At 43.1% G+C, this 72,089-nt stretch overlaps 1 protein-coding gene and 1 non-coding gene across 2 annotated transcripts; both read left to right on the top strand.

The window, feature by feature from the left end:
• The first annotated feature begins 39,444 nt into the window (after positions 1-39,444).
• Positions 39,445-39,526, top strand: Trnas-aga (transfer RNA serine (anticodon AGA)). The gene has a single exon. It is a non-coding gene; the product is annotated as a tRNA-Ser (tRNA).
• Positions 39,527-39,722: 196 nt separating this feature from the next.
• Cfap418 (cilia and flagella associated protein 418) lies at positions 39,723-60,208 on the top strand. The gene is made up of 6 exons (XM_021160614.3): positions 39,723-40,123; positions 44,809-44,896; positions 47,111-47,178; positions 47,722-47,787; positions 54,020-54,115; positions 58,705-60,208. Exons 1-6 carry the CDS (start codon positions 39,951-39,953, stop codon positions 58,856-58,858), a joined length of 645 nt encoding a protein of 214 aa, XP_021016273.1. The 5' UTR covers positions 39,723-39,950; the 3' UTR covers positions 58,859-60,208.
• The last annotated feature ends 11,881 nt before the right edge of the window (positions 60,209-72,089 follow it).

The following is a 72,089-nucleotide window of genomic DNA, read 5'->3' as shown; positions in this document are numbered from 1 at the left end:
TGGCCTGCCACTCAATAGGAGGGAAATCATGCCTGGTACTAAGAGAGAGAAAATTAGCCTCTTCCAGGGACGCAGACCCTAATTGGTATGCAATACAAAGTGATCAGCTCTGAAATCATGTACACCCAAGCCACACTAAACAGACTCAATTGGGGGGTATTTATATATTTATGAATGTGTGTATGGGCATGTGTGTGTGTGTGTGTGTCTGTGTCTGTGTGTGTAACAATAACTATCAAAGGAAAGAGGTCATCAATTTGAGAGGGGATGGGAGGGCAGAGGAAGGGTTAGAGGGAGAAAGCATAGGAAGTATTGGAGGAAGAAAAGGGAAGGAGAGAAGTGATTTAATTATATTCAATTGTATGTAATTATATTTTATTTTTAATATTTAATAAATAAGTAATACTTGAAAGTGTGGTCTAAGGCACTGAGGCCTCATGAATCGATTGATGCTGGTCTAAAAAGAGTCAATTGATTCTCATGCCAGTGTGTTTAAGCTCTGCCCCCCCCCCAAGTCTCTCTCCTCCTGTCCCACACTGGAATCACTTTCTAGACTTCCTACTGATCACTGCCATTATCATGATGTGTCCAGAAGGCCCTCACCTTTAACTGACACACAGCCTATTAGACTTTCCACCTACTAACTAAACCTCTCTGATTCTAAAGTATCCAATGTCAGGCACAATTATAGTAATGCAAACAAGTAAAACGTCATTTGGAATGCATGGTCCCAACATGGAAGCCACAGCATGACAAAGACATTAGTAGGACAGTTGTGAACTTGGACAAATATGCTATCTAAATAACAATAGCATGGTTTATTCCTGTTGGGAAATAGCAGGGACAGAACTGGAAACAGGTTTCTGCTGTCCCTCGAGAGTTCCTGCCACTACACAACACTGCCTCACAGTATCTAGAGCAAACCAGACCAGAGACCCGTGGTCCCAAAAGAACAAAAATATTGATGGGAGGGGAACACATAACAGACTTTCAATACCAGAAAATCACTATTCTACATTGTCTTAGTGAGGGTTTCTATTCCTGCACAAACATCATGACGAGGAAGCAAGTTGGGGAGGAAAGGGTTTATTCGGCTTACACTTCCATACTGCTGTTCATCACTAAAGGAAGTCAGGACTGGAACTCAAGCAGGTCAGAAAGAAAGAGCTGATGCAGAGGCCATGGAGGGATGTTCTTTACTGGCTTGCCTCCCCTGGCTTGCTCAGCCTGCTCTCTTATAGAACCAAGACTACCAGCCCAGAGATAGTCCCACCCACAAGGGGCCTTTCCCCCTTGATCACTAATTGAGAAAATGCCTTACAGTTGGAGCTCATGGAGGCATTTCCTCAACTGAAGCTCCTTTCTCTGTGATAACTCCAGCTGTATCAAGTTGACACAAAACTAGCCAGGACATACAGTATTCATAAAAATTGCTTTACCCAAAGATTTTTTAATTTTATTTATTTACACTTTGTGTACGAGTGCTCTACATGTATGCCTGCATGCCAGAAGAGAGCATCAGATCCTATTACAAATGGTTGTGAGTCATGGCTTGTGCTGTAAGATCGAGAATCGATAAATGGGACCTCATAAAGTTGCAAAGCTTCTGCAAGGCAAAAGACACTGTCAATAAGACAAAAAGACCACCAACAGATTGGGAAAGGATCTTTACCTATCCTAAATCAGATAGGGGACTAATATCCAATATATATAAAAAACTCAAGAAGGTGGACTCCAGAAAATCAAATAACCCCATTAAAAAATGGGGCTCAGAACTGAACAAAGAATTCTCACCTGAGGAATACCGAATGGCAGAGAAGCACCTGAAAAAATGTTCAACATCCTTAATCATCAGGGAAATGCAAATCAAAACAACCCTGAGATTCCACCTCACACCAGTCAGAATGTCTAAGATCAAAAATTCAGGTGACAGCAAATGCTGACAAGGATGTGGAGAAAGAGGAACACTCCTCCATTGTTGGTGGGATTGCAAGCTTGTACAACCACTCTGGAAATCAGTTTGGTGGTTCCTCAGAAAATTGGACATAATACTACCAGAGGATCCCGCAATACCTCTCCTGGGCATATATCCAGAAGATGTTCCAACCGGTAAGAAGGACACATGCTCCACTATGTTCATAGCAGCCTTATTTATAATAGCCAGAAGCTGGAAAGAACCCAGATGCCCCTCAACAGAGGAATGGATACAGAAAATGTGGTACATTTACACAATGGAGTACTACTCAGCTATTAAAAAGAATGAATTTATGAAATTCCTAGGCAAATGGATGGACCTGGAGGGCATCATCCTGAGTGAGGTAACACAATCACAAAGGAACTCACACAATATGTACTCACTGATAAGTGGATATTAGCCCAGAAACTTAGGATATCCAAGATATAAGATACAATTTGTTAAACGCATGAAACTCAAGAAGAACAAAGACCAAAGTATGGACACTGTGCCCCTTCTTAGAATTGGGAACAAAACAGCCATGGAAAGAGTTACAGAGATAAAGTTTGGAGCTGTGACGAAAGGATGGACCAGCTAAAGACTGCCATATCCAGGGATCCATCCCATATTCAGCTTCCAAACGCTGACACCATTGCATACACTAGCAAGATTTTGCTGAAAGGACCCAGATATAGCTGTCTCTTGTGAGACAATGCCAGGGCCTAGCAAACACAGAAGTGGATGCTCACAGTCAGCTATTGGATGGATCACAGGGCCCCCAATGGAGGAGCTAGAGAAAGTACCCAAGGAGCTAAAGGGATCTGCAACCCTATAGGTGGAACAACATTATGAACTAACCAGTACCCCAGAGCTCTTGACTCTAGTTGCATATGTATCAAAAGATGGCCTAGTCGGCCATCACTGCAAAGAGAGGCCCATTGGACTTGCAAACTTTATATGCCCCAGTACAGGGGAATGCCAGGGCCAAAAAGTGGGAGTGGGTGGGTAGGGGAGTGGAGGGGGGAGTATATTGGGGACTTTTTAGATAGCATTGGAAATGTAAATGAGGAAAATACCTAATAAAAAAATTAATTCTAAAAAAAAAAAAAAACAAATGGTTGTGAGTCAACACATGGTTGTTGAGAATTGAACTCCGGAAGAACAGCCAGTGCTCTTAACTGCTAAGCCATCTCTCCAGCCCATGCTCTCCCCAAAGTTAAAAAAAAAAAGTCATGTTTAAACTATATTAAATTATTTATATGGGAAGGAGAAAATAACATGTGGTCTCCCCTCCCTGGGTCTTTACTAATGATGACAACGCTTACTATTTGATGAGTAACTATTGTTACTCTTCTCAGTTGTTAGTTCACCCAATTGTTGAAACAACTCTATAGTATAGCTATGTTATTATTATTCTAGAACTGCTAGTGAGATAACAGAGTTTAAGCAATTTGTCCACAGATCACACAGTTAAGGGATGAAATAACAACCCTTGGTCCAAGTTCTCTTTACTCTTTTTTATCTTTTTTGCCTTTCCTATAAATAGTCTCAGAGTCTACACTTTCTCTAGGATACTTCCTCCTACACTTCCTTGAAGTTATGGCTTCCTTTCAGAACTTTAGGAAATCTCATTTCAAATAGTTGAAAGTCAAATGTCAGTCACACTATATGGTGTTCATTCCTGAACAGACCACACCTGAAAGGGCTGAGGGGCTGAGTAGGAGAAGATAAAAGCAAAGATCTAGTTTGTCCTTTCACGCGCTTACCACCTTTCCAAAGATCTCCTTTACAACTTTATCTTAAGATGATGCATTGTCCTAAGAAGAGACTTTTTCAGCCCACAGGGATTTGATGGCATATGGATCCTTATTCTGTATCCTCGGGCCCCTCTCCTACCCTATCCAGAGCTGTAGCATATTGGGGATATGTCAAGTGAAAGCCATATGATTTGTTTGCTCACAATTACTTGACCCTTATGATTTAAGTGTGAAAAGTCTTCCATTGGCTCAAAAGCTTGACCGCTTGGTCTTGGGCAGGTCTGCCGTTTTGAGAGGTAGCAGAACTTTGAACAAGCATGATTGGCAGATGTGGGTCACAGTGGGTGAACCTCTGAGGATTATAGCCTGCCCAGCTTCTAACCGAAGCCCTCTCGGCTTCCTAGCCTCAACAACAACCTAACAACTTGCCTTACAATTCTGTTGACATGGATAGGAGCCAGTCCATCTCACTGACTTCCCCACCCCTCCATCCTTGCTTCTATTTGGTGTTCTATCACAAGAAAGGTAACTAATATAGAACCATCCTAAGAGATCTCAAGTGAGACATGGTTAGTTTGGTAAATCATTAACTATGCATCTCCAATGAAATATTTTTTTCCTTTTTTTAATTTAATTTTATTTTTAATTCATTTTTTAAACTCCATATTCCATTCCCTGCCCCTCCCCATCCACCCTCCGACTGTTCCACATCCCACATCTCTTCCCCACCCCACTCCTTCTCCACGTGGATGTCCCCATCCCCCTCCTCACCTGACCTCTAAACTTCCTGGGGCCTCCAGTCTCTTGAGGGTTAGGTGCATCATCTCTGAATGAACACAGACCTGGAAGTCCTCTACTGTATGTGTGTTAGGGGCCTCATATCAGCTGGTGTATGCTGTCTGTTTGTGTCCAGTGTTAGAGAGATCTCGGGGGTCCAGATTAACCAAGACCACTGGTCCTCCTACAGGGTCACCCTTCTCCTCAGTTCCTTTCAACCTTCCCCAACTCAACCACAGGGGTCAGCTGCTTCTGTCCATTGGTTGGGTACAAATAACTGTATCTGACTCTTTCAGCTGCTTGTTGGGTCCCTCGGAGGGCAGTCATGACAGATCCCCTTTTGTGAGCGCTCCATAGCCTCAGTAATAGTGTCAGGCCCTGGGACCTCCCCTTGAGCTGGATCCCACTTTGCTCTTGTTGCTGGACCTTCTTCTCCCCAGGATCCTCTCCATTTCCATCCCTGTAATTCTTTCAGACAGGAACAATGATGGGTCAGAGGTATGACTGTGGGATGGCAACCTCATCCCTCACTTGATGTCCTGTCTTCCTGCTGGAGGTGGGTTCCGCAAGTTCCCTCTCCCCACTGTCGGACACCTCATCAAAGGTCCCTCCCTATGAGTCCTGGGAGTCTCTCACCTCCCAGGTCTCTGGTGTATTCTGGGGTACCCCCACCCCAGCCTCCTATTTCCTGAGGTTGCCCATTTTCTTTCTGCTGGCTCTCAGAGCTTCAGTCCTTTTCCCTCACCCAATACCAGATCAGGTTCCCCTCTACCCCACACTGCCCCCCCACCCCATCCACTTTCCCTCCCAGGTCCCTCCCTCCCCACTTGTGGTTGCTTTCTTCTCTCTCCCAAGTGGGACTGGGGCATCCTCACTTGCGCACTTCAGCTTGTTGAGCCTTTTAAGACCCAGCTATACCACTCTTGGGAATATACCCAAAACATGCCCCACCATGCCACAGGGGCACCTGTTCCACTATGTTCATAGCAGTCTTATTTGTGGTAGCCAGAAGCTAGAAACAACCTAGATGTTCCATGACAGAAGAATGGATACAGAAAATGTGGATACAGAAAATTCATTTACACAATGGAGTACTACCCAGCTATTAAGAGCAAGGACATCCTGACTTTTGCAATCAAATGAATGGAACTAGAAAATATCATCCTGAGTGAGGTAACTCAGACCCAAAAGGACATGCATGGTATGTACTCACTACTAAGTGAGTTATTAGCTGAGAGAGAAAGAGAGATGAAATAATTATTTAAAAAAAATTTTAATTGAAGAGGGCCCAGCATGGTGGTGTACACTTTTAATCCTAGCACTTGGAAGGTAGAGGCCAGCAGATCTATAAGTCCAAGACCAGTTTGGTCTGTATAGTAAGTTTCAGACAAGCCAAAGCTATACAGTAAGCACTGTCTCAAAACACAAACATAAGAAAAGCACCTTTAAAGAGGAAATATTTATTATGTTCATGCAAAATTTCATCAGCCCAGTCCTGTTGTGTGGCTTGGTTGTTTCTGGGCCTCTGGAGACAATGCATGGCAGAGGGCAGGGTTAAAGACAGCAGTTCCCGTCACAGAACGGGGACATAAGGAGATCAAAAGAGAAGAAAGAAAGAAAGAAAGAAAGAAAGAAAGAAAGAAAGAAAGAAAGAAAGAAAGAAAAGGAGGCTGAGAAAAGATAACCCCTCCTCACAGCTGAAGTTGGAGGCTCTCATTATTTAAAAAAAAAAAAAAAAGTCCTCCTCTTAACATTGCTGGATTAGAAACCATGTCCTCAACACACAAGCCTTCTTGGCTATTACAGATATAACCCATAACCCACAATACCACATAACCACACACCACACAGACACCCTTAAAGCTGAAGAGAAAGTCTTCACTGCTGGCCAGTGGCTGCACAGGAAACTTGCCTAAATCATGCAGCCCTGAGCTTTGTAGCCTTTTGTCTTGTTTGCACAAATCTACATCCTGGTTGTTATACTTCAGTTAGCAAGAAGCTAACTAATTTAGGGGCTTCCCCGGAACTATGCTCTGGTCTCGATGCTTTTGGCCAGTGCTGGGTCCTACATACTGGGTTAAGGTCAGAGCAGTGCCTCTGGCACCACATCAGTTGTACCAAGGTCTGTGGCCTGTTACAACAGAACAGCTGAAGCCAGAAAGAAAGGGGTGATTTTTAGCTCACTGTCTTAGAGGCTAAGACTCCACCTCAGTTTTAGCCTGCCTCATCGTGTGAAAGGCCCTGTGCAAGAGCACAAGCAGAGACAATAGATTACATCGTGAAGTGAGCCACAGAGAGTCGGGAGTGAAGCTTAGCCATTGGTGACAACCCATCTGTACAAGAACTAATTCCATTTCCTTCCAAAAACATGACACCCTAGGACCTGTGTCCCTTCACTATGCTCTGCCTCTTTTTTCATTAGATATTTTCTTTATTTACATTTCAAATGTTATCCCCTTTACTGGTTTCCCCTCCAAAATTCCCCTATCCCATCCCCATGCCCACCAACCCACCCACTCCTGCTTCCCTGTCCTGGCATTCCCCTACACTGGGGCATTGGGACTACACGACCACACCGAGGACCAGTCCTCAATACATGAACCCTGGAAAACTAAACCATATTCAAACCATGGTTCTGTCTACTATCCCTCTCACCTCAAAGACACTCGCATCCAGGAATCGGTTCACAAAAGGCACAGCTCACAGCATGAATCAAAAACTCATAGGAATACCTTTCATCCTTTATCCCCCTAATCCTTACTCATGTTTTCTCTCATTCCTTACTGCTTCATCCACACTATTCATGTCGTAGACCATGTTCCTTCTAGAAAAAGTCTAATTTCATAATCCATCTTGAAGCTGGTAAATGATATAATCCCAGCAGAATGTAAGTAAAACTGACTTAGCTTTGAGCTGAGTCCTCAGATCACAGACTTTCACTTGTCTCTGTTTTCAGGTGTCTGTCAATGTATCCCTTCTGTGGCTGCCTCACAAAACGTCCCCGTGCTGAGGTGAGGGCTTCAGGGTCCTCACAGCACTGACCTCCTGCTCAAGGATGCCTAACAACACTATTCACAAGCTATAATCATATAAAAACAAAAAATAGGACAGCGAACCATTCATATTTATGAATATGCACAAAATATGTCTCCAGACACTGAGGGGATGGGAAGCTGGTGCCAGGTTGCAAGGAGTAGCACGGTTTGTATCAGAAGCCCATCTGAACATCTCCACGTGCATCACAGGAGTATATTCTCAAGCTAAGAAACTGGGTCAGCAAGACAGCTTAGTGAGTAACGGGGCTTGCTGCCAATCCTGGTTATCCCAGGGACCCGCACTGTAGAAGGAGAAAACCAACTCACAAACGTTGTCCTCTAATCCCCGCACAGACACATGCTGTGGTGCACAGAAACAGAGAGGCAGATGGGTTAGATAAGCAAATGTAATAATAATTTTGTTTTAAATGTGATTGCCTCAGCTTCGAAATCTGTTTTGGCTTTTGTATCTACAGCTCTTTAAAAACCTATCCTTGCTTCCTCTTTATTTTCCATGGGCACCTCAATTTCCACTTCTTTACAAAAAGAACTTGTCCCTTCGTTCTGATTTTATAATAAACTTGACGCTGGCTTTAACTTTACTTGTCTAATATCCAATGAAACACCCCAGTCAGCAGGAAGATAGCTGTTTCCTGATGCTTTAAAGCCCTCAGTCCCCATGTCCCTGGCGTCTTCCATATCCTTCAGTGTAAGGCTGCCAGATCCTTCCTTCAGTGCCTACCCAAGTGTAACAGAGTATCACCGTGCTCATGTCGGAATCGGTTTCCCAGATCCATCTTCAGGGCCAAGGACTTCACAGCCTTGTAACATGCAGTGAGAATGTAGCCCACGATCCAGGCTGAAAATTCCTTCTTTAACTAATCATGTCCCCAAAAAAGACAGCAAGCATCACTGTGTCTAAACTAGGTATATTATACCCCATAGTTCATGTTACAATGATTTTTTTTTTAATGTGGGTAGATTGAGACAGAGCTGGGAATCTCACCCTGCAGTGCCCCCTACTGGTCATTTTAAGAAGTAGCCAAGAAGAGCTGACAGGAATTTTTAAAACAGTGCTGTGGAAATAATCCATATGCAAATGATGTGTATTGCATTGTTTACATATACATATATGTGCCTTTCAAATTGGGCATCATTTTTGAATCTGTGCTACCCTGGTTATTAGCATACAGAGAATGTCCTTAAGTCAGATAGGTGACAACCCAGTGTCAACAGAAGATAGAGGTGCTTCAAACTCCAGGGGGGCATAGAAGAAGGCCCCTCTACAAAGAAGCAGTGTATTTAAAGTCTTCTTAAGAACTCCGAGGTCCTCAGCTTCAGGATCAGCCACGGGTCTTGGCTCTTTGTAGCTGGCTGTTGGGCCCTGCCTAGTGGGCTTTAAGACCACCTAGGAACCAGCCTTTTGGGACTTCCCAGGCTTGCTTTACTACAAACACTGGATCTGCCAGGCCTAGGGTGTGAGACAAAGAGATGCCCTATGAGTATCCCAGTCTGGCAGGCACAGTTACTACACAGAAGGAAGGGCAAAGCCACACTTGCTCTGTAATGTGGCTGTTGCACCCAGCCCTCCTTGGCTCAAACAGAATTTTTTTTATTTCTGAATAACTTTTTGGGGGTAGAAACCAAATTTCTATACACACACATACATACACACACATGAATATATATATGTGTGTGTGTGTGTATACATATGTTACTTTTGAAGGCCTATTTATGTTCTGAAAGTCATTCTTTCAGGAGTCTGACCTGCTGTTTGTTTGTCTGATCTCCTTCCTGACACGTTTTGTCTCCTATTGTAATGGTGCTTCTCCTGGGATGGACTAAACGGTTTATTTTCTGTCTTGATGTAATGTGCTGAAGAAGAAACGGGGAGACCTTGAATGTTAACAGGATCCATGGTGAGGGTGTTGGGGTTGTGTGTTAAATCGCCATTCGTTCTGGAAGACCAGGACAGGGCTGAAATAACGTGGAAAGGAACGTGGGGGGGGGGGGGGGACCTCCTAGGTCCTGACTCCAGCCTCCTCATCTCAGTAGAAATAACAGGGTGGGAATCATCTGCTCCCACACAAAACAAAAACTTACTCTTTGCTGAAATCTTCCTCTTTGTTTCCACTTCCCTTATGAATTCCCCCTTCCAACATGCAAACAACTGTAGGAGGGACCACTGTGGGTCTGAGGGGTTAATACAATTGCCTTCAACCAACTGACTTTTGTCTATCGACCAGTGGGAAATACCTTTTATTAGGCCGGTAGGGACTAAAAATTAAGGTTTCTGCTAAGGAATTTGGACATACACAAGGAGGCCCAGAGACTGCAGGGTTCCAGGTATCCTGAATGAATCTGCCCACAGCCCTATTCCTGAAGGACTCTATCCTATCAGTGCTATCCTCATGAATCTAACCTGCCTGCAGTGAATCAGGATGTTCAGAAAAAAATTCATCCTATCTCTATGTTCTGGCCACAGCCTAAAGCTGAGATGACAACGACAAAGTCATCCCTGCAGGACTTGCCAAGGTACATCCAAAGACATTGTCCTTCAAACGGGAGCCTGCACTCACCTCTTGACAACCTAAACCAAAGGAGGAAGTCAGGGCACAGTTAGGATTTTGTTTGAAGAAAGCCAAGGGATTCCCAAGAGTCCTTTTACCAAAGACAGGGGAAACTGAGGCTCCTGTGTCTAGGACAACTGGTGGTTCTTCAATGGGACATCAGAGAAAGTGTGTTGTTTGTTCCCTGAACACTGCAGATGGCCCCCTGGCCTATCCTCCAAGTATCAAAGATGAGATGCTGGCTGGAAAAGCCTCATAGCGACGGTATGAGGAGACTCAGAGAACAGCTATTCTGCTCAGAGTTTGGTGAAGCAAAGACATTCACATATATCTGACTGGGAAACTCTAAACCCTAAGGAAGAGAAAACATTGAGGTTTCTGAGACAGATGCCATGGACGGACAAGCTGATCCCAACACAGGACAGATTTCCCAGAGCCATAAACTAAGGGAAAAGACAAAGATGTACAGTTTCAGGGATGGCTGCCCACATCGAGGTGCTCCAGGTGGGAACTGTTCGAATGAGAGTCCCTAAGAACGCACTGAGCTCTTTCATTCCCTGATGAGAATAAGCACCAGGACCACAGAGCCAACCCACCCTGTCTTTCCCACATAAACCCAAAGTCAGTCTATCTCAAAAAATGAAAAGACAGGCGATAAAGTCTTGAGCCCTGACATGCCCTCTGATGAACTCGTCTAGAAAACAGGGCTTAGGAAGAGTAACAACAAATATTTAAGTCGTGTTCTATAAAACACATTCCTATACTCTATTACTAAATTTAATCCCCATAATTACTCTCATTTCTTTTTTTTTTTTTTTTTTTTTTTTTTTTATATTTTTATTACATATTTTCCTCAATTACATTTCCAATGCTATCCCAAAAGTCCCCCATAGCGCCCCCCACTTCCCTACCCACCCATTCCCATTCTTTTGGCCCTGGCATTCCCCTATATTGGGGCATATAAAGTTTGCAAGTCCAATGGGCCTCTCTTTCCATTGATGGCCGACTAGGCCATCTTTCGATACATATGCAGCTAGAGACAAGAGCTCCGGGGTTCTGGTTAGTACATCATGTTGTTCCAACAATAGGGTTGCAGATCCCTTTAGCTCCTTGGGTACTTTCTCTAGCTTCTCCATTGGGAGCCCTGTGATACATCCAATAGCTGACTGTGAACATCCACTCCTGTGTTTGCTATACTCTCATTTCAAAAGTGGGAAAATGGAGGTACAGTGCCCTACTCCAAAATCCAGAATCAAGTCAGTAAAGTCAGTTGAATCTAAACTATTTGAGTGTAAGGTACTGTTTTAGTTGTGTTTCTGTTGCTGTGATAAACACCACAGACAAAAGCATTTATTGCATCTTACAACCGCCAGGTCACAGTCCATAGCTGAGAGAATTTAGGCAGGAATTCAGGCAGGAGCAGAGTCAGGAAGAGTTTGATCTCTTGCTCCTCCTGTCTTTCTCTGCTACCCTCTTATACAGTTCAGGCACACCTGCCCGTGGGCCTCGAGTGGGCTAGGCCCTACTACATCAACTTAAAAATAAGAAAATGGCTCACTAACGTAACTATTTGCAATTTGATGGAAGCAACCTCAGTTGAGTTTCTCTCTCCCTACGTAACTTCAGTTTGTGTCAAGTTGACAAAAGCTTACCAGCACAACAGACCCCTTGCCAAGTTGATACATCAAAATATCACGGTTAAACCATAACCTTTCTTTTCTCACTATTCCTAAGATCTTATGTTAATATCAGAATATAAATTATAGTCCAACTTTGAAAAGGTCCACAGTATTTTAAAACTTCCAACTATTTAAAAGCTTAAGTTCTCTTTAAAAATCCAACATCTCTTAACTGTGGGCTCCTGTAAAATCAAAAACAAGTTAAATATTTTCTTACTCCAAGAGGGAAGAACCAGTACACAGCAATAATAAGATGAAAGGAAACAAGACCTCAACAATACAAATAGTTCATTGTCGATATCTGGGAACACTAATACTCCTGATCTTCTGGGCTCCAGTGAACTGGGATGCCGCATCTGCCACTGTCCTTGGTAGCCATCCCAATATCCTTGCATTTCCAGTATGTTGGTGTCTCCACGGAAACAGAGGCTGCACTTTCACCAATGGCCTCCTGGCCTCTTCTTAGGAACTCCAAGCCATGGCACATGGTGCCAGGCCTCAGCTTCTCTTCATGACCCCTTCAATCCTGCAGTGCCCGTGCTTCCAAAGTTAGTACCATATGGGAAACTCTTACACATTACCGGGTTTGTATGCCAGTGAGAGATGCAGCCTCTGGATCACAGCTTCTGTGTGGTAACCTTGAGACAATATGGTTTTCCCTCATTGATGCTGATGTCTTATCACAGCTGATTTTCAGCCCCAGCTAACTAACATCAATTACCCCAGTAAAACAAAGTTTTCACTTTCACAGAGACTTAGTATAAAGTGTCAAACAAAATGCCCTGATTCTCTTTGCCTACCTCTGAAACTTCACAAGCCAGGCCTCCATGGTCTGCATGCCTCTCAATACTTGCAGCTTCCAAACTCCCGTAGATCAGTCTGTTATGTTTTGCATACTCCATGGACTTTTCAGCCCAACTTTTCAGATATTTCTACAGCCCTCGAAAAAAGTGCATGGTCAGCTCTATCACACTGCTCTCCGATACCTACTTCTGACCTACCTTGATTTCTGCTGCTCTGATAAAGCATAATCAAAACCAACTTGGGCAGAAAATGGTTTATTTAGCTTACAAGTTACCACTCATTATCCAGAAAAACCAAGGCAGGAACTCAAGGCAAGAATCTGAAAGCAGGAACCGAAGCAGAAACCATGAAGGAATGTTGAGTATTGGCTCACTTGCCCTGGCTTGCTCAGCTACCTTCATGTACAGCCTAGGCCCACCTCACCAGAGGTAACACTGCCCGTAACGGCTGGGCCTTCCTATGCCAATTATCAACTAAGAAAATGCCCCCCAGACACAGTCACAGGGCAACTCCATGGAGGTAGTTCCTCAAGTAAGATTCCCTCTACCTAGAGGGCTCTCATTTATATCAAGTTGACAAAAAAAAACTAACCAGCATGGGTACCAATTCCAGAAATCATTTGTAAAACTCGCTGAGATGGTTATTCTTGGTTGTCAATTTGACTACATCTGTAATTAACCCAAGAGCTTGAGTATACCATCTGAGTATACCTGTGATGAATTTTTCTTGATTGAATCATTTGAGGTGGAAAGATACACTTTAAATCTGATCTGGGCCATGCCTAGTGGTACCTGGTGGCCATGGAAAAAGGAAGTGCTTGCTCTCCCATGCTTGCCCTCGCTCTCACTGGGAGCTTCATCCCTTCACTGCCATTAGGGCCTCTTTTAGGGGGATTCCAATATATGCTGAAGACCAGCTGAGACATCCAGTTTTGTGGACTAAACAACTACTGGATTCTTGAATTTTCTGTTGGTAGACATCCATGTGTAGACTACCTTAACAGCCTGTAAACCACTATAGTTAAGTCCTTTAGATAGATAGATAGATAGATAGATAGATAGATAGATAGATAGATAGATAGAATCGATGATAGATGGATATATAGATAGATATGATAGATGATTGACAGATGGACAGACAGATATATAGATAGACATGATAGATATATATGATAGATATACATGATAGATGGATAGGTAGACAGATGATACATGGATGACAGATGATAGATAGATAGATAGATAGATAGATAGATAGATAGATAGATAGATATGATCGATGATAGATGGATAGATAGATAGATAGATAGATAGATAGATAGATAGATAGATAGATATGATCGATGATAGATGGATAGATAGATAGATAGATAGATAGATAGATAGATAGATAGATATGATAGATGATTGACAGATGGAAAGACAGATATATAGACATGATAGATATACATGATAGATAGATAGATAGATAGATAGATAGATAGATAGATAGATAGATAGACAGATGATACATGGATGACAGATAGTAGATAGATAGATAGATAGATAGATAGATAGATAGATAGATAGATAGATAGATAGATAGATAGATTCATTTTATTAGTTCCATTCCTCTAGAGAATCCTCACTAATAAATTCACCTTCTAGTTTAGTTTCTAAAAACTTCAATGTCTACATGGTACAATGGACAGATATGTCCCCAAAATTCATAATGTTGAAGTCCTAACCCGGGTATTAGAGAAAGCATACTTTGGGAAGGTATTAGGTCCCTAACAGTGAGATGTATGTCCATACAAAAACAACTTTCAGAGATGCCTTTCCCCTTCTGCTGTGTGAGGATACCATAAGAGGAAGCCACCTAACATACAGAAAGTGGGTTTTTCCATAAACCCTAATCCATTGTTACCTCAATTGTAGAGGTTCCCATAACTGTAAGAGAATAAATTTCTGTTCTTCATACTCTCTCTGTTCATGGTGCATGCCCAAATGGCCTAGGACATGAAGAATCTAGTACTATTTCATGACTAATAAGCCATACTTGTAACCTGCTAGCTACGCACCAGAAGCCTAGCCCACCAACTGATAAGTGACCCTTTGTGTTATTTTTTTAATTCCATTATGTCTATGGGTGTTTTGTCTGCATGTATGTCAGGGCATGCGTGTGCTTTGTACCTGCAGAAACCAGAAGAGGGCATCCAATCTCTTGGAACTGAAGTTATAGACAGTTGTGAGTCACCATATGAGTGCGAGAATTTAACCTAGGTCCTCTGAAAGAGTAGCCAATGCTCTAAACCACTGAGTCATTTCTCTAGCTCTTAAAGATCCTTTAAGAATAACCTAAAACACTAAATTTTCCTGTGACTTGTAAAATCCTGAAACACCCTTCTTGAGATTTGACCACCAACCATGTAACAACACAAGATGCTCCTGCCTTTTCAAGCTCTGACTGCCAATGCTTTTCCCTGCCAGGTGGCCATCCATTCCCAACAACTGAACCCCACAGGTGCACCTCTCCTTATCCCATGGGAAGCAGTGGTCAGTCCTCAGTTGGAGTGTGCACATGTCAAGAAGCCCCAGCACACATTGTTTCCAGATCATTCCTATTGGAAATTCAGATATTCTATATGATGTTTGTTACTGTAAAATACAGCTCTCCATGTTTCTCAAACTGCTTGTCAGATTTCATTAAGTCAGATTATTAGTCAGTCCCCCTTTTCTCTCATCAAAAAAAAAAAAATGTAAGGGGAGAAACAAAAGTAAGAGCATCCCAATGCAGCAGTCTAGGGAAAGAAATTTCAGAAGTCAAAGATGAAGAAGGAAGCTTTTCTAATGTAGTTGCCCTTGAATGAGGGTGACATGGCCTGGAGTTCTGGACTGAATAAAAACCAAAAGGAAAGTTGAGCACCAGAATCTATCTATCTATCTATCTATCTATCTATCTATCTATCTATCTACCTATCTACCTATTTATCTCATGTTTTCTCCCCCCTCTACCCCACCTAACTCACTCTCTCTGTCTCTCTCTGTGTGTCTGTGTGTGTGTGTGTTTCTAAGTGTGTATACTACAGTTTGACCAGCTGCTCCACCATGCTGGACTGCATCCTTAAACTATGAGCCAACATAAGCTTTTCCTTCCTCAAGCTCCTCTTTCTTGTTCTTTTGTCACAATAATAAGAAAGTAGTTGGTAAAAGATTCTACTATGATGCTATTACTGAGGGAAGCTAAATGAGAGGTGCTGAGGACCTGTCTGGATTATTTTTGCAATTCCCTAAGAATCTATAGTTTCAAAATAATTGTATTGGATTTTGTCTGTTCACTTTCTTGCTTGTTTGATTACTTAAGAAATTTGAGGGTCGATGGGTCACTGTAATTTTTTACTCAGAAAAATGGGAGTCTGGTTCTGGGAACACTGTGCTGGGAAGAAATGTAAATTATCCTGGTCCTTTAGTATCCCAAAAACCAAGCCTCCTCCTTGGCAGCTTCTTCCAGCAGCTCTAAGACACCTACACCACAGGACACATAAAAGGACTGGACTCCAAGCAGTGCAAGGACTGTGAGGACTGCAAGACTGGAAGCTCAGGAAGGGCTCCCAGAATCCTCTCAGGAGCCCACTTGAAGCTTCCTCATAAATCATAGATGTTTCTCCAGTCTCCGTGTGTCTCACCTTGGCTTCTTAGTTTATTTCCCAGGCTAGAGGTGGTCAGATTCTTGAAACTAAACTGAGGTGTCATTTGACAAGACTTAACACATCACCCCTCAGTATCTCTGAAACATGAAGTTGAGAATGTGCAAATCAGAGACGAAGGGAAGCTACAATGCCCTTTTGGTCCCCTGGTACAGATGTATCAATGAATTGATAATATCAATGAATCACTTTTGTTCTGATTGATCCCCATGTGTCAACAGTTGATTGGTAACTAACCTTCCAAGTAGATTTGTTCACTGGAAAAGAATGATCAGGAAAAAAAAATAGTCAATGTGACAATACTGCACAAGCACACGAATTAGATGACAGCTGTCCCAGCTGTTCATGCCTTCACTGTTGGCTATTGACACTAACTCAAGCCATGGACTCCCTTTGTTGAGGAGAATCTCAATCTAGATCAGGTTGGCCTGTGGGCAACCTTGATTTTGTGAATTGAAGTAGGAAAGCCTGCCCACTGTGAGCAGTGCCATTCCCTGACCAGAACCCTGCACTGCATACACAGAGAGGGGAACTGAGTAGAGGCAGGCATTTGTTCCTCTCCTAATTTACTGTTCGTGAGATGTGATGAACTGCTTCAAACTCCTGCCACTGTGACGTCACCACTACGCAGATGCCAAATAAATAATTTTCCCTAAAATTCTTGAGTATTTCATCACAACAACAGGAAATGAAACAAAGACACATGGGCCTTTATTATTATTAGATATTTTCTTTATTTACATTTCAAATGCTATCCTGAAAGTTCCCTATACCCTTCCCCCACCCTGCTCCCCTACCCACCCACTCCCACTTCTTGGCCCTGCTGTTTCCCTGTACTGAGGCATATAAAGTTTGCAATACCAAAGGGCCTCTCTTCCCAGTGATGGCTGACTAGGCCATCTTCTCCTACATATGCAGCTAGAGACATGAGCTCTGGGGGTACTGGTTAGTTCATATTGTTGTTCCACCTATAGGGTTACAGACCCCTTCAGCTCCTTGGGTACTTTCTCTAGCTCCTCCATTGAGAGCCCTGTGTTCCATCCTATAGATGACTGTGAGCATCCATTTCTGTATTTGCTGGGCCTTTTTTTTTTTTTATCTTTACTGATATTTGGTGTGTTCTTTCAGCAGCCTTGTTCTCTATTGCTGATATTCTTTTCTGCTTGGCTGGGTCTACTCATGATGCAGCCCACTGTCTTTTACCTTATTCACTGAGTTTTCATTTCCAATATTTCTGCTTGTTTTCTTTTTAACGGATCTCAATTTCTTTCCATCTTCCTGACTTTTTCACATACTTTTGAAGATTTCCTCCTCTACAGTATGAATTGGATTATATCCTCTTTCAGACCATTGATCTCTCTTAACAGAGAGGGAAAAAACAACTTGAAATCTTTCTGTGGCATTTTACCTATTTCATTGTCCTTTGGAAGAGTCTTGAGCTTTGCTGTAGGGGGTTGTCATTTATTTGTTTGTTTTTTTGTTTTGCTTTGTTTCATGCATTTCTGTGTTTCAACTTCCACACCTGTTGGTTTGAATCTCTCCTCTGGATCTGGAGAAATATCTGCTTTTGAAGCCTCAATCCACAGTACTGCACCACATGGCAGAAACAACCCATTTTAGCAACAACAACAGCATCCATGATTTAAAAATACACTTGAAACCCATTACAGTCCTGCTAAGAGCAGTGCCCTCACCTGACTAAAATCCCACAAAAAATGACCAAAACTATTGTAGAATGTGCTATTCAGGTAGCAATTAGTGAGGGCAAAGGTAGAAATGGCAGACAAGTAAGGAAAGGGGAGGGAAGACAAGCAGGAGAGACAAAGCTAAGGAGACAAAGGAGAAAGAAAGGCGTGGAGAGAAGAGAGCAATGGAAAAGAAATAAGCAGAAAAGGAGAGACTGCACAGAGTGAAAAGAAAAGCAAAGGGATGGGAGACATACTTGCAAACTATGTGACACGAAGTGACCTCCAAAATATACCAGCAACTCTTAAAATTTCAGGGATGCTATTGAAACTAACAGAAGTTATGGACCAAATGGATTTAACAGATATGTATTGAACATTTCATCTTAAAACAAAAGAATATACCTTCTTCTCAGCACCTCATGGTACCTTCTCCAAAACTGACCATGAAATCGGTCACAAAAAGGCCTCAACAAGAAGACTGAAATAATCCCATGTATCCTACCTGATCACCATGGACTAAGGCTGATCTTCAATAGCAACAAAAACAACAGAAAGTCCACATATACATGTAAGCTGAACAATGCCCTACTCAATGATAACTTGGTCAAGGAAGAAAGAAAGAAAGAAAGAAAGAAAGAAAGAAAGAAAGAAAGAAAGAAAGAAAGAAAGAAAGAAAGAAAGAAAGAAAGAAATTAAAGATTTTAGAATTTAATTTAAGGTACAACATACCGAAACTTATGGGACACAATGAAAGCAGTGGTAAAAGGAAAACTCATAGCTCTAAATACCTCCAAAAAGAAACTGGTCAGAGCATACACTAGCAGCATAACAGCACACCTGAAAGCTATAGAACAAAAAGAAGCAAATTCACCCAAGAGGAGTAGGAGGCAGGAAATAATCAAACTCAGGGCTGAAATTAACCAAGTGGAGACAGAAAGAACTATATAAAGAATCAACCAAACCAGGAGCTGGTCCTTTGATAAAATCAACAAAATAGGTGAACCCTTAGCCAGACTAGTCAGAGGGCACAGAGACAGTATCCAAATTAACAAAATCAGAAATGAAAGGAGAGATATGACAACAGAAGCTGAGAACATTTATAAAAAATAATCAGATTTTAGTACAAAAGCCCATATTCAATAAAACTGGAAAATCTGGATGAAATTGACAATTTTCTAGACAGATAGAAAATACCATCAGATAAATCATCTAAACAGTCCCATAACTCCCAAAGAAATAGAAGCAGTCATAAAAAGTCTCCCAACCAAAAAAAAGCCCAGGACCAGATGGGTTTAGTGCAGAGTTCTATCAGACCTTCAAAAAAGACCTAATACCAATACTCTTCAAACTATTCCACAAAAGAGAAACAGAAGGTACTCTACCCAGTTCATTCTATGAAGCCACAATTACACTGCATATTCTCCCTTGGAGATGGGATAGTTTCTGTCTAATCAGGAACTTGTCACAAGTTCCTTTCATAGAGGACTTCATAAGAGATTTTTTTCTACTTCTATCACGTTTAATATTTGTCTTAGTCAGGGTTTCTATTCCTGCACAAACATCATGACCAAGAAGCAAGTTGGGGAGGAAAGGGTTTATTCAGTTTACACTTCCACATTGCTTTTCATCACTAAAGGAAGTCAGGACTGGAACTCAAGCAGGTCAGGAAGCAGAAGCTGATGCAGAGGCCATGGAGGGATGTTCCTTACTGGCTTGCCTCCCCTGGCTTGCTCAGCCTGCTCTCTTATAGAACCAAGACTACCAGCCCAGAGATGGTCCCACCCATAAGGGGCCTTTCCCCCTTGATCACTAATTGAGAGAATGCCTTACAGTTGGATCTCATGGAGGCATTTCCTCAACTGAAGCTCCTTTCTCTGTGATAACTCCAGCTGTGTCAAGTTGACAAAAATTAGCCAGTACAATATTCCAAACAGATTTTTAAAACGTGGTTGAGTGCATATTACTCTTAGTTACAGAAGATACCATGTATATTTAAGGGGCATTTAACTATTATTAATTATTTTGATGACTTAAAGAAGGTGTCAATACTGAGTTGTATGTTTTAAAATAAATTCTATTAGTTTAATAAAAAAGAAAAAAATATCAGGGGTGCTTTTCTGGCCACTGGCCACTCTTGAATTTTCAAGTTCTGCTGGTAAGGCATTTGCTGTGCAAACACTGGAGTTAAGCCTGGTGTCGCAGACCTCATGTCAAAAGTCAGGCACAGCAGCTGGCTCCTGTAACCCAGTTCTGAGAAGGCAGAGATGGGAGGATGCCTGGAGCTTCCTGGCTAGCTACTGTAGCCAGTCCAATGAGCTCCCAGCTCAGTGGAAGATTCCGTCCCAAATATAAGGTGGATAGCAGCTGAGAAAGGCACCAACATTAACCTCTGGCCTTCACACACACTCACACAACCAGGCACCCACACAAACGTGCATACACAAAAACAAAGTACCGTAAGGGCCTGCGTAGATTGGCCTGAGGGGCTTGTGTAGACATTTCTCAAAGGATATACTTATAACACCGGGAATAAGTTTATATTGTGGAAAGAATTCACCGCGCATCATTCTCCTCTTCGTGATCCTTGGCGTAGCCATTACAGGCTGACCATATTCTCAGGGTTCCAGGTCCTGGCAAACAACTCCTGAAAGCAGCTTCCTTTCTTCCTATGGTAGAAAGATCAGCCTCACAAATCTACAATAACAAAGAGCAATTCCCTGTCACCGAAGCCCTGCCAGGATGCAGAGCTCCTGGCACCTGCAAGCATGGTATCTTCAGGACAAACGAGCCAAGAGGGATCCACCTCTCCTGTTCCAGAGAGATGCAGAAGGAGGTAAGCAGAACTATAAAAGGTAACCCCTAACAGTGACCAGGGGAGAAAATATCCCAAACACAAAGACCCACTAGCCACCTGGAAGCTGAAACTAGTATCAGTGAGAGCTGGAATGGTGAGTGTGTCTTGTGGCACAATCAAATAAGGGTAAAGGTCAGAGAAGGAACCTGAGCAGACATATGTGGGATAGTCCAGGAAGCAAGAAAGTATACTTTTTAAAATCACCACTTTGGTTTTAAAATGGCTGAAATCTGAGCATACTTTGTAGAGGAAAAGGACTGGGAAAGTCACAGACAAATTCTCTGCCTACTAAAAGATTCTTCGAACTCCAATAAGGATGGCACTGGCACTTTCTCCCTCCCCAGGTGGTGCTGGCCTGAATGTGGCTTTCTGAGGAAAGGACAGTGCTGTGAAGACAGACGGGCTGCTTCCCACTGCACTAGAAAAACTTCCCAAAACTCCACAGGACTCTTTAAATGATAGACCACACTGAACTTGCCAAAGAGAAAGGTCCCACCCAGATGGGAACTGGAGAGTACGTCTTCATTTTACTTACACTGTGTCAAACACTGATGGATGCCGAACAACAATGAGGAATTGGAAGGGGGTGGGGATCCTGACACACCCCATGTACGCAACATATGGAACAAGTTACTGAAGAGAGTGGTCCTAGCAGGGTTTGTTAAAGCTGAGTCGGGGTATAATTCAGGGAAGATTGTGGGTGTGGTGGAAAAAATAGCAAAGTGGGATTAGGATAAAACAAAGCAGAAGAGAAATATTGGGCCTGGTAAACTTTCACCTTCCCTAAAGTGATTGATGTACTTATAAAGAGCCAGGCTGGGCTTCATCTCTAGGGGTGACGCTGCTCATGATCCCACATAAATCTATCATTTCTGCAGGAGTCCTGGGCAAAGCTGTTGTCATGGATAGAGACAATGCTGACATTCACACTGGTGAGATTCGGTATTTAGGTGGGGCAAACCACTGCTAACACTTACAGGCAAGCACGTGACTCTCATAGAAGGAAAGGGAGGGAACAGAAAGGATAGAGGAGGGAAAGAGGGGGAGACACAAGGGAAAAATGGCTCACTTTCTGCAATGCTCTAGTCTTGTATATTTGGTTTAGAGAATAACCACTCTGCTTGATTATGGCTTATTAGTATCAGAAGTCAAAGGACAGTTAACTATGACTGAAAGCTCTGTGAAAACTAAGCAAGATCAAACCTGTGCATCTTAGCCATTCGGATTTGAAAGGGTTGAGCAGCACAAAGATGGAAACAGCCTGCCAAGCCCATGCTGGCATATCTACTGGTCCTGGGAAAGGCAGGCACTAGGAACTACCAGGAGATTAAAACATAAAAACATATGTGTGTGACAAGACTTTACCTGGGGGGTTGCAGAACATGTCTATTCACCCCAGAGAGGGGGCCTATGACAGACCAAAGTCCAGTTTGGAGACCGTAATCTTTATTGGGATTAATCCCAATACAAGTGAGGGCTTACTTACAAGAGCAATAATGACTCAAAGGCAGCAAAGCCCATCCCAGCACAAGTAACAGCTCACAAAGCTGGGAACCTGAAACACACTGCACAGCCTGCAAGCCACTCAACAGCAGCTCAACAGGCTGGAGAGTGTCCGCTCCATGTGACCAGTCAGTTAGGCAGGCCTCTGCTTCTTCCAGACAGCTTGTGTGGTCTCCAAATCTTCTTTGCAGGTTGGCTTGGAATTCTGCTACCTCAGCCTCCCAAGTGCTGAAAGTATAGGCATGTGCCACAACTTTTGGTTAAAATACATTTCAAGCATGATTTAAAGAGAAAAAATTGGACCAAGAGATGGCTCCTTCAGTAGAAGTGCTCGCCACGTAAGCCTGATGACCTAAGTTCAACTCCAGCATCCCAGTGAAAGAAAAGAATCAACTCCTGAAAATTGTCCTCTGACCTGCACACACACACACACACACACACATGCAAGCATGCACTAGTAATAATAATTTAATTTTGTCAATAGTTATTAGCAAAGTACCAAAATAAATAAATAATATGTGAGAGATCCTGGAACTTAGACACTGACTGGTGGCTTTCATTAAGGGCCTTTTGTCCCTACACTGTAGGAGAAAGAGGATACGAAAGAATAAAACGAGGAGACCTGAAGATGATGCTGTTTCCTTTCTTGTCTTAGACTGGAACTACCTCTAAAGTGGGCAACAGACCTGTAATTAGAACTCTCCACCCTGCCACCACCCAATAGTGACACCTTAGGTAGTTGCCATCCTTTGTAAATTAGCACCATGTACTCCGAGTGAACACTATTGGATGTCCCCAATACCTGTTCCCCTTGCTTCTTCCCTAAGTCCCAACTTTGTTCATTCATTGGCACACACCCCAGATGACCTAGTGAAAACTACTCCATTCTCTGCTCCAGGAGTAGATCCTGTCTGCTTAGGCCAACAGCCATATTCCCACTCTTCCATGCCAGTGACAGGCCCAGGAAGCACCAAGCTGCTGTGGGTTATGGTCCATGGCAGGGATAAAATACTTAACGAGGAGAGAACTTTTCTTCCACACATGAGTGAGAGACTTTTCTTATTGTGAGCTAGGTATAAATAATGAGGTGGGCTGCCCAAGTTGCTTCTGACATGAGGGAGTGTGACCTTGGATAGAGTTGATAGCATTGATGCCGGAGTGGAAAGAATTACCTACAGGCTCCGCAACCTGCTCATTAACAGTCCTGAGACTCCCACATGTCTGGAATTAAAGCTGAGATGATTGTAACTTACTCTTTTGTTTAAGACTGTGGATCAGGCTTTCTAGTGCTTGCACCTGGCTAAATAACCATGCAGTAAGGCTGAGGTTAGGATTAAACTATATATTCTATTGGAAAACATGCTATAAACTATAGACAAACCAAATGCATAGTTTAACTAATTACATAGAAGGGATTTTTAGTAACCATCCTCAAGTGTTGTAAGTCTCACCTCCTCTATGTTGAGACAACCTTGCCCTCTCTCCTGACTTCTGAGCAAAGATATGTATTCATATAACACTTGGTGCATTATCTACACATAATAAATACAAAATAATATATTAACTAACAAATTGCCACCAAATGTTCTTACAGCTTTGGAATCTTCATGTGACACTGATCACACACAATAATTGTTTAACTATTACATCATCCATTTCTATAATCCTGAGTGTCTGTCTTACGGTTGAAGTCTCATTAAACTGCCGCTGCCCTGTTTAAGTTGAAGTGCTTAATATGTGGTCCCTAAAGGCACTCCTGGGAAAGAACCAGCACCCTGCTCCTCCATACATCAGCATCTTGATTTATTTTGTTCAAAGGACAGAGTTCAACATCCAGAAGCAAGATGTCAAAAGCTAAAACATTTCTGCAAAAGACAACAAATGGTGGTGAAGATAGAGAAAGAGGAGCCCTTATCCACTGCCCATGGAAGTATAAAGTGGAGTATCCATAACTGAAATCAGCATGGAAACATCTCAAAAGACTAAAGATACAACTACCGTATAACCACTTCTGCATGACCTACCATAGATACTTGCACATCCATGTTGATTAATGCCCTGTTTATAATAGCAGAAAAAAAAAAAAACTGGAATCAACAGATGAATGGATAATAAAAGCTGATAAATATACACAATTTTTCAGGAAAAAAATAGATGGGACTAGAAAACATTGTCATAAGCAAGGCAACCCAGGCTCAGAAAAACCAACACTGGGTTCTCCCGCATATTCGGATCCCAGCCTCTGTCATGTGTAAATGTGGTGCAACCCATCAGTGAAGGTTTATGGGAGGAGCTAGAACATGTGTGATAAGGCAGTGGAAGGGGGCACTGGGGCAAAGGGCACACACAGCAGGGAAGGAGGCAAGGACAGGAGGAAGGGAAACCGACCAAAACAAAGTATGAAGATGCTGTAAGGAAGCCTGTGTGGGCTAGGTAAGTGTGTTTCATTTCAAACCCAAGGGAGAGACTGGTTTTTTTTGTTTTGTTTTGTTTTGTTTTTTTAATTTTTAAAGACCAGGAAAGGGCTGTGGAGATGGCTCAGTGGATAAAGTAAGGGCTGTTCAAACATGAGGAGCAGAATTTGGATCTTCACCACCGCCCTCAGTGCTGGGAGAACAGAAACAGGCCGGGAGCTCACTGGCTAAACAGCTGAGCTAGCTTCAGACTCTTGAGAAACCTTGTCTGAAGAAATGAGGTGGCAAGGAATAGAATGCATCTCTAGCTTCCATGTGTTCATGCACAGGTAAAGACACCCACGCACATAAGTGTGCACACATGACTCCATAACATATGCGCACAGTAATACAGTTTTAGTTTAAAATACTAAAGTGCCTATTTTAAAAGACTAGGAGAGATGAGCCCTAGAAGGCCTAACTTCATAATTTTGAGGTTTTGCTTACAAAATATCACATTTATCATGTTATTTTCTCTAAAGATAGTTATTTATACCCATTTTAATAATCTTCATGCTTTACTCTTATATGTTTTAACTTACATGAAAAACCACATTCACAAAGGCTACTAGGAAAATTTGTCAGTAACCAGGTGTATTTCTGATGAAGTATTTTTTTTAAAGCATTAGAGTATGCATGCACACAGACACATATGCATGACCTTGGGAAATAACAGTGATGAGCAGCACTGATGTCACTGCTACAAAACCAATCCCATGTAGCCTGGCCACATAGGTAGTCGGCCATGCACATAAAAGGCTCAGATTAGCACAGGCTCAGATTATTCTTCTAGAAATAAAATAATTGTTTTCAATTATTTTATTTCTAGAAGAATTAAGAATATATGAAAAGATGATTCTGGAAAGATAACTGAGTACCTACCAGCAAACTGTCTCCCCATATAGATGATGGATGCATTGGAAGAACTGATGTAACCATTAAGAATTCTGCTATCAACTGGTTTTGTTTGTTTGTGTAAGAGAGCCAATATCAAGATAATTGTGACAATACTGTGCAAAGTGGTCAAATGAATGTGAAGTTGGTAGTAAGCTCCATTGTAATACCCAAGCTCAAGCAAACAACCTACCTCTCTGCCCACATTTCTCCAGCTCTAGTGATTAAACACAGTAAGCCCAAAAGAGAGTTCAAATGTAGCAGTTATGCAATCAGCTACAGTGTGAACATGAGAATTCTATCCCCAGCTCATTGCCATCAGACATGTAGAGATCTCAATGCCAGACAGCAGTACCCAAGGAAACTGACCTGACCTTGGGGGAAGGGGTGTGTCAGATTAAACCATTAAACAATTAAAGCATTTAATAGTAATCTTGGGTCTAGTCCAGTCCAGCATAGATACACAAAGGGCTAGAACTGGAGTCCTAAATGGAAATACAAATGTATGAACTATGAAGACAGTCATAGCTGAGCTGATAACAATTTGATTCCAGATAGACTCCTTCATATTGAAACAGACTCTACCAGGACCAAGAGAGACAAAGAACCAATGTCCTAGTAGGAGAGCTTAGAAGAGGCCAGAAGTTGGTCCAAGCTCTCATCGTGTGGTGATTTGAATAGGTTTGGCCCCAAAAGATTCCTGTGTCTGAATGCTTGACCATAGGGAGCGGCACTATTAGGAGGAGGTGTGGACTTATTGGAGGAGGTGTGGCCTTGCTGGAGGCTGGAGGCTGGCTTTGAGGTCAACTATGTTCAGGCTCTGTCCAGTGTGGAATCAAGTCTTCTCCTGGCTGCCTTCAGATCAAGATGTAGTACTCTCAGCTCCTCTAGCTTCCTGCTTCCTGCCATAATGATTGTCTTAGTTAGAGTTTCCATTGCTGTGAAGAGATGCCATGACCAAGGCAACTCTTATAAAATTTATTGGGGGTGGCTTACAGTTTCAGAGGTTTGGTCTATTATCATCCTGGCATCTTGATCCAAAAGCATCCAGAAGGAGACCCTGTCTTCCACAAGCAGCCAGGAGGAGGGTCTCAAAGCCCACCCCCCAAAATGACACACTTCCTCCAACAAGGCAAACACCTACTGCAACAAAGCCACAACTCCTAATAAAACCACTTCCCATGGGCCAAGCATATTAAACCACCACAATGATAATGGACTAAACCTCTGAAACTGTAAGTCAGTCCCAATTAAATGTTTACCTTTATAACATTTATAATATAAATCCCTAAGACATATGGTATGTTGAAAGTTCACCACCACCTTAACATATCTACACCAAGTCTTTTAGTCTTTGCAATAATGGTTAAAGAACTGTAAGAGGTCAGCTTATCCTGAATGTCTGGATACGCTCTAAACAAGATCACTTACTTCCTTAGAAAAGAGGCATATAAAAATAGAAGGCAGAGCTTAGAGTGATAAGGCTACAAGCCACACAACACCAGGAGTTCTAATAGCTCCCAGAAGCTAGAAGAGGCAAAGATCAAACTCTTCCTTGCAGTCTTCAGAGGGAACGCACTTCTGACCACACCTGGATTTGGGACTTCCAGCCTCCAGAACTAAAAGAGTAAACGTGCTGTTCTTTTCAGGCAACCCTAGGAAACTGCTACAGCCCTGATAAGCATTTATAGTTCAGACAAAGCTCCACAGCTATAAATGGCAAAGCAAAGCAGCATTTTTCTCACTGGATACCAGACTTGGGCCATCCAGACTGTTCCAAACTTCACAGTGGTGGGGAAAAGCAAGCCTGGATTGGTTCAGGACCTGGTGGGTTCATCTCAGCCATGACATCCAGGCAAGGAAAACAAGTGATAAAGAAGTCCATAACTTTTTTGTAATAAATGACAAATGTCACCTAAAATGTGACAATATAAACAATGTCCTGTTTCAGAACAAAAAAAAAAAAGTCAGAAAGCACACTGTTCCTGCTGTGGAGAAATCTGTGCCATGGTCCTGGGTTAGTTCCCTCCATTCATGTGTCAGACAAATGCCAGCATGTGAGGACAGAGACAAGGCCAGGCTGTGATTCGCAGCTGTTCGGGTGCTCCTTCAGAGATCCCAGATCCCTGCTGCAGCGCAAACCCCTGAAGTGCTCAGGAAGACCCTTCTTCAGCCAGTGACCACTGGGGCTCGGGAAGATTATCTTGCACCCAAATTAACATGAAAGGAGACTGGGTTAGAACTTTCGACAATAAGTTGTTCTTATGGGAAGGCCAAGTCCAAGAGTCAGCCTGGTGAATACATATAACAGAGATTTGCCATTTCTCACCCCAAAATAGTATCAAAATGGGATTTCAGTTGACATGTTCTCAAAAGCCATGTGCCCCTCTCGCAGGCAGCACAGGAAACTCATGAAGACCCCGTTACAGTTCTGTGTGGCAGAAGCTTCTCGTGGTTATAAGAAGAGTCTACCTAGGCCCTAACCTCCAGGGCTGTGGGGAGAGTTGAGTAGCACAAACCATCTTATCCCAAGCAATCAGCATGACCCTGCAATAAGAGGACGCAAGGCATTGGTACAATGAGGGTCTCTAAGAAAACAATGACTGTCTCCATCATTTTACCTCTTGGACCTACAATCACTTCCTTTTAAGATGGAAGATCTGTGTGCAGAAATCACCACGTTCTTTACCAGCTTCAAAATATTCCTTGGGTGATTCACTGTAAGACAAACAATGTTTTCATTAAAGCATATGGTTTGGTCTCCATACAGAAGGAAGGTCGATCAAGGAATAAGGTACAGTGGCCTACCCAAAAGCTGGTGTTCCTCCATGAAAGGCTCCATGGCCTGTGGAAGGAAGCTGACAGTTCTCTCGCCTCAGCTGAGGCTCAGGAGACATTTAATAGCTCCACAATACAGTTCTCACTGTCTTTACTATAGTGCCTGACTAGGATTCCTCTCTGACTCCCATATTTCTTGAATTGATTAACTTTCTAAAGGTTAAAACACAAACCTAATATGAGGGCTGGGGTTATAACTCAGCAGTATGGAGCTTGCCTAGCATTCGCAAGGCCCTCATTATCCCCAACAAAAACATGCACTTGCGCACACAGGCACAGCATCTCATGGAAGACGAGTTATGCTTGCAAAACTGTCAAACTGAAAAGAACGCTCGAGTGCAAATGTCTCAGAGAGAGGCCTGACCACTGGCTTCCAGAAAATTGATGTTTGGAACTGCGTGCTTACCTCCTGCCGACTGGAGCTACTCTGTATGTTGCTTGCCTATGTGGTTGGTGCTAAAATATTCATTTGGGTAGAGTCAAAAATGGTATTACACACCTAGCACATCTGTGAAAGCTTGCCTTTTGAACAAATGACCTAAGCCCACCCGTCCTCCATCTGTCAGGAGCTGCTGCTACCCAGGTGCCAACCCTGAACCTAGTCCTCCCAGACAGACACATGGGGGCAATGAAAAATGGTGTCAGAGGGGCCCCAAGCATGAGAGGGTCTAGTGAGAGTGGCAGGTTTTACCCTGACTGCTAAAGAGACATGTACGAAGACTAGAAAGACTACAGAGGTGCATGCCTTCAGAATGTGTCTGGGGTCAAAGTACACCCTGGTTCCTGAGAGAGCTCCTGACAGCCTGATAACCTGACATTGTTATTCTTAAGCAGCAAGTCTCACTTCTGGTATCTAACACTGGACAAATTGACAGCAACAGGGTGGGTGGAAGAGAAGTTTTTAAAAAGTTCAGTTAAAAAAAAAGAAGAAAAAGAAAGAAAAAGCTTTCTGATTTCTCAAGCCATTTGAAACCTTGCCAGAGAAATACTTGATTTCAGCATTCCTCCGCTCTCCACAACGATGCCGAAAGTGGTGTCCCCCACATGCGAGGATGTATTTCAGAGCCAGAGTTTTCTCAAGATGTTCCAAGCCTGCAGGCTCCTGATTCTTTTTCAAATTACCAAGATGATAGTATCCCAGTGAGAATTGTGATTAGTCTAAACTCTCCACAGCTGTGAGAGATGAATGTACAAATTCCAATAAAGAGTCTGCATGCTCTGGACTGAATTTACCTACATGACATCGCCTAATTCCAGGACCACTCGAAACAAGCAGAGCTGCTAAAATGCTGTCTTCCCTAACGTCCGATGCTGGAAGGCTTAAGCATCCTAGAGGGTGTCTCTCTCGTGCCAATGCCACCCAGCAGTGGCCATTTATTTAGTAGGACTGTGGCATGTCAGGAGAGCAGCAGGCTGGGAAATTAAACCTACGTATGTAGAATTCAAAGGGCCCTGCAATTCATTATGTGACAAAACCAGCTGCCTCACCACCTCTAGCTCACTGAACTCAGATTCAGGACATTCTTTGGTTACTTAGAAAAGTACACAGGGCCTTGTTTTCTTAATTTGGACACCTTCTTGTGAAAATACATCCCTGGACATATAGCACAGACCCAGGTACCTCGGGTTCTGCCTTTGCCACCATCCTCAGTCATTCTTCCCGCGCATCTCCATTCCTTTGGGATTCCCCACTGATGTCAGATCTACTCTCCTCCAGGGACCCCCACAATTGCCTTACTCAGCAGGGACCCAGGTAGGCTACCCATGCCCTCCTTCATTCTGGTCTTCCTAAGCTTCTCCCTAGAGCTGCTGGTGCAGTTGGCCTCAGTCTCTGCTCCCAGATCATCTCCATTCCCTTGAGACGTTACCACATGTGGCACAGATTCAGAGTGCCCCTACTTCCACCTCCAGAGCCCTCCATGGATCGAGACCCTGAACCCTCCTTGAGATCCACAGGGTTGCTTCCCTTCTGCTGAATGCTAGCCTACCATCCCACCGCACACTGAACTGATCTGCTAGCCTACCATCCCACCGCACACTGAACTGATCTGCTAGCCTACCATTCCACCGCACACTGAACTGATCTGCTAGCCAACCATCCCACGGAACACTGAACTGATCTGCTAGCCTACCATCCCACCGCACACTGAACTGATCTGCTAGCCTACCATCCCACCGCACACTGAACTGATCTGCTAGCCAGCCATCCCACCGACTGCTTTGAGTCTGAACCTAGAGTTCCAACCAGAACTTGAGATCAGGGACCAGTTTGAACCTAACCCCTGAAACCCAGAGTGGCCCCAACATTGAAAAATAAGCATTATTCAGCTGATCCACAACCTGACAGATTGGGGTAAACCAATGACGAGCCAATGAAGGTCAAACCAGATATCTACACCAAGAAACATCACAAACATCATAACTCCAGGTGCCTAGGTCATATCACAAAAACCATGAATACCATGCCTTCTATAGAAACCATTCCTAGGGCCTCGAGAGATAGCTCAGTGGTTAAGAGCACTGACTGCTCTTCCAAAGGTCCTAAGTTCAAGTCCCAACAACCACATGGTGGCTCATAACTATCTATGCACTCTGATGCACTCTTCTGGTGTATCTGAAGACAGTGACAGTATACTCATATACATAAAATAGATCTTTTCAGAGAGAGAGAGAGAGAGAGAGAGAGAGAGAGACCATTTCTATTGTAATGTTCTGTTGCGTTTGAAACATGCTTGCTTTGGCTAGGTTCTGGGACTAGCTGCTGCTCACCTGCCATCTAGTCAGCCCCCATGGCTAACACTTTCCCGAGATCTGGGCTATGTTGTTCCCAGAACCTTATCTCAATTAGAAAGTGTCTTTGACAGGCAGTACTCCTAAAGGCAGTGAACTGGTGACTGCCCATAACAAAAATGGAGGACAATCCTGGGGCTGCCCTTAGTTAAGATGGCACTGAAGTGGCAGCCAGCCACGTGACTGCCCCCTAGCTAAGGTGGCACTAAAGCAATAGTATAGGAAAACCTTATCTGCCCGCAACAAAGATGGTGCTGAAGCTACAGCTCCGTCTGAAGGAAAGCCAGATGTTTGTTATATGTTAGAAAGGAATGGCAGAAGCATGGCAGAAGCAGCTAAGTATCTTAGAATGGAATGGCAGAAACATGACAGAGACAAGCATAAAGAGGCACAGTGTGAGGGGCACCAAGCGGCTTGGCAGTGGGTGGTGGCCACGGGAGTGCAGGCAGCCGCTCAGCAGAGCAGAGTAGGTAGCTGGGCTGGACAGAGAGCAGCGCTGAAGCAGTGTTCTGTCTCCTAGCAACTCCGCTCCAGTGAGAGAGTGTGCTCTGTGCTGAAAGGTGCTGGGGGTTGGGGGGTGAAGGCTGGGGCGGGAGAAAGCGAACCGGGGGGGGGGGGGGGGGGGACTGAGAGCACCTGTCTGCCAACAACTCCGAGGAGAGCAGAGGCTAGCTGTTGCGGCAGCAATGTCAGAGTCAAAGCGGTGGGGAACCGGGAGTGAGACCAAAGAAATAAAGCATCAAGAAAATGAGAGAAAGGGGAAAAGCCTACATGAAAATCTTATTCTTCTTTTGGATCACAGTTCTCTTTTTAAAATGTTGATAAGCAGCCATATAGAGTTATGGTTTGTGGATAATGGGGCCAAATTTAGCCTGTGAATTTGACCAGGAGACATCCCAGTAGGGACGTGACAGCAAAGACCTTCCCTTCTGGGTGAGAGTAAGTTATTTATCTTATCATTTGCAGTGTCCTGAGGATAAATTAATAACTATAAGAAGGACTTATTAATCGTATCAGGGCATCCCTAGGGTAAATCAATAACTAGGATGAAATGACCAGCCAGGCTAGTTTCACTAGGTTGTTATGTAGTACTCTAGCTATGAGCTGTGGGAGCAGCACTGGAGCTGTGAGGCCAAGAGTCCAAGGGAAGCTGGGGGGGTAGGGAGAGGGGAAGAGAGCACTCACCTCACCTGAGGGTAGAGGTCCTAAAACAATACCGTGAATATGGGAAACGTACCAATTCACCAGAATTTGGATGAAGTTTTATGGATCCAATGGCTGGGAAAGCCATGTGATGGGGGGGGGGGGTGTCCGGATATGAACTCGCACAATCTGTAAATTTACAAATCTGAGTCTCGTGGCACCAATGTTGTGTTTTATAAAAAAGAAAGAGCTTCAAGGATATGTTTGGTAGAAGCACAGTATGGTGATGTGGAAGAAGGTACCTCTGTGGGCCCATGCTGAGACATCCTTTCCCTCTGAGGGACAAGCCATATAACAGATACAGTATGCAATAGAATTTATTCAGGGCATGGGGACTGGAGTTGGGAAAAGAAGAGAGAGAGAGAGAGCGAGAGCGAGAGAGAGAGAGAGAGAGAGAGAGAGAGAGAGAGAGAGAGAGATGAGGAGAGAGAAGCCTGGCCAGGAATTCATGGACAGATGGGGAGGAAGAGAAGGAACAGAGAGTAAGAGAGTGAGGAGGGGCAAACAGCACCTTTTATAGTAAGCCAAACATACCTGGCTGTTGTCAGGTAACTGTGGGATAGAGCCCAGTAGGAATGCTAAACAGGCTGAACCTCTGAAACTGTAGGCCAGCCCCAATTAAATGCTGTCCTTTATAAGAGATGCCTTGGTCATGGTGTCTCTTCACAGCAACTGAAACCCTAACTGAGACACCCAGTCAGAATGGCCAAGATTAAAACACATCAACTGCTAGGGCACATTGATTCATTGCTGGTGAGAATACAAACTGGTACAGCCACTATGAAAATCAGTGTGACGGTTCAAAAGGCTCAAAATAGACTTACCATAGTATCTCTATATCTTACTACAGAGATACCTGCCCATCCACGCTCATTGATGCTATAGTCATAATAGCCAGAAACTGGGAACAGCATAGATGCCCATCAACTGATGAATGGATAATGAAAGTGCAGTTTATTTACACAGTGGAATTGTATTTATATGTTAATAAAAAATGAAATTTGCAAGTAAACAGATGGAGCTAGAGACAATCATGCTTGGTTAGGTAACCCAGACCCAAAAAACAAATACTTATGTTTTATATGTTGATGCTATCCTTTAAGATTTTGATATGTAGCAATCCTACTAAAATCAGGGACTAGACAAGGCTTCTATCTATCTATCTATCTCTATCTATCTATCTATCTATCTATTCAATATAGTACTTGAAGTCTAGCTAGAGCAATTAGACAACAAAAGGTCAAAAGGATACAAATTGGAAAGAAAGAAGTCAAAATACCACTATTTGTAGGTGATATGATAGTATACTTAAAGGACACCAAAAATTCCACTAGAGAACTCCCACAACTGATAAACAACTTCAGCAAAGTGGACAGATATAAAATTAACTCAAACAAATCAGTAGCCTTCCTATACTTAAAATATAAATGGGCTGGAAAAGAAATTAGGGAAATGACACCCTTCACAATAGTCACAAACAATATAAAATATCTTGGTGTGACTCTAACCAAACAAATGAAAGATCTGTACGACAAGAACTTCTAAGTCTCTGAAGAAAGAAATCGAAGATCTCAGAAGATGGAAAGATCTCTCATGCTCATGGATTGGCAAGATTAATATAGTAAAAAATGGCTATCTTGCTGAAAACAATCTACAGATTCAATGCAATCTCCATCAAAATTCCAACTCAATTCTTAGTTAGAAAGAGCAATTCTCAAATTCACTTGGAATAACAAAAAAAAAAAAAGGATAGCAAAAACTATTCTCAAAAATAAAAGAACTTCTGGGGGAATCACCATCCCAGACTTCAAGCTGTACTACAGAGCAATAGTGATAAAAACTGCATGGTATTGGTACAGTGACAGGCAGGTAAATCAATGGAATAGAATTGAAGACCCAGACATGAACCCACACTCCTATGGTCACTTGATCTTTGACAAAGGAGCTAAAACCATCCAGTGGAAAAAAGACAGCATTTTCAACAAATGGTGCTGATTCAACTGGAGGTCATGTAGAAAAATACAAATTGATCCATTCTTATCTCCCTGTACAAAGCTCAAGTCCAAATGGATCAAAACCAGATACACTGAATCTAATAGAAGAGAAAGTGGGGAAAAGTCTCAAACACATGGGCACAGGAGAAAATTTCCTGAACAGAACACCAATGGCTTATGCTCTAAAATCAAGAATTGACAAATGGGACCTCATAAAATTTCAAAGCTTCAGTAAGGCAAAGGACACTGTCAATAGGACAAAACAGCAACCAACAGATTGGGGAAAGATCTTTACCAATCCTACATCCGATAGAGGGATAATAGCCAATATATACAAAGAACTCAAGAAGTTAACACTCCAGAGAACCAAGTAACCCTATTAAAAAATGGGGAACAGAGGTAAACAGAGACTTCTCAACTGAGGAAACTCGAATGGCTGAGAAGCACCTAAAGAAATGTTCAACATCCTTAGTCATCAGGGAAATGCAAATCAAAACAACCTGAGATTCCACCTCACACCAGTCAGAATGGCTAAGATCAAAAACTCAGGTGACAGCAGATGCTGGTGAGGATGTAGAGAAAGAGGAACACTCCTCCATTGTTGGTGGCATTGCAAGCTGGTACAACCACTCTGGGAATCTGTCTGGGGAATCTGTCTGGCAGTTCCTCAGAAAATTGGACATAGTACTACCCGAGGACCCAGCTATACCACTCCCAGATGATGCTCCAACATGTATTAAGGACACATGCTACACTTACGTTCATAGCAACCATATTATAGTAGCCAGAAGCTGGAAACAACCCAGAGGAATGGATACAGAAAATGTGGTACATTTACACAATGGAATACTATTCAGCTTTCAAAAACAACGACTTCATGAAATTCACCCATGAATGGATGGAACTTGAAAATATCATCCTGAGTGAGGTCAGTCACAAAAGAACACACATGGTATGTTCTCACTGATAAGTGTATATTAGCCCAAAAGTTCAGAATATCCAAGATTCAATTCAGAGACCTTATAAAGCCCAAGAAGAAGGAAGACCAAAGTGTGGATGCTTCAGTGCTTCTTAGAAGAGTGAACAAAATACTCACAAGAGGAAACATGGAGACAAAGTGTGGAGCAGAGACTGCCCCACCTGGGGGTCCATCCCATATACAGCCACCAAACCTGTACGATATTGTGGATGCCGGGAAGTGTTTGCTAACTGGAGCCTGATACGGCTGTCTTCTGAGAGGCTCTGCCAGAACCTGACAAACACAGAGGTGGATGCTTGCAGCCAACCATTGGACTGAGCGTAGGGTCCCTGATGGGGGAGTTGGGGAAGGTACTGAAGGAGTACTGAGGGGGTTTGCAGCCCCATGGAGGGAGCAAGAGTGTCATGTCAACAAGCCAGACACCACCACCACCACCCCCAGAGCTCCTTGGGACTTGACTACCAACCAAAGAATACACACTGAGGGACCCATGGCTCCGGCCATATATGTGGCAGAGGATGTGGCAGAGGAAGACCTTGTCAGACATCAGTGGGAGGAGAGGCCCTTGGGCCTGAGGGTGTTCGATGCCCCAGTGCAGGGGAATGCCAGGGAGGGAAGACAGGAGTGAGTGGGTGGGGGAGCACCCTCATATCAGCAGGGGTAGGGGAAATAGGATAAGTGGGTTCGGAAGGGGAGACCTGGAATGGGGAAAACATTTGAAATGTAAATAAAGAAAATATCCACGAAAAAATGATTTTGATATGTGTGCTACAATCCACATAACCACAGATCTTAGGAACCTGTGAAGAGACACCATGACCATAGGAACTCTTATAAAAAGAAAGCATTTAATTGGGGCTTCCTTGTAGTTTCAGAGCTTTAGTCCATTGTTCTCATGGTGGGGAGCATTGTGACACACAGGCAGACATGGAAGCTGAGAGTTCTACATCCAGATCTGAAGGCAGCAGGAGGAGAGATCCTTTGTGCCTCCTTGGGCTTCTGAAACTTCAAAACACCCCCAGTGACAACAAGGCCACACCTACCCCAACATTCCTCCTAACCCTTCTAGTAGTGCTACCCTGATGACTGAGCTTTGAAATGCACGAGCCTATGAGAGCCACTCTTACCCAAATCATCACACCCAGTAAGGGGCAAGGGTGAAAAGTGAATCTGCCCAGAAAGGGAATATAGAATGTGGTGTTATGACAGGACAAAGGGGACACTGGAGGAGGTGGATCACAGGGGACTTGGATGGAGTGCGGGGTAGAGGAAGGATTGTGGAGAGGGACACTAACATTAAAGTCCTTTGAAAAGCCATAGGAAAACCTATTGTAGAAGCTTCCTAAAATATATACATATGTAAAAGCAATATAAATGGAGCCCTCATATAATGAAGAAGACAATACACCAAGCAGACATTGTATGCCCCCGCCCCCCAGTAAAACCTGCAATACCAGGAGTGGGTTACATCTTTTTAGGTTATTGGCCAAAAGGAATTGTGCCTGTATGTCTGTATAAGGTTGTCAGACTCCCTGGAACAGGAGCCGCAGACAGCTGTGAGCTGCCATGTGGGTGCTGGAAACCCAATTCAGGTCCTCTGAAAGACCAGCAAGCACTCCCAACCACTAAGGCATCTCTCCAGCCCTTGACTTTGTTTTGTTTTGTTTTGTTTTGTTTGTTTGTTTTTCGAGACAGGGTTTCTCTGTGTAGTCCTGGCTGTCCTGGAACTCACTTTGTAGACCAGGCTGGCCTCCAACTCAGAAATTTGCCTGCCTCTGCCTCCCAAGTGCTGGGATTACAGGCATGTACCACCACTGCCCAGCCAACTTTGTTTTTTAAGAAAAAGAAAGAATGAGAAGTTGCAAGGTAAGAATTCATGCGATAAAAAAATTCTCAAAACATAAAAACCTTTTAAAACATCTTTGGAATACGAAGTACATATAATGAAATATGGCATAATCCTTTCACCATGTTAGATTATTCGAGACACTTGCCTATTCTCCTTTATGAAATATCTGAAACTCAGAATGTTTTCAAAACTTTGGGACAAGGATTCACAAATCCTTAATTTAGCCCAATCAACTGGAGAGCAACTATTTATTACTTGCCGTACAAGCAAATTGCAAGAGTAGCCTTTAAACATGTTTTTTAATTTACACACACACAGGAGCACCTGTGAAAGTCAGAAGACATTGGATCCTCTTGGATCTGAAGTGACAGGCAGTTGTGAGGCACTAGAGATGGGGGCTGGGAATCAAGCCTAGGTCTTGTGAAGTGCATCAAGAGTTCCCTGCAGCTGAGCCATCTCAGCAGCCCCAAGGGCAACCTTTCAAGTGGTTTCTTCCTGTGTTTGTACTGGAGTCGGTTCCAGGTACAATCTTAGGACGAAACATCTTGTTCTCTTTTTTTAAGTATTATAAAATTGATGAGAAGACATCCAAAGTAGAGGCTGTTCCTGCAAAGCACCAGAGCCCTATTCCCAGCCGCCGAACACCATGCAGCTCGCCACCGCCTATAGCTCCCAGCTCGTCACCTGAACAGACATGTATATACTCACACACAGCCATTCACACATACACATGCATATACATACACGCGCATTAAAACTAATACAAATGTATCTTTAGAAAGGCTTGTCTTCAATTTAAAAAAAAAAAAAATCCCAAGGTAAAATGGCGGATTAGACGTTTCCTTCATGTGACTGTGTAAGAAAAGAGAAAAAAGGGAGAGCAGAGCAATCGAGAAAGCGCGGTCAGGACACCCAACAAGCATGGAATAGAAATGCCATGGGCATGGAGTATATGAAAAACTGGCGACAGCTCCAACCAGCTCCCAGGACCCTGGGAGCATGAAATGGGAAGCAATGACCACAGGTTGATTCAGAAAGCCTTGTGACAAAAGACTGCCAGGTCTAAACCCAGAAGAAGAAAAAAAAAAAAAACAAAACAACTCACAGTTCTTACAAATTTTATGATGTAAACAGGCTCGACAGCAAGAAGGCCACGCAGAGAAACAGCTATAGTTTGCCAGACATTACCTTTGTTTTACTATAACATTTCATTTTAAGTAATGATTGCACTCAACAATAGGCCGCCAAAAAAACGTCATCCTTCCAAAGGCCTCTTGTGAGCTATTACCTACCATTTTTATATTGCGCACCGTTACATGTTGCTCCTCGGGAAAATTGAAATATTTTGAATGAATTAAGTAAATGAAACTAACAAATCACCTGGCTCAGATGTCTGCCGAACTCAGAGTGCCGACTTCTTGGCTAATACAACTTTAGAAATGCAGTGTGCTCCCTATGTTCATGAAGCGGTGCTGTGATTTAGGTCTGTGTTACAAACCGACTCCAGGGAGGCTGAGGTAGGAGAAACCTCAAGTTCTAAGGCTAGCCCAGGCTACATAGGCTATATAGATATGACTGCCTGCTCAAACCATAGGAATTGAAAATACTGTGGGGGCTTGTTTTGTTTGTTTTGCTTTATTTTGTTTTGGGTTTTGCACCATGGTTTATATTCTTTTTCAAAGTAGTGCTTCATAACCTGGTGAGACAGTCTTGCGGTTCATAAATTGATAGGAAACACAATTTTATTGGTAACGAGAGAAAAAACGGTCTCGGGAGCTACTTGTCAAAGGAAAACTAGAAGTGTGCAGGGAAGCTGGGTGACTGGCCAGAGGTCCTGCAATTCCAGCCTCTCTACTGCAAACGCCTCTATCAATAAGCAAGAAAGTAGCCCGGCCCCTCTCTCGCTTCTCTCCCTCCCTTTCTCCTCTCAAACCCCCCCCCCCCCCCCCACCTCTAGCTTTGAAGACTCAGCTCCAACACTTTTATGTCACAGAATCGAAAAGAGGGGCAGAATTCTTCAAAGCACAATGTTCGAATGTGCTTAAGCTTTTTCACTCCGATCCAAGCCAGCTTGAGTGCGGCATAAGTTTCCAATGCAGAGTCTACATAGAATCTTCCTGCCAAAATTAGCATCACCAGTAGTCGTGGCCGAGTGGTTAAGGCGATGGACTAGAAATCCATTGGGGTCTCCCCGCGCAGGTTCGAATCCTGCCGACTACGGAAGGGAATGTTTTTTTGCCACAGAATAAATTTTGGATCTGCAGATTCCCTGACCTTCCCGGGACAGTTTGAGAAACACACAGCCGGCCGCCGAAGCGACCAGGGGTCGCCACGGGGTGGAAAGAGAGGTTGTTTGTGGTCAGGCGCCTGAGCGGAGCGAGAGAGGTGAAGGGCAAAACGGGCCCACAGGCTGCGTGGACGCCAAGGGAGGCGCTCCGGACACGCAGGACCCACCGACAACATCCGCGGCAGCGGGCCTCAGCGGGTCCACGGGCCTCCGGGACCCCCTGCCACCGCGAGTGCGCGCCCCGCGGTTTGCGCAGGCGCGGAAGGTTGTGGCCGCTCGCGGGCGCGTCGGTTTCTCGCGTTGCCGTGGAAACCACCGGCCAGCGAGGCTCCCGAGAGAAAGACGCGTCTGTTCAAGATGGCGAAGGACCTGGACGAACTTCTGGATGAAGTCGAGACCAAGTTCTGCAGACTCGACCCCCTGAGGCTGGACCTGGGTGAGCGGCCCAAAGGCGGCGGCGGCGGCGGCGGCGGCGGCGGCGGCTCGCCCAGCGGCGACCGGAACGGAGCCCAGGAGAAAGAAACTCTCAGGTTAACGCAGGCGGGTGGACGGTTCTGCTACAGCCCTGCTCGGGGGCCTAAGCCGGCCTCCGCCTCCGCCGCCGCGCGCCCCCGCGGCCTGGGCTGCTGTCCTAGCCCTCGACGGCCCTCGGGTCACGGCTCAGACCCCGCCCCTGGGCGAGCCTGAGGGAGCTGAGACCCACCTGACAGCCCTAACCTGACGTGGATCGGGGTGTCCCTCCCCTGAGACCCGACAGGGCCACGCTGACCAGACCCAGAGCGTTCTCATGGGCGAGGGGCCCTGATGCAAATGTCGTGCCTCTCACGCCGTTACCAGGCAACCCTTAGGGAACCCGTAGGCCAGCTGCTAGAAGACCATTTTATTGTCTGATTTGTTTAAGCTCGAGGAGTTAGATGAGAGTATATTTAATTATTAAGAGTATCCATTGCAAATAGGTGAATTAAATAAATAGCCCAGTTGCCTGCCATTCCCCGTGTCGCCAAAGTTAAGGGACCCAGCAAATGTCCTATTATATCCAGGTCGAAGTTTAAAGACACTTAAATCTTTGGGGATTTGAACAACAACAATAAAAAGCAGGCGTCGTTGCATGATCCTTTAAAGTGAGAACTTAGGCTCAATAATAACTCCTGCTAGGACCTGCCGCTTGCCTAGAACATTGGGGGAAAGACTGGTGTTTCTTCCACTAATGTATAAGGTATTACTTTGCAGTGTTTGCTTTGTGTTTGGCTTGGTTTTGTTCCTTTGTGGTTGGAGAGAATTTGTCAGGCCTTTTCATCTTGGAACCAACATAAAGAAGCTTAGACTGTCTTGCAGCCGGCAGCTCCACACTGAAGGGATGGCCATTTCTGTGTCTTCTCCCCAGCCATGTGATCTTTCCTGCCTGTGTCTGACTACCAGACTCCATCCACACCCTCCTCTCCCTTCCCCCACCTTAACACATTATAATGCCTAAAGTGAATCACAACTGTTATCTTTTGTGTTAAACTTTTTATCAGGGACAATGATTAGAAGTTGTGCAAAAAACAACAACAAATACCCTAAGCCAAGTTTTAAATACAGTTCCTTTCTGGTATGGAATGTCAACACTGAAGTTTTACACTAAGCCAAAGGAAATCATTTATGAGTTTATGAACAGACCACCTGCTGGTTGCATGGCTTAACTTACCATCTCCTAGATGGTAGCTGTGATAATAATAGCTAATGTTTACTGAGTCTTCTCTCTGTGCTAAGTCCCCAATATGGGTTACCCCTATCGCCCAATGAGGTGAACGGTATGCTCTCTTCATTCACCAAATCTAGGTGGCCTGGTAGCGCTGGCCTAAGAATGAGTTTGAGGCTCAGCTGAGTAATTTAGTAAGACCAGGTTTCAACTAAATACTCCATCATCATCATCTTAATAATTCATCTGTCTCAAGGCAAACCTGGTCTACAGAGTGATTTCCAGGATAGCCAAGGCTACAAAAGAGAAACCCTGTCTTAAAAAATAAACCAAAAAAAAAAAAAATTCATCTGCTTCTTGAACTTCTTGAATTATATGAGAAAAGAGCCTAGACAGTCTGTCGTCAAAACCAAAGGAGGAATCTCATGAGAGCGTCTCTGTAGTTGGGGCCCAGTGGGACAGACACACCGTTAACCCCAGAGGCAGAGGCAGACTCAGCTCTGAGTGATAGGCCAACCTGAAAGTGATTGTTTGAAGTAAGAATTCCCTGTATGTGACAGATACAGAGATGTGTCCAGAGATAGAGCATTACACCTGGACGCAGTTTGAAAGATACTGTTTTAATAGGTAAAGTGGTGATATTCAAAGAAACTAAAGCACTTGAATAAGGTCAGTATTTCTAGACTAGTGATGATTTTGCAATGACATGAGTTCTTTTGGTTACCACAACTGGAAAAAAGTATACTGTAGGCATCTAGCAGGTAGATAGGAACCCTGTAAAATAGCCTAGACAGGCCAATAGTGCTTCCTCTCAACGTACAGGACTTATGTGACCCCAAATGTCAGTAGCTGTAAGACTGAGGAAAGCATGGGTGTTGCTGATAGTAAAGCAAATGATGGATATAGGCTGCTCCAGTTGTAAGCAAGAGTGGCAGCTTCAAGGGACAGTTCTGTGGAGTGATGGGAGCATAGTTCTAAAGCCAAGGGAAATACCAGTGTAGACAGTGAAAGACATGAAGGGTAAAAGTGAGAGGAGGGAGCCACGGAGGCAAGGCCTGGAGGTATGGGTTAACCATTCGCTACGAGGGATACATCCTCATGTTAGGGCTTCAAAGTAAATACACTGCTAAAGAATTGGAACCAAAAAAACTTCTTAAAGAAACCATAAAATGGCCCAGTGAACTTCTAAAGTTGAGCAACAGTGTCCACAATGTAAAAACTCTAGGAACAGTTGTCCCATAACGTAAGTATGTGAACTGCCCTTTATCTGTGTGCCATTGTACAAGCTTCTGAGTCTCTCAGTGCCTATTCTTCATCTAAAGATGGAAGTAATGAAAGCCTTAGGACAGTGTCTGCCTGACACTAATATATATATATATTTTTTGAGTAGTGGCAGGAGACTGGGCAATGCTGGCTGGACATTAGAACTCAGGACTTTGTCCATGCTAAACAGGTACTCTACTAATGTGCTATGTCCCCAGCTCAGTGTTATTTTAAATAAATGTTCTAGGTGGCAGTAGGCCTGGTGGCTTTCCCTGAAGAACTTAGAGTAGTGGAAATATTGTGACATGTAGCAGTGGTTCTTGGCTTTGGGGAGGGATTTTTCTCTTTTGGGTCATTTGCTGACATGAGCAAATAATTTTTTTTTAAATTAGGTAATTTTTTTTCATTTACATTTCCAATGCTATCCCAAAAGTCCCCGATGCCCTCCCCCCCCCCCAACTCCCCTACACCCACTCCCACTTCTTGGCCCTGGTGTTCCCCTGTATTGGGGCATATAAAGTCTGCACGACCAATGGGCCTCTCTCCCCACCGATGGCCGACTAGGCCATCTTCTGATACATATGCAGCTAAAGACACGAGCTCCAGGGGGTACTGGTTAGTTGATATTGTTGTTCCACGAATAGGGTTGCAGATCCCTTTAGCTCCTTGGGTACTTTCTCTAGCTCCTCCATTGGGGGTCCTGTGATCCATCTTATAGCTGACTGTGAGCATCCACTTCTGTGTTTGCTAGGCCCCAGCATAGTCTCACAAGAGACAGCTCTATCTGGGTCCTTTCAGCAAAATCTTGCTAGTGTATGCAATGGTGTCAGCGTTTGGAGGCTGATTATGGGATGGATCCCCAGGTATGGCAGTCTCTAGATGGTCATCCTTTCGTCTTCGCTCCAAACTTTGTCTCTGTAACTCCTTCCATGGGTGTTTTGTTCCCAATTCTAAGAAGGGGCAAAGTGTCCACACTTTGGTCTTCATTCTTCTTGAGTTTCAAGTGTTTCTCAAATTGTATCTTATATCTTGTGTATTCTAAGTTTCTGGGCTAATATCCACTTATCAGTGAGTACATATCATGTGAGTTCTTTTGTGATTGTGTTACCTCACTCAGGATGATGCCCTCCAGGTCCATCCATTTGCCTAGGAATTTCATAAATTCATTCTTTTTAATAGCTGAGTAGTACTCCATTGTGTAAATGTACCACATTTTCTGTATCCATTCCTCTGTTGAGGGGCATCTGGGTTCTTTCCAGCTTCTGGCTATTATAAATAAGGCTGCTATGAACATAGTGAAGCATGTGGAACATCTTCTGGATATATGCCCAGGAGAGGTATTGCGGGATCCTCCTGTAGTACTATGTCCAATTTTTCAGAGGAACCTCCAGAGTGGTTGTACAAGCTTGCAATCCCACCAACAGTGGAGGAGTGTTCCTCTTTCCCCACAAGCAAATGATTTTTTAAAAAAGAGGTTGTTTGCCCTCAACTTTTATGATATTAGAATTTGTTTATACCCTATATATTTTATATTCTCTATGTAAGTGCTTGACATAATTTAGGAAAGTGCATTCTCAGTTTTTTCTTTAATATAATACATTCGCTTAAATATCTTAACTGCATAATAGTAAGGCACATAGGTGATTTTGTACCAAAATACTATAACTTTGTCTCAACAAACAGCCTATTCCTGTGAGTACAGTTGAAGTCTGAAAGTATATTATTAACACAAGGTCTTCCTTGTCAAGGATCTCAGTGCCTCAGACCAAAGGCATGGCAGAGCCTTCCCCAGTCAGGCTTGCTCACAAATAGTTCATCGTGTACAGAGACCATCAACAGCAGCTTTCTCCACCCCTCATACTGTTTGTTTGTAATAAGCACTGAGTTTCCACACTGATGTTGTATCACCTGATCCCAGCCTCTGTCATTCCAGTCAGGTCAGCCCCAAAGCCCTGCAGGTTGTGACACAGCTCCATACCTGAAAAGCATCCTTGTGCTGTCACTCTAGCAGTGGGACTTAAGCTTGTGGTACATCTGGGTTTTTTTGTTTGGTTGGTTTGGTTTGGTTTTTGGAGACAGGGTTTCTCTGTATAGCCCTGGCTGTCCTGGAACGCACTTTGTAGACCAGGCTGGCCTTGAACTCAGAAATCTGCCTGCCTCTGCCTCCCAAGTGCTGGGATTAAAGGCGTGCACCACCACGCCCAGCTTGGTGCATCTTTTCTTAAGGTCCAGGTGAAGGTTCATTATTGTGTGTGCATGTTTTCTTTTCAGATCAACAGACACATTTAAAAAAGAAGATGATCTTGACAGTCTTATTAATGAAATATTCGAGGAGCCTAACTTTGACAAAAAATCTTTTGTAAGTCACTAAATGTACAGTAAATCATTATTTAAGATGCTTAGACTCGTCTTAAAGTTGAGTCATAGTAGCCATCTGGGTATGAGCCTTTGAATTCTGAGAAGTACAGGTAAAGAAATGATTCCACTTTTAAAAATGTGGAGGGATAAAATGTTAGAGACTCTGTGTGTACTTCTGTTAACTCCTCAGTGAGAGTAAGAATTTGAAAAGCTGTTATTAGAGAAGTCAGCTCACAGACCACATTGGTCACTTAGAGTTCGTGGTAGTGTCTACGAACGTGCTCTAAAAGGCCCAAGGCAGTCAGCTTTCAGTACAGGAATGGTTTTTGGCATCTGGAATACAATATTAATGTTATTCTATAAACTAGTGCATTTGACTAAATTGTAAATATTTTAATGTTTTAAATGTTTATCTATTTTAGCTTTATAAAAAATTCAAAAAGCCACCTATACACTGCAGTGGGAGGAACTTATCATATTCACCCATTCTAAACATAAATTAATACTTTGCTATATTTTTCATCTGGACTTTTTTAAGTTACCTGATAAATTAGCATACAAAGTAGAAGGTTTCCATGGCTTTCCATAAACTGCCCTGGCTAGCACTTCTGTCCTCTCCCCTCCTGTCCTCATCACCCACTGCCAGCCCTGCTTGACCTTCCCACCTCTAGCCTTCACCCTTCTGATTCTATATCACCTGTGCTTGATACCCTTCCGCCCCCAAGGCCCTTTTCTTCTTTTCTGGCTTGTACAGGCACTCCAAGTGACTTTATTGTGACTCTGAGTCACAAACAGTGTCCCACCATTTAGCCCAAGATGGTCTTGAATTTGAATTAGTGATCCTCTTGTACCAGCCTTCTGGGTGGTAGAACTATAGGCATATGCCATCATGTTCAGCTGGACTGTTTTAAATAAATAAAAATTGAAAATATAATTTAAGACCTCTGTAAATCATACTGCAGTGCCTTCCTTCACAGAGACAACCTCTGTCCTTTCCATCCACACTTAGGTTTACAGAGATAATCTCTGTCCTTTCCATCTACACCTAGGTTTAAATGTCCTAAGTACAGTAAGGTGCATATCTAAATTTGTAACAATAAACTATATCTTTGTCTTAACAAACATAGCTTATTTCTGAGGGTTTGAAGTCCTGAGTAAATGTGAATTTAGCTTGCTTTTTTCCCCCACTGCTATATCTGATTTTCCAGCTGGAAAAGGGAGAGAGTGGGTCCATGTAAAATATATATCAGATAAAAAAAAGCAATAATCTGAGTAATGTCCATGCCCACATTGTCAAGAGGGGCATCTGGTGTGTCCTGGAAGTCCTGTTCCTCACCCAAACTTCCTAAACCCCAGGAATCAACAACAAATGTTGCAGCGTGCCAGCTTGGAGTGACAGTGTGACTGTATCTAATACAAAAGACCCGCTTCCCAGAAAAGAGTGTCATGTGCATTATTGAAGGTTTTACTTCAATCTTTTCCTGTTTAACATCAAATAAAAATTAAGAGAAATGATGAGATATTTTCGCCTCCTAAGCTTCCTCAACCACTAGGTGAAGTGAAGGCATGTCTGTGCATGGTTTTAAATGCCTTTTCCCTGTCTGGCTTCCTTTTGCTGGCGGTGGTCCTAGTATGTGGTTGGTTTATGATGTTTGATACTTTACAGTTAACACTTAATAAATGCTTACTAATGATGGTGATGTTATTAGAACATATGGGAACTACTGTGTGGTTATGACTAGGTAGCTCAACATTTTCCATGGTCATATATTGCTTGATTCTATTACATTTGATCAAACTTAATAATCCTGAAGTTACACAGGAGTTTGTTTTTAGTTTAGATGAGTACCATTCTTGGCCTTGAAAAGTGAGCCTGGGTTGTTTTTTCCCTCCTCAATTAAATTTCTTCAGAGGGAAGTTTTAAATAGCAGGCCATTTCTTCACATTAAGTCACTGAGTCCTGGCATTAACGGAAGAGGTATAAAGTAATTCTAAATCAGCATGCAGAACAGCAGAAGGTCAGTTCCTTAGGCTGAGAACACCTCAGGGTGCTCTCCTTCCTCCTGTCTTCAAAAGATTGTCATCACTGTTTGGGGTTTCTAGAAAGGATAGCACCAAGTGTTTTATTTATGTCATTTTAAAACATTGCTATTATAAGACAGAGTTGCAGTTCTCTAAGCCTTTGTCCTCTTATTGTGCTTATTTCATTCTTTAGCAAAAATTTAAGTCTAAATCTTCAAGTAACACATCTGTCAGAGCTCCCATACAAGGCGTCAGTAAAAGGTAAGAGGAGATTGCTTTGGGAATTGTACAGGGAGTGGGCAAGTGCCTTGAGGATAGGCTAGGAGATTCTGTTACCATTTCAACAGCAGTGCCATTGAAGAACAAAGCCCTGCTTGGCCTTCAGACAAGAGACCACTAGCAATATCTGGAGTGTGTTTAGGATCTATGACCCTCTTAGTGTAAAGGAAATTAATTAGGAGATTATTGCTATTGTAAATAATTTTCTGCTGTTTAAAATAAAAAGTGTGAATGGTTTCTCAAAATTAATGTTCTGTTATATGCTTAAATATTTACTTTATTCCTTACATTATTGGCACACGTTTTCTGTGACTCATTTTAACTCCTTGAGTGTTTCTGATGCAGGTGATAGCCAATAGAGAGTGATCCTGTAATAAATGTCTCCTTCTTGAAATAGTTGGCTTACTAGGAAAGCATATAATATGATCACAAGAACATAGACTCATGGAGACCAAACTAACTTCTCATGTTTCTTTTTTATTGTTATTGTAATTTCATTTCTCTCCATCTGCTGAACATGTCTAGTTGCAGTCCAGTGTATCTCAGTGGAAGCGCTATTCCATGTGGGATTGGAACAAATACTTCACAGAGGTAGGATATGGGAAATGTGTGCTTTCTTACCGGGATGGCTTGACATCAGTCTGCTTTATAATAAGAGCTGGGAGCTGTGTCTTATATTAGCCAGTCTAAGGATACTTTGTTGACTCATTTAATATTCTTGGGAAATAACTATTAAAGGCTGAGCTGTGCAGGTGGCAGATGCCTGAAATTCTAGCACGTGGGAGACTGGGGCTGGTTGATGGCTACAAATTCAAGACCAGGCCAGTCAGCCACACAGCAAGACCTGTATTTAAAAAGGAAAAACAAAAGTTGTAATGTTGGATATGTATTGTTCATTATATTGATGCCCCTTTCTGATCCCCACTTGGAGGGCCTGAATCACTTGAGCCCCACCCAGGTTTCTGCAGAGCACCAGGAGAGTGTGCTTGCTTCCAAGTTGTGGAAAGAGTGGCCTATGTAGGTAAATGTGGCTGTATGTCAGATGCCTTTGCCTCACTGATTTGGCCAGAGAATGTGAGAAGCTAAAGGTTTCATTAACCAGAGTTCTTTAGCATACTTGCTTGACTTTACATGTTTCTAAAAGGGAAACCTGTCATTGCTCCTCTCTCCCCGTGCCCTTCAAGACCCTGCTCTCTTGTTCAGTGCTTTTTAGACAGTCTTAAGAGTCAAGATACCACTCACTGCATTCTTGTTTTTCTAATTTATTTTATTTTATTTTACGTTGTTGATTCTGTAACAATCTGTTCATACCGTATCACTTCTAGTACATTCCATTACCATTTTCACAGTTTGGGAAACAAGTGTAAACAAATCTATGTACCACCCTATGCTCTTTATAGAATATGTTTTATTCTTTAGCAGAGGCCCACTTACCTACATTCCCATCTTTTTCCCCAGTTTCTAAATACTTTTTTATTTGTGATCATTTTTAAGAAGTAAAGACTAAGTTATGATATTGAACACACTTCTGGAGGGTTGTTATATTAAATAATTGAAGTGGGCCAAAACACACTGTTGGGGATTGGTGTTGCCAGCTTGGATTCTAGGAGACCAGAAAGGCAAGGCCGTAGTACCAAAGTGAAATTGGGAGCCTTGGAAACTGGCTGTTGCCTTCTGAATATAAGAACTGGAAGCAGTTGAATCGCCATGTCCTGAAGCCTAACTCAGGAAAGAATTGAAGATACAAACTGATCTTAGAGGCAGCTATAGTCTTGCTGTCTGTCCTCAATTACCTGGGACAGTCCCCTTGGACTCAGTCATTTTCAGAGCTCTGACACCTCTAAGGTGACTTCTGTCAAGTTACCAGGAACTAGAGCTGCAATTTCTGCTGTAGTTCATCCATTCATCCAGCTGAGAAGTCAGTCCCACTTCAACTCTAAACTTCCGCAGAGCCGGCCTTGCTGAGGAGCTTGGTCTCCCCGTCCTCCAGCTCCTTGCCCTGAGGCGGGTGCTGTTTACACTGGCACACTTGTACATTTTCCTGCCTCTGAGTACCTTAGCTTTAGTCCTGGTCTGGAGTGGTGCTCCTTCCTAATGCATGCTCCTTGTCTTATGTGCTTTACACACACACTAGAGTCACTTCCTTATTCCATTTTCATTTCTTCTTTGTTGTTTGTGTCGTCTTTTAAATGCTTTGAATGCACATCCAGAGCTGTGCTAGTCCATCAAAACACAGTGCCCAGTAAGGAAGCAGTAGAACAGAAAATGATCACATGCAGAGCTGAGGAGGAGGAGCTCTGACGACAGCATTCCTGGGCCCCGTGCCAACCCTTAAGGACTATTCTTCTAAAGCTTTGCTCAGTATCCTTGCCTATAAAAACCAAACATAGTTTTTGCATATATCTTGAAAACATTCGCAGCACCACAAGGAAAAAAAGTCACGTGGACTGCAGGATGACGTGGAATTTGGAGATTAATGTAGAAGGAGATGCCAGATGAGTCGTTGAACCTATAGCTATCACTGTCTAGGGATAAGAGAAAGGTAGACCTGGGTGTGAATGGCTCTCAGGAATATAGGATTGAAAGAATTTGAAGAGTAAATGGCTTTGGTACATTAGAAAGTTAATAACTTGCAGAAAGCCAGTGAAGTGGCTAATGAGTGAAAATGCATTACAGCCAAGCCTCATGACCTAAGCGTGATCCCCAGAGCACGCATGGTCCCAGAGCACGCATGGTCCCAGAGCACGCATGGTCCCAGAGCACGCATGGTCCCAGAGCAGGCATGGTCCCAGAGCACACATGGTCCCAGAGCACACATGGTCCCAGAGCACACATGGTCGAGGAGAGACTCAGTTCCTGGAGCTTCTCCTCTGACATCTCTACACGTACACACAGAAATAAGTGAGTGAGTGAGTGAGTGAATGAATGAATGAATGAATGAATGAATGAAAAGTTACTTCCAGGTATCCTGGCCTATTAGCTCATGCCTATAACCGCAGCACTTGAGAGTGTGAGGCAAGAGGCTTACCACAAGTTTGAGGGTACCCTGGACTACGTAGTAAGACCAGGCCAGCCATAACTACATAGCAAAATCCTGTTTCTCCACCTAGCCCCAGACCAAAAAACAACAACAAAAACCCTCCCAGGTGATATGTCCAGGGTCAGTGGGTACATTGTTACAAAGCGAGGGTTCAAATTGGTAACTTGATTTCCTAACCCATAATTCTTTCCTGTGTGCTGTTTCTACCCTGTGAGAAAGGAAGACTGCTGCTTTCACTGCTGCTTGTCTTGTCTTGTTTTGTTTTGATGTGAGGTCTCATGTGGTCCAGGCTAACCTCAACTCACTATCTAGCGAAGGGTGACTTTGAACTCGTGATGCTCCGACCTCTACCTCTCAAGTACTGAGATTACAGGCCTGTGACACCATACCTAGCCAGGCACTATTATTCTGAAACTGTCCATGTATCAAGACTTTGTAGCCTACTGTGTAGATCTGCTGAGGTAACTAAGAACTAGAGTCTGAGCGGTTATGGAAGGACTGTATTTTAGGCATTTCCACCATAAACATCATAAAATGGTCACTTCTACTTATCAATTGGATAAATATGTAAGCATCCTCCTTAGTGTAGCTCCTCCATATTTTATAGGGAAAAACTTAGTTTATTCTTCATTGGAATCATGATTTTATTTTATGCTAACACATATTTGACTTAGAATAGCTCAGATATGACTAAACACATTCAATAATCACAATGTTTCAATTTTTAAATTCTATCATCCTTTTCATCCTTTCCCAGATTAGCATTATATATTGGATGCTGGGCAGGACAGTGGGCCACCCAGTTACAAGGCTACTAACCAGTATTCTTGCTTCGTATTGTGATGGTTGATAAATTAGATATGTAACACTCGATTTTAACTTAAGAGGGGTTTGTTGAAACATGACCTTATCATAAGGTGAGGAGTCAGGTATATAAATGTAACAGTCCTGAGAAGAATATTCAAAGGTCCTAATTACTAATTTTTATGTTCGGAGCATAAAGGAAGTCCGCTGCATTATGCTCATTTGTTCTATTCATTTGGCTCCTGGATTAAGCCCCACTGTAGGAGTGATGTGAACTGTTCAGAGTGATGGAATAGTAGTGGGAGCACGGCATCATTAACGAGCGGGTGGGTTAAACTGAGACATCGTTCAAGTCAGTCGAGTTCACGGTTAACAGATTTGTAAGTTACTTGCAAGGCTGGATTACCCATTGCCAGCATTAGTAATGACCTAACAGAGGACATCATAGCAGCAGAGTGATTTCTTAGCTGCATGTTGGTTTTAGTTTTCTCATAGAACAGTGTTTGTAAGAAAATATAGTAGTGTGAATAGATTTGATGAATACTAAATCTTAAATTAAATTTAAAACTACATATAGCATAATGGTTGAGATTTTACACATAAAATGTCATGAAAATCTAAATTATGGTTCCCATAATAGCAATAATTCAGCCAAATTGCACATGTGTATTAAGGTATTAAAGTTAGCACTCTGTTGTGAGCATGTAATAAACTACATCTGCATAAGAACACAAGTTATGGGAGCCTTGGGAACCATCATTTGTATTTCCTGACTTACATTCTGAGCCTGATTCAAGTGTTGTAAATGCAACTATGTTGACATTCCCCAGGAAGTGACAACTTCAGCAACCACTAACAGTTTGAAAGAAGATGCTTATGAGACATTGTGAATGTTTAGTTATTGCTGTGATTTATTCTTTTAGAATTATTAAACATTCATTCTCAAGGAAACTTTCAGACCAAAAGTTTCCCAGTATTCCAGTTTTGAGGTTAAATATCTGAAATTTGAGATGGTCTCATGGAGTCCAGGCTAGCCTTGAACTTAGCATGTAGCCGATGATGATCCTTCTGTCTCCATCTTGAAAGTACTGGGATTAGAAGCATGTGCCACCTTGCCTAGCCAATATTTGAATTTTGAAAGGAAAAAAATTACTAATGGGCTTGTTTTATTTTATTTGTTGCAGAAATATTACTGGAAAAAAGTATATATTAGTAAAATATATTGAAACAGCACTATCAAAAAGAGCAAAAGCAAAATTGGAAAATATATAAAGAAAACTTGAGTCTGAAAGAAATTCCTTGACTAAAGCACTTTGTATTGAGAGCCAGTGTCTGTACTGCCTCCCTAGTCCCATGGAGACTGTCTTGTTTATTCACTTTGTTGTCCTTGTAAGTACTTTGTGTGTAGGGGAAAGCCATTGACTACTGAGTCTCCCACCCTGTTACTGTGTGTGTGCTCATGCTTGTATGTACTCTCTCTCTCTCTCTCTCTCTCTCTCTCTCTCTCTCTCTCTCTCTCTCTCTCTCTCTCTCTCCCTCCCTCCCTCCCTCCCTCCCTCCCTCTCCCTCTCTCTCTCCCTCCCTCCCTCCCTCTCCTCCTCCTCCTCTTCTTCTTCTTCCTCCTTCTCTCTCTCTCTCCCTCTCTCCCTCTCCCTCCCTCCCTCCCTCCCTCCCTCTCCTCCTCCTCTTCTTCTTCTTCTTCCTCCTCCCCCTCCTCCTTCCTCTCTCTCTCCCTCTCCCTCTCTCCCTCTCCCCCCTCTCCCTCCCTCTCTCCCTCTCTCCCTCTCCCCCCTCCCTCTTCCCTCCTCTCCCTCTCTCTCTCTCTCTCCCCCCTCCATCTCTCTCCATCTCTCTCCCTCTCCTCTCCTCTCCTCTCCTCTCCTCTCCTCTCCCTGTGTGTGTCTTAACAACTTATCAACTTTGTATTTTTATCAAATGTATCTGTTGAATCTGTTTTTAAATATTTCAAATAATGGAGGTTTCTGTTGCTGCAGCAGCAATTCATACTTCTCTTAAACTTGTATATAGTATCACTTTTCTTAGTCACCATGTTCACATATACACCTCTACTTCATAGCACCTTCAGGAGACCTGCTTGTCACTTCCTCTCCTTAGACAGGCACTGGGTCCTCGCTCTCCAACCTAGCCACAGTCTTGCTATTCATTGTATCTTTGCCATCACTATTCATGCATGATCTTTTGCTCCCTCAAACAACCCATAGTCGTTCTTAAAGAAACTGCTTAATGAGACCAGTCCAGGCTACCTTATTCAAATTCCAACCCATCTCTACCCAGTACTCCTAATTTCCTTACCCTAATCTGTTATTTCATTCAAAGCACCTTTCATCTGCTAACATAGTAATGCCTTATTTACAGTGACTCCTGTTTAGTTACTCTGTCACTAGAATCCAAGAACATCACAGGCAGCCTTTTGTAATGGGCAAATGGAAGCACTTACGCCAGATATTTTGGAAACAGCAAGTGATGGTTCCAGCATTGAAGCATAAATGGAAGAGAGTTTGGTTTCAGTGTAGCGTTTCACGTTCTTGATATGCCAATCCACTCTTCATTTTATGTCCACAGATTATTCATTTATATGTGTATATATGCAGATAGCATGCAAGACTTTTATAAGATAGATATGAAAATTAACCTGGAAGCTTTTTTTGTTGTTTTTGGTTTTGTTTCTTTTGAAACAGAGTCTTACTGTGTAGCCCTGGCTGGCTTAGAAATCGCTATAAAGATCAGGCTGGCTTTGAAATCACAGTGCTAAGATATTTCCCAAGTGCTGGGATTAAAGGAGTGTACTACTACATCTAACCAGAAAGCTTGAACATATAACCAGTCCTTTAGTACAAACAGTTACAGTTGATAAATCTGTATCTTTCTGTTGCTTATTCAGTTATCTGGAGCATAGTGCTATATTTTCATATTGAAACAGCAATCATCTCTAATGCATATTTCCTTCTCTCTGAGCAGAGCATGTGACCGACTGCGTTGTGTAGCCTGTGATTTCCGGATAGTGAGCTACAATGACTATATGTGGGACAAGTCATGTGACTATCTGTTCTTCAGGTATGTTTCTGAAGAATTTCACCTGAAAAAATGTACTAAGGGCTTTTCATTTCTTGGGTGTTTGTGTGTTTTGTTTGTTGGTCTAGTCACGTGGTCTCTGACTCTTATCCTCCTCATCTTTTTTAATCTGTTTGCCATCAGCCTACATAAGGATAGGTTTCAGAGTGAGAATGCAGAGGTAGCCTCTCTGATTTTTGCTCGGGAACCCCCTTGTTGAGACCATTCTTTGCATGCTCACTCTCACAGCAGAGCTCTGAGGATGGTGTAATCCTGCCCAGGTTCTTCTGCATGCAGATGTCATCATCAAGACCCTCCACCATCCAGCTTCTCTTCAACCTCGTCTTCCCACAATGGGCTCCACCTCCAATTTAGCTCCATCACAGTCCTTGGCACCTCATTCTTTCCAGCTGACTGCAGGTTCCATCTCCTGACATATCTGACCCCATTTCTCTCCCCAAACCCTTCCTGTCCTGTCTGCTTCATCGTGCATCTTGCTTTCTTCATTTATCACTCTGTTTGAAACTCACTTGTGCACTCGTGTGTTTCCAATACAAAATATACACACACATGGAAAAGTCTTAACTGCAGAAGTTTCACAGTCCTGACCCCCCAAAAAAGTCTACTGTAGTGCCAGAATCCCAGGTTCAACCACCTGCTCTCAGCTTCAACCATTTTTACTCTCACAGTTTGAAAATTAACTTTAAATTTCAGACCTCTGGGGGTCGGGGGGCTGTTGGTTTGGTTTGGTTTGAGTTTTTTTGGATTTGTTTTGGTTTGTGTTTTACTATTCACTATCTCCTGGTTAATCTAACAAAGTGACTAAGCATTTTCATAAGTGACTAACATGGACATGAATTTTTATAAGACCAGTTAGTGAGATGTGTGCAACATCGAAATAGTAGCAAGCACAGGCACAAAGTAAGTTCTGGTAAGTGATTGACTTGGTACGTGAGAAACATACAGTGTCTCAGTCGTCCAGAATGGCAGATGTGGTACGCTCTGGAAACTGAGGCAGAGGGACAGTGAGTTCAAGACCAGACCTTCCTTATTACAAGAGAAAAGAGACACCAGTTAGTTTACTGTAGGTATTTGATAGTTTCATTTTAGAATATAGTTTACCAGAAATAGCTAGAGTTATTACACTGTTAAAACTAAACTGGTAGTTATTACATAAATCAGTGAAAAATAAGCTGAACACTCAAGATACATAAGAATATGTTTAAAAGACAAGAGGATAACAACTAAAGAATATGGTTATCTCAACCAAGATGCAAGTTATTGATGCATCTATTTCCTGTAAGTCCTTAGCATTTCTTTATCCAGTTGACATTCTTCAGCACCTCGTTGGCCACTCTCAGAAGCTGAGAGGGAGACAGCATAGAGAACACCACACTGAATATGATAGTAGAGCTAGAGGAAAGGGAAGATGGATACAGTTCACCTCCAGCACCCAGAAAGGTAGAGTTTGAATCAGGACTTCATGCATGCTAGCCAAGAACTCTGAATGGAGTATGTCCCTAGCACTTAAGGGTTATTTTTAAAGACACAGAGAAAGGTGAAGTCAGATGGCATCAGTGGAGAGTCAGAAGTAGTTTGAATAAGAACAAAAGATGTCAAGAGCTGAAGTAGTATAGAGAAGTCAAAAGGGCCCAAGAACACCTGGTCAATGGTGGCGCACTATTAATCCTAGCACTCAGAAGGCAGAGGCAGGTGGACCTCTTGAGTTCACCTGCATAGGCCTTTGTGGCACAGGTGAGTATCTGAGGTAGGGGTGAGCCTTCTCACTTACCACTCTGTTCCCATGCCTGTCCTCTCTGAGTGACATCAGTAGGTGTTCAGAATAGTCACTGCTAGAAGACTTGTCATTAAACAGTATCTCTTCCTACATCAACTCCTTCCCATCAGTATTCAGGACACCTCTGCTCAAATAGCCCTGACATATCCATCCTTCCCTTTGCCATATAAGCCCAAAACATCTTAACAAAGCAACTCTGCACTGGCTTCTTCCAAGCTGCCCTCTTGGGTAGTAACATCCAATCTCATGACTTGAGCTGTGAATCCTCTTGGAACTTCAAAAGGTTTCAAGAAGCCTGGCTCAAGAAGAGTTTAAAGCCAGCCTAGTCTATAGAGGGATTTCCTGGATATTCAGGACCACACAGAAAAACCCTGTCTCAAAAAAAAAAAAAAAAAAAAAAAAGCTTAGGAAAGCAGTAGTAAGGAGCTTAAATTTAGTCCTTTCAGTGGTGACTCGCAGTTGAGTGCTTTTAGAGAGGCCTAAGCAGTATAGCTTAATTCTAGCAGTATAGTCTGGCTGGCCTGGAACTTACTTAGCAGACCAAGCAATCCTTAAGCCTGTTTTCTGGGTGCTAGGTTTACAAGCACTCATCACTGCTCTTAGCATTTAAGGGGTAACAGACTGCCATATCAGGGAAGCAGGCCAGTGGAGAATCATGAAGACTAATGCTGGGGTGTTACAGTAATACAGGAACAAAATGTTATGAATCATGGCAGGGAAAAAGGCAGAAAGAAGCAGATGTACCAGAGAGAAATTTTAGACAAAATTCTGGCTGTGGGATGCAAGAGGCAGTTAGCATCTTAGGATGAGGCTTATTAGGCTTCTTGGTTCACACAGATGGACCATGCTAATGCCCTTTTAAAGGAAGAAGCTAGACATTGGGTTCCAGGTACTATTGGAACTAGGCAGAGAGGACAGGCATGGGAGCAGGGTGGTGAGTGAGGAGGCTCACCCTACCTCACATACTCACCTGTGCCACAAAGGCCTATGCAAGTGGCAGAAGAGCAATGGGCTTCTGATGCATTCTACTACTGGCAAGACAAGTCTGTTGGTTCTCTATGCTGAGCATTGGCACCTCCTCTGTGTCAGAGGGGGCAGTAAGACACTTAGTAGGGTTATGAGTACTCACTCAGAAAATGAAGATGCCACATCTACTGGCCCCATGTTTAGAATTAGGGTGTAGTCTGCTAAAACTAAGAGTGCTAGAAAATGATGAAACACAAGGAACCCAAGGACTGACTGATTCCCCGGAAGAAAACAGAGTGATTAGTGAATAAATAGAAGGCTTCACAGTCCATCACATGTTCCACCAAGCAGAGCAAGCATCTGTGCTGTGTGGTGTCAGGTGCATGCTTGCTCTGTTGATGCTGTGCAGTTGCTTGCTTCATTGTGTTATTTTACAAGTCAGGAATAAGCATGTGGTAGCTTTCACATACTATAGACCTTTGTAAAGGAAGCATAAGCTGGATTTACTGACCACCCTGCCACTAGAGCTTAATAAGATTCTTGTATTTGTCTATTAAATCATAGGCTCTCCTTAAAGGAAAATAACAGCATAATTTATTTTCTAAGCTTTTAAGATAAGCAATCCTTAAAAAATTACTTAAAAGATATTGATTCACCTGCTATCTATGATTTTTATTTCTAAAATCTCTGAGCAGTCATATAGCAAATGCTAAGTTTAGCAAAATACTGAATTAGCAGATTGAATAAAGGGAGTATTACCTCCTTTCATTAACTTCATTTTTCTGAGCTCATTTTTTATTCTAATAAAACCAGATTATTGTGTTCTTTCCTAGTTCTGCATAACCCTAGCTAGGTCAGGGTGCCACTTTTCTAAACTCAGACAGTTGCCCAGAAACTCTAGGGTTTTGTAGGTTCTCATCATCTAAACAGTGCCTGAATTTTGCACAGTGCAGTAGTGAATGTGATGCACATTGACCAGCAGAGGGCACTTTGGAAACTGTCTGCTGCAGACACTAAGAAGTAATGTATCCTGGCCACCGCACTTCTTCAGCGTGTACACCACACTTCACTGTTTCATTTCACTGTTTCTCTTTGTTTTGGGTCCCCCCCACCAACATTTTACTTTTAAATTATCCAGTTTTATAATTCTAAAGATATGTTCATAAATTTATTACATGAGTTGTAAAGATTATAATTGATTTTCTTTTAGTAACTGAACTCACAGTAACTTCTGAATCAGTATAATGCAAACAAACCCAATGGTTATTGTTTTCATGATTGTCTTTCTTGTTACTTCAGTAATTTTTTACACCATTTAGACTTTAGAATAGGCACTTTGTTGCTGGTAGAATAAATAAACAGATCGTGTATACAAATGGGAGAAAGTCTGAGTTTGTCTTAGAGAACTAGCAGACTTGTTTTCCCAGTAATAGACATAGACGTGTGCATCAGCTAATGCATCCGAAGCCCACTGCCTTCCCACCACTTGCATAGATAGCCTTTGCGGCCCAGCTGAGATGAGTATCTGAGGTAGGAGTGAGCCTCCTCACCTCCCATTCTGTTTTCATGTCTGTCCTCTCTGACTAGTGACGTCAACAGGTCTTCAGAACAGTCACTTCTAGAACATTGCCATTAAAAAGTCAGAGAAACACTGCCAGAAACAGACACCCAAGGATGTCTCCTGCTGCTGGTATAAACAGACCAAGGCTGTTGAGTCCTGAGTTTTAGTTGAAGAGGCTGCAGGAAACTAAACAGAACCTTTATTTTCTTTTGCATTATTAAACACTAAACATGGACACTATGCTTAAGTTTGTCTGTTTCACCACAGAAACAACATGCCAGAATTCCACAAACTCAAAACAAAATTGATCGAGAAGAAAGGAGCACGGGCATATGCCTGCCAGTGTAGCTGGAGAACTGTTGAAGAACTCACTGACCTGCAGACAGATCATCAGCTTCGCTGGGTGTGTGGTAAACACTGAGAGTGCAGCCAGCTGCACCTGTGAGAACAAGTTCCGGGTACCAACTTGGGTACCAGTGCACAGCAGTATTGTGCTCGCTGGGAAAAGGCAACAAATGTTGTATAACCACACGTCTGAAGACCAAATGGACTGGAAAAGACGTCTGTACTGTGACACCTTGGCATTCTTCCTTTCGACATGGACATTTTACTTAGGTTAAAATATCTGCGTTTGCCAGCCTATCACCTTTTAGGGACTAAAATAGTGACATCCGTGCAGATTTACAGCTTTTCCATAGCAACTGCCATACTGACTGCTAATGCACTCTAAAATGTCCCTCGTGTATCATTGTTGTTAAAGAATACCCACTGGCATGGCAGAGGGGCCACTGCGTATGAGTGTTCACGGCTCTTCCTGTTCTGATCCATCATTGTCCGAGACTATAAGTTGAACATGACAAGAAAGCAGATGACCATTGGTTAACTGAGGGGTTGGCAAGAGTACAGGAACATTGTAACCCTGCCTTATATGTATCTCATCTTGCCTCACCAACTCAATTCAGTATTATGCATAATAGTAACAGTAATAATGATGTTACCAGTTTTAGTGTATTTCCTCCTTTGCTCACTGAAATAGCAAAAGTTATTAGTTTTATATTAGCAAACATCTATTTATATATAAGTTTTTGATGCAACTAAAGTTACTAAAATCCTAAAAATAAGTCATTGTTAGACTTTTCAAGTAGACTCCATAACTGTAAATGAGCAGCAGTAAGATGACTTGCAGACAACCTGTGGACTTTCTAATAGTATCAGGTTGGCCCATTCTTTATTGAAGCATACAGAACCAATGGGTAGCTGTTGGGCTCCTGTGATATCACTGAGATGGGAGGAACTGTATCATACATAGTAACATGTTCAAGAAATGCATTGCCTCAGTTTTACCTCCCAGCCCCATAGACATTTCAGGGCTTTTCTAGTCTGCTAGAATTCTTTTCTGTGTGTCCACTTCCTGTGTGTGTATTACTTAAGTATGTGACACTGGGCACTCTGAAAGGATGTACATTTTAGCCCAGATATGATCTGCTTGCTTTTCAGTTAACTCCATTCTTGCCACCAAGCAAATCCTCTGAGTGCTGAAAGCTTTTTCCTAGGCTAGGGTCTAGCTTGGCAATAGAGTACTTGCATTGCATGTACAAGGCCCTAAATTTGTTCCCAGTGGTACAAAAGAAAAAAGACAGAGCTTTTCCTTTCCGTGACACATTTATGTACTTAAAAAACTTTAATTGCAGCAAAAGAGATCTCAAAGTAGCTGATGCTCAAGTTTTTGTATTAAGATTGTTTACAAATTTTATCTTTCAATAAACCAATTTACTCCTCAAAATTATGTCTCTGTGCAACTATGTAAGAAACATAGACATTTCTGATTGACAGTGTACATTCCCAAAAAATAACAGAGCAGTAGCATGCACATCATACTCAGAAACTCATACAGGTGGAGTGTAGCAGTGCACATGCGTAATCCCAACCGGGCCTGCAAAATAAGACGCTGTCTCAAAAATGAGAGGGGGGGGGGAGGGAGGAGGGAGAGGAGGGGAGGGGAGGGGAGAGGGAGGGTGGAGAGGAGGAGAGGGGGAGGGGAGAGGGAGGGAGAGGAGAGGAGAGAGGGAGAGGAAAGGAGAGCAGAGGGGAGAGGGAGGGAGAGGAGGAGGGAAGGGGAGAGGAGGAGGGGAGGAGAGGAGAGGAGGAGGGGAAGGGAGAGGAGAGGAGGGGAGGGGAGGGGAGGGGAGAGGGAGGGTGGAGAGGAGGAGGGGAGGGGAGGAGAGGAGGAGGGGGAGAGGAGAGGGGAGGGGAGAGGGAGGGAGAGGAGAGGAGAGAGGGAGAGGAAAGGAGAGCAGAGGGGAGAGGGAGGGAGAGGAGGAGGGAAGGGGAGAGGAGGAGGGGAGGGAAGGGGAGAGGAGGAGGGGAGGAGAGGAGAGGAGGAGGGGAAGGGAGAGGAGAGGAGGAGGGGAAGGGAGAGGAGAGGAGGAGGGGAAGGGAGAGGAGAGAGAGAGAGAGAGAGAGAGAGAGAGAGAGAACTTATAGACGACAGGTTAGCCCAGCCATAAAGTGGTTTCTTTTTATTCCAGTATGTACATATACTGAACCAGCAATTTGAAAATATTTTTTAGAGCCAGGCATGATGGCTCAAGCACTTACTCTGAATGCTCAGAGTGCAGAGGCAAGTGCATTCTCAGTTTTGAGGCCAGTCTGGTCTACAGAGTGTGGGGTAAGGGTAGGAAGTTATGGTAATTTCAGTCTATTTTGCCTCTAAAGGGACAATATGTAAAATTGAACACATCACCAATTCTATACAGTCATATTTTCAGTTCTCCAATGTCAAAAATGTATCAGGCCACCAATGCCTGATAACCTGAATTCAATCCACAGGACCCACACAATATAGAAAACCAATTTGTGCAAATTGCTGTGTGATATCCATACTGCACTGTTTCCTGAACACAACATCTCTCTCTCTCTCTCTCTCTCTCTCTCTCTCTCTCTCTCTCTCTCTCTCTCTTTCCCTCCCTCCCTCTTTCTCTCTCTGAATAAATGTGGGGTTATTTTTAATTTTAGATCCGATTTCACTTAACATTCTTTTTTTTTTAAAGATTGATTGATTGATTATATGTAAGTACACTGTAGCTGTCCTCAGACACTCCAGAAGAGGGAGTCAGATCTCATTATAGATGGTTGTGAGCCATCATGTAGTTGCTGGGATTTGAACTCCTGACCTTCGGAAGAGCAGTCGGGTGCTCTTACCCACTGAGCCATCTCACCAGCCCCTCACTTAACATTCTTAATGGAGGCAGTAAAAACGATTAACTTTGTAAATCTCAGTCCTCAAAAGTACATTTTAATGTAACCTTTTTCTTAGAATTATTATTTTATGTGCATGGGTGTTTTGCCTGCTTGGTATCTACTCCTTTTGAGTGTGACTTCTTTTTGCTCTAGAGATTTCAGGAGTGCTCTTAGTTTGCTAGTATGTTTCTTTATGTGGTCACTCAGTGCTGTGGATTACCACTCTGAGCCACCTTCATTGTCCCGTAGGTTTTGGATGTGTTGTTTTCACTTTCATTCAATTCTAGAAAGTCTTTCATCTCTTTCCTAATTTCTGTCTTTAATCGCTCTTTATTCAATAGTGAGTTCAGTTTCTATGACTTTGTAAGCTTTCTGTTGACGCTCATATCCAGCTTTAATCCATGGCGGTCAGAGAGTATAACGGTTGTTATTTTCATTTTCTTGTGTTTGTTGCGGCTTGGTTTGTATCTGAGTATACGGTCATTTTTGGAGAATGTTCCATGAGGTGCTGAGAGGATGGTATATTGTGTTTGGATGACAATCTACAACTGTCTGTTAGATCCACTTGACTCACGATTCAGCAATGCTTGAGCATTGCTCTGCTTAGCTTTGTCTGTTAGTGCGAGTTGGGTACTGAAGTCTCCACTATCATTGTGTGTGTCAATGTGGGGTTTAAGCTATAGTAGTAGTATAAATATAGTAGTGTTCATTTTATGAACTTGGATGCCCTTGTGTTTTGGTGCACAGATGTTAAAAATTGCAGGGTCCTCATAGTGGATTTCTTCCTTTGATGAGTGTGTAGTGTCCTTTCTTCTGATTATTTTTGGTTTGAAGTCATTTGGGTAGATATAAAAATGGCTACAGCAACTTGCTTCTTAGGTTCATTTGCTTGGAATATCTTTTTCCATTATTTTTCCCTGAAGTGATGTCGATCTTTGATGTTAAGGTATGTTTGTTTCTTGGATGTAGCAGAAGGCATGGACTCTGTTTTCACATCCATTCTGTTAGTCTATATCTTTTTATTGAGGGATTAAGTCTGCTTAATATTGATATGTTGAAATATATTAGTGAACAGTGTATATTGATATATCAATGAACAGTGTTTATTTGTTGCTCTGTGTGTGTGTGTGTGTGTGTGTGTGTGTGTGTGTGTGTGTGTGTGTGTGTGTGCTGATTTTGCTTGTCTAGGATTATTTATCCCCTGTGTTTTCCTGGGTATGTTAACCTCTTTGGGTTAGAGTTTTCCTTCTGACATGTTCTATAGGGCTGCATTTGTAGATATATGTCACTTAAATTTGATTTTATCATGGAATGTTTTATTCTCTCCATCTATGATCATTGAAATATATGCTGGGTATAGTAGTTTGGGATGGCATATGTGGTCTCTTAGCGTGTCTAGAATATCCTTTCAGGCCCTTCTGGCTTTTAGGTTTAACTCTAATAAGTCTGCCTTCATATGTTACTTGGTCTTTTTTCCCTTGCAACTTTTAATATTCTTTCTTTGTTCTGTGGGTTTAGTTTTTGATTGTGATGTGCCGAGCAGGCTCTCCTTTCTGGTGTAGCATTAGTTAGTGTCTGTATGTTTCTGGTGTAGCATTAGTTGGTGTCTGTCTGTTTCTTGTACTTGGGTGGGCATCTCCTCTTCTAGGTTAAGCACATGTTTTTCCATGATTGCGTTGAAAATGTTTTCTTCTGTGCCTTTCACCTATATTTCTTCCCAATCCTTTATTCCTATTATTGTTAGATTTGGTCTTTTCACAGTGTCCCAGATTTCCTGGATGTTTTGTGCCATAAATTTTTTAGATTAGCATTTTCTTTGGATCAAAGTATCCTTTTCTTCATTCTTCTCTTCAGCGACTGAGAGTCTCTCTTGTATTCTGTTGCTGATGCTTACCTCTGAGGGTCCTGTTTGAGCTACATTTTTTTCCAGATTTTCTTCAGTTTGGGTTTTCTTTACTAATTCTATTTCCACTTTCAGGTGTTAAGCTGTTTTATTCATTCCACTGTTTGTGTTTTCATAGATTTCTTTAAGGGATTTATTCATGTCTTCTTTTAGGTCTTTTTCTTGTGCTTCGGCTATATTGCAATTTTCAGGGCCTGCTGAGTGTAGTATGGTTCCTTGACTCTAGATGAGAAATATTGTCCTAGAATGCTGTTGTTGTGTTTGTTCATTAGCACCTAGGCGTCTGGATTTGGGAAGGTTGTAACTCTAGGTGCTGATATCTGGTCTTGTCTTTGTTGGGTAGATGTTTTAGGAGAGAGTGGTGGTTGGGTACTGCCTGGTAAGAAACTCTTCTGGGATCCAGATAGGTGTGGACAGTGTTTCCCTGGTGGGAGTCGTATTATTAGATGTTTTAATTGACTTGCAAGAGTACTAGAAGTTCTGGAGAAACTGCTAACACAGAGTGACCAGGAACACTGGAGATCATGCAGATGATTTTCCAGGTGAGCATCTGCTTCTAAAGATGTCAATAACGTAACCATCACACTTGGAAACTGTCACAACTGCTTAGCCTGTGTAGTCAGTCTGCTGTGGAATTCTGTGTTCTTCACGGCATCCAAGTCCTTGGAAACCAGTCCCAGCTCATATTTGTATTGAGGTAAAATAATTTTCAGAAACAGAAAACCAGTAGGGAATATTTATCATTCAGAACTTTAGTCTTTGTAATAGACTAAGAATACATTACATCACATTAGAATAAGATTATAATATCAGCTATGTAAATCAATCTCAAGTGTTGTGCAGTAAGGAACAATTTTTATGGGATTGAGGCTTCAACTCAAGTTGTACAGCTCAATATTTGGTTTCCCTTTCATTCTCAGCACGTTGTTACTGAGAAGAGCCACTGGAATAAATATTTGCTGGTCATCCCACTATGCTTTCGTTCCATCTGTTGCCTTGGATCTAAGCAAGTATTCAACTAGTCTTCTAAACCCATTAATAGATGAACAGTGAAAACAAGCCACTGCAAGGATTTTTATGAAGCAGGAAACCCACACAGAGATTTAATTTTGTAAATAAGTATTCACCAAGAAGAATAATACATGAGAAGTAATAGGGAAGGGATGAGAGAGAATCAGTAGAGGATGTGACGATAGGATAGGATAGGATAGGATAGGATAGGATAGGATAGGATAGGATAGGATAGGATAGAATAGAATAGAATAGAATAGAATAGAATAGAATAGAATAGAATAGAATAGAATAGAATAGGAATAGGAATAGGAATAGAAGGCAACATGACCCCAAACTCCAATCTACGAGAGAGATGGGGAAGTGAAGAAGAGATCATCCTGAAGGGCATCCTCATGTAGCCTCAGCTTTCAATAACACAAGGAGAATGTATTGGGGAACCTGAGAGCAACTCTCTTTCTCTCTGTCTGTCTGTCTGTCTGTCTGTCTGTCTCTGTCTCTCTGTCTGTCTCACACACACACACACCTATAATTCTTTTAATTAGTATGTTTTTCAACTACTCTGTCTTGATGAGTGAGTTAGGAAATTCAGGTTCTGATGTGTTTACAAAAGATAAGGGTGGGATATGTTTTGTGGGTGTGTGGTGAAGTGTGGAGAGAGAAGGAGAAGGAGGGGGAGGAGGAAGAGGAGAAGTGAAGTAGAGGCCAGCCAGTTTTGTCCACTGTGTTTCACAGTGGTTATACTACAATCCAGGCAGCCTCTTGTAGCTGTGTCCAAATCTTCTGAGACCTTGTGGGTAAACTGTTAGGCTTTGAGAGATTCTCTCTGTCGTAAACTTAAGTATATTAATAAATTAGCAGATTTCTGACAAGATTGAGGGCTATATCAATGATCATATCCGAATAGAACACACCATAATTTAATGGCAATAGGAAAAATCATTATTTATCAAGACAGGATAGGAACGAAAATCTTAAGTAACCTTGATAGGTTGTATAAGTAAAGAAAGACACATTTTATATTAGCAGAGAAACACTTGGCTTTCATTAGTAGAGAAACACTTGGCTTAGAGTTGGTGTGGAGTGTATAAGAAATAAGAAATAAAAAAGCTGGCAGCAGTGGCATAAGATCGCGGTGTCAAAAAGTGAGTTTGTCCAGGCGAGTTCAGGCCTGTGACATGAACTGAGCCAGGAAGCCATGAGAACAGGCTGGGGACGGGCACGTATCACTAGTGAAATCGATTGTAAAGAGAGCAGGCTGGTCCACAGACAAACGCATGCATGTATGTGTGGTTGAGACACCAGGAACCACGATTACAAAGTGTGTTCCCCAGGTAGCACAGGGTCATAGCACCACTGAACAGCAGCGGAGCAGAGCTTCCACCAGGCAGCTGGAAGCTGCAGCCTAGTACTTCCTGCTGTGCTGCTGTGGGCAGGCGCTGGCTGCCTAGCCCAGCCTGTCAGAGTCTGCAAGCTATTCCTGTGGCAGGGAGCCGGTCTAGTCACTCACTTCTCCGAGTTCAGGGCAGAGAGAGAGGGAAAGAGAGGGGTTCACACAAGGTGTGTGCGAGTGTGAACAAGCACAGGTCGAGCCTGCACTCAGGAACACATCTTCTCAGTGAACAGAGTTCAAAGGGGACAGGGTGAAAGCTGTTTTTCTTGCAGCTGCAGTGGGCAGAGTGCAGGAGCAGAGTCCTGGACAGAGAGAAAGAACTTGCTCGCATGGGAGGGAGGATGATCATGTGCATTGAAAAGTAAGGGTCTCAGCAGAGTCCCTGGCAGGACACAAGGGACAGGGCCAGACCCACTTTTCATGGAGCGAACCAGGAGCAGAGCTGTCGTGGGCTGGCAGGGCAGCAGCAGTAGGCACCGGGAGCAAGGGAGTAAGCGAATAGGGGAGGGGAGCCTGAGCAATTCAGGGAGCCTGAGCAATTCAGGAAGCAAGCAAATGAGAGAGGGGTTTGGGGAGTGCCAGTTTAGTGGTCTTATAGAGGTATTGCTTTCTGCTTACTGTGACTAAACCAAGACATCCCAGTAAGTAGGGACAAGGCAGCAAAGACAGAACCATGGGTGAGAGAAGGGTTATTAGCTTGTCCTACCAGCGTCCTGAGGGCATCATCAATAACCAGAGATTTCTAGCACAGGCCAGACCACCAGGTTGTCATGTGATAGGCTGGGGGCTACTCTCTGGGCTGGTGTCCCTGAGCTACAGAGAGCAGTTCACCCAGGCCTGGGATTTCTCAGCAGTGAGAAACTGTCTCAAAGGAAAGAGGAAAATCTCACCCAAGGGAAAAAGTCCTAGAACTAGGGTCAGTGAAAAGATTTAATGTCTCCATCCTCAAGGGCAACACAGGGGTAGCTCTGAGCTTAAGAACTCTCCCCTGGGACCATACGGACATTTACTCTGACCAGTGGTGAGCCGGAGCTTACTAGTTCTCCGAAGTTTGGATCTCCATGTGGATGCAAACCTGCAGAGTTTCTAAATCAAGAGTCACAGCTTTATATGACGTGTTTATAAACCGGGCGTGGTGGCGCACGCCTTTAATCCCAGCACTTGAGATGCAGAGGCAGGCGAATTTCTGAGTTCGAGGCCAGCCTGGTCTACAAAGTGAGTTCCAGGACAGCCAGGACTACACAGAGAAACTCTGTCTCAAAAAACAAAAACAAACAAACAAAACAAAAGATAAAGAAGGGGGATATGTTCTATGGAGATGTAGTCAGTTATGGGGAAGGAGCTCTGCGGGCCCATGTTGAGGCATCCCTTCCCCCTGAGAGACCCCACACACGGAGTGATATAGTATAGAATAGTGTTTATTCAGGGCATGGGGAGGGGAGTTGAGAGGCAGAGAGGGGGGAGAGGAAAGGAGGGGGGAGGGGGGAGGAGGGGAGAGGAGAAGAGGGGAGGGGAGAGGAGAGGCAGAGAGCGGGGAGAGGAAAGGAGTGGGAGGAGGGGAGAGGAGAAGAGGGGAGGGGAGAGGAGAGGCGAAGAGAAGAGAAGAGAAGAGAAGAGAAGAGGGGAGGGGAGGGGAGGGGAGGGGAGGGGAGGGGAGGGGAGGGGAGGGGAGGGGAGGGGAGGGGAGGGGAGGGGAGGGGAGGGGAGGGGAGGGGAGGGGAGGGGAGGGGAGGGGAGGGGAGGGGAGGGGAGGGGAGGGGAGGGGAGGGGAGGGGAGGGGAGGGGAGGGGAGGGGAGGGGAGGGGAGGGGAGGGGAGGGGAGGGGAGGGGAGGGGAGGGGAGGGGAGGGGAGGGGAGGGGAGGGGAGGGGAGGGGAGGGGAGGGGAGGGGAGGGGAGGGGAGGGGAGGGGAGAGGGGAGGGGAGGGGAGGGGAGGGGAGGGGAGGGGAGGGGAGAGAAGAGAGAGAAGAGAAGAGAAGAGAAGAGAAGAGAAGAGAAGGGGAGAGAAGAGAAGAGAAGAGAAGAGAAGAGAAGAGAAGAGAAGAGAGAAGAGAAAGAGGCCAGCCATGAGCACGTGGAGAGGGAAGGAAGGGAATAGGGAGAGAGTGGGAGCAGGAAGGCAAGAGCAAGAGAGAGCAGCCCCTTTTATAGTGAGTCAGCCATACCTGGCTATTGCCAGGTAACTGTGGCGTGGAGCTTAGACAAACTGCTAACAGGTTCCGTGAAGGTCTTATTATTTTTTTTTTTGTACTTAACATGATCACCCATCCACATTCACTCTATAGTTATTTTACTGAAATGATTATTTGTGGAAACTTGCTTGGAATTCATGCCTTCAAGTTATGATGCTTTGAGGATAACAGTATCCAGCCCTAATGGTGATTGGATGTTAAAACCCCAGAATGTGTTATGTTAGCTAAATACCGCTGATATTCTCAATTTCCATTTTTCTTAGCTTTGTATTTCACATAATTCACTTCACTTTAAGTAAGTACTTAGTGCCCAAGCAGAGAAAGCTGTTTTGAATATCATTTAAAATAATAAGTTATTTTTAGATGACTTCCCAACTCGTCAAGTTACTCTTGGTGCGTGTGTAATGTTTTCATATAAAATATTTGAAACAATCTTGACTCTTAGAAACTTTTCCAAGGACAAATGCAGGTAGGTTCTCTCTGGAGATGTATGTCTGTGTACCGTGGACAGGAAATGCCAGTGGGGTGGGGGGGGCAAAAGAGGGCACAGAGCCCTGGGACAGGAGTTACATACACTTCTGAGACATTGTATGGGTGTTCAGAATCGAACACATTCTCTAGAAAAGCCGCCAGAGCTCGTAACAACTGAGCCATCTATGCAACCCAGAAAAGCTTATGTTTAATGTGTAGCTAAATGGAAAATACACATGAAGCCCTCTTTGAGTTGAGAACTTTTTTAATAGAACAGATTTTTCTTAAACAAACAACTAGCAGGCAAACTATTATAATTCAGAGAATGAATAAAGCAACTTCTGAGAAAATAAATGACAGTATTCTAAACCACAGTTAGAATTTGGGAAACCTTTGTCTACCACAGTGATCAGGACACCTTCCTTGGCACTCAGTTTCCTAACTGGGGAATCTGGTGATAGTGACAAATGTTTGTTAGTATTGTACAGAAAGCGTAGCAGTGTTCAGACACTCTGTATGACTGAGCAATTATATTGTCAGGTGACCAACGCACTGCTATAACCAAAGAAGCCAGTTTTCAAAAGTTACTTTGGTGGAGTTTATTGTACCAGAATACCCAGAGCTCATTTGATAGGAAGAAACTAGTTGAGTTTTGATATAACATTGAAGAATAGCCAGGGTTATTTAAAAAAAAAAATGGTCTGGAGAGCTGAGTTAAGAGTACTGGCTGCTGGGGCTGGAGGGATGGCTCAGTGGTTAAGAGCACTGACTGCTCTTCCAGAGATCCTGAGTTCAAATCCCAGCAACCACATGGTGGCTCACTACCATCAGTAATGAGATCTGATGCCCTCATCTGGTGTGTCTTAAGACAGCTATAGTGTACTTATATATAATAAATAAATAAATCTTTAAAAAAAAAAAAGTACTGGCTGCTTTTCTAAAGGTCCTGAGTTCAATTTCTAGCAATGACATGGTGGCTCACAACCATCTGTAATGGGATCTGAGACCCTCTTCTAGTGTGTCTGAAGATAGCAACACTGTACTTATATACATAGAATAAATAAGTTAATCTTTAAAAACACTCACAAAATATTTCTTTTTTCCAACTGCATGTCTGCATAAAGCCAATTTTCTTCTAAGGCTTCAACGAAAACAATTGAACTCAAGAGATGAATGCAGTGGGGATGAGGTCCAGCTGCCGTCCATTAAGCCAGATATTAAAGAAATTGGCAGAAATGCAAAATAAATATCATCCTTTTTTACATATATTTTAGAAAATACATTTATTGCCATAGAAATAATTATAAGAATTTGTGTGCATGGGGCGGATTTTTAAGTTTATGTATTTTCACTCTTTTCCTAATTTCTAGTGTCATGTTTCTGTAGCCACAGAGAAGCTCTTGGGGATCCTGTTCTTAAGAGTATAAAAGGGGGCTGAAGAGATGGCTCAGCAGTTAGAGCACTGATTGCTCTTCCAGAGGTCCTGATTTCCATTCCCAGCCACCACATGGTGGCTCACAACCATCTGTAATGGGATCTGATGCCCTCTTCTGGTGTGTCTGAAAACGGTGACAATAGACTCACATATATAAAATAAATAAATAAATCTTTTTTTTTTAAGTGTGTAAAAGGGTCCCGAGACCAAAAGTGTCAGGAAGCATTGTAGAGTCCTGACTGCCCTGCTGCCCCCACCCACCACAGCGTAGTGACACAGAACACAGCATAGTGACACAGACTTCTTCCCTTTGCTCTCCATCTTGGGAGATTAATGTCAACCCTTTATCATTTCTTAGTGCTGTAAGAAGTCTGTCTCAGACACTATTGCCACTAGCTCCCTGGCACACCAGAAGCCACTGTGTTCTGAGTTCATTGGTAAAGAGAGAATTTGACTTAATCTTCTAGCTTCAATTGTAGGAATGCTGTTCCTTTAAAAAAATTTTAAACATTCAAACACACTAGTTGAAGCCTGTCATTTCAGCACTCAAGAAATGGTTCAGTGGATAAAGGTGCTTGTTACACAAGCCTTAGGACCTAGGTTCAGATCTCTGAAGTGGACATAAAAAGTCAGATGCAGCAACACAAATGTGTGATCCCAGCATTTCTACAGTAATATGGTTTTAGACTGGTTGACGGGAAAACATTCAGAAGTGCCAATACCCCAGGCCCCAAGTCCAGCATCAGTGCTATTTAAAACGTCTCCCCTTTATTCTAGTGTATAACTGAATGTTTAGTTAGGGTTACTATTGCTGCAATGAAACTCCATGACCAAAAGCAACTTGGGGAGGAAAGAGTTTATTTCATTTACAGTTCTATATAACGGTTCATCATCAAAAGCAGTGAGGGCAGGAACCTGGAGGCAGAACTCATGCAGAGGCCATAGAAGGACGCTGCTTACGGACTTCCTCATCATGGCTTGCTCAGCCTGCTTTCTTATAGAGCCCTGGACCACCAGCTCAGGAATTGCACCACACAAAATGGTACCCAATTAATTACTAAGTAAGAAAATGCCCTATAGCTGGATCTTACAGAGACATTTTCCGAACTGAGTTTCCCTCCTTTAATGTAACTCCAGCTTGTTCAAGCCGACATAAAACTACCCAGCACACCATGTTTGCTTTCTGATCAATGTAAAAATGCATACATTTAAGATAACATTCTGCCGTTAGTCTAGAGAGAACCTTTGTTGCTTATGACTTTACTGCTATGAAAGACACCTTAACGAAGAACAACATTTAACTGGGTTGATTTACAGGTTTAGAAGTTCAGTCCATTATCAAGCCAGGAGTAGGGCAGCATCTAGGCAGCCATGGTGCAGGAGGAGCTGAGAGTTCTACATCTTCATCTGAAGGCCACTGGGAGAAGACTGACTCCCACATGCTTAGGAAGAGGGTCTCACTGTTCATACCCACAGTGATGCACTTCCTCCAACAAGGTTACTCCAAGAAGGCCACGCCTCCTAATAGTGCCACTCCCTGAGCCAAGCATATTCAAACCAGCACACAAAATGTTTTGGCCCCACCAAGCTTCATCTGATGGTAGGAGACCCAACATGACCCATCTGAAGGGAACACTCGAAGCACACATGAATGTTTAAATGCTTCTCATTCTGTAACTGGTGTATAGCAAGAGGGCCCAGAGGCAGGCACTAGTGATCAGACAGGTAGGGCGAAGTGAAACAGGTCATTTCCAAACGATTGATCATAACTTGTCTTTTAGGTCCAGTGTCTTTGACCCCATCATAACCAGGCATTAGAATCCATCCACAGGCAGGCTTGAAGCACTATTTCAAATCTGGGAGACAAATCTGGACAGATCTACTTGTGGCTCATCTCTGACTCTAATGTGACCAAAATGGAAACTGCCTTGCTACATGTCACCGCATGAGCTAGAAATACACACTACTCCTAGATAGGAAAGGGAAGACATGTCTCTTAAAACCTCTT

Source organism: Mus caroli, unplaced genomic scaffold, assembly GCF_978045245.1.
Source record: "Mus caroli unplaced genomic scaffold, Mus_caroli_1 scaffold_6, whole genome shotgun sequence".
In the NCBI taxonomy this organism is placed as follows: Eukaryota; Metazoa; Chordata; class Mammalia; order Rodentia; family Muridae; genus Mus; species Mus caroli.
The sequence above is the reverse complement of the archived record's forward strand: the minus strand, read 5'-3'. Positions and strand labels throughout refer to the sequence as shown.

Excerpts from the sequence above, each read along its gene's own strand:
- Cfap418 (XM_021160614.3), top strand. The coding sequence starts at position 39,951 with ATGGCGAAGGACCTGGACGAACTTCTGGATGAAGTCGAGACCAAGTTC. Across the intron at positions 47,179-47,721 it reads ATACAAGGCGTCAGTAAAAG|TTGCAGTCCAGTGTATCTCA; the intron begins GTAAGAGGAGAT and ends GAACATGTCTAG. Across the intron at positions 47,788-54,019 it reads GGAACAAATACTTCACAGAG|AGCATGTGACCGACTGCGTT; the intron begins GTAGGATATGGG and ends CTCTCTGAGCAG.